A 51957-nucleotide genomic window follows, 5' to 3' on the forward strand; every position below is an offset into this window, starting at 1 on the left:
ATACACCAACGTTTCATGAGAACTGCTGAAAAAATTTTTGTGTTAATGTCTGAAAACTGGAAAATCACCCCTTTTTAATTAATAAAACCCCTTAACTCGGAAACATAAAATCTAAAATTTATAAAAATTGAAAGTTACCTCATGTTAATAGATATAAACAATTCACCAAAATTCCTTGCTTTGTGACAAGCATTTTTGAGATATTATCAGAAAACTGAAAAAAAACACCAATTTTATTGAATAAAAACCCATTACCCAGAAACTTAAAATCTAAAATTTATAAAAAAAAAAACCAAAAAGGGAGCTCACGTCAAAAGATATAAACAGTTTCCCAAAGTTTAATGCAAATGGTTAAAGAGTTTTTGAGTTGTTGACAACAGACGGACAACAATATACCATAATACGTTCCGTAAACGAGCGTATAAAAAATATAATATATTGAGTAGTAATTTAAACACATTCTAGATACATAAATTAATACTAAAAACATAGTCATAAAAAAATGGAATGCATTACAAAGGATTATATCCGTAATAAGAAATACTGATTTGTCAAAGACCGAATTATTTTAATATTTCATTTACTGTTATCTGTTTTTGTCCATTTTAATTCCTTGTTATCTGTTATGAGCCAAATCAATTTGCTGTTTTGCTGTTATTGGGACCCCCCTTGCCCCCCCTTGTTGAAGACTATAAACCCTAGTTATCACACACAAAAAATTAAGATTTTTCGAAGATATGCATTTTCATCATCCAACTTGAAAGACTGTCGTCAAGTACTTTCAGTAAAAAAGAGCTATTCGAACACACCTACTCTGTTTTTGTGATCATTAGATAGGTATTTCACTTGACCCATATATTTCACCTTTTAGTACTGTGATTTTTTTATGTTATAAAGTCAACCTGTAGCTTTGATATATAAAAATGATATAATCTGATGCGAGACAATGTATGAAGTATTCTTGATTTGTACGATATCAAGACAAAATATTCAACTCAAACACGCCCGAACATAAAAAGGTGCACTCAATTTTCTCTTTTCGATACTATTGTTACCCATTTTTTGGAACTTTTTCTTGAGTCACATAATGGAAGGGCAGACACGAAAATTACTGAAGTAATAGATTGATATGTTTTATGTCAATAGTAATTTTTTAAAAGAAATCGGAGGATGTGCATTTTCTTCATCCAACTTGAAAGATACCCATGTCGTCGACTTGATATCTGATTGTTCTGCTTAACTATATGTACTAGATAAATTGAAAACTTATGCAAATGGTGTTTTTAAAATAAAACACTTCGTAATTGACAAGAAAATTGTCGTTTTATTTGTTTCTATTAACTTTTAAATTTTTTGTCACTGTAGTAAACATTGCAGTACACATTTATGGCCTTCTTTAACAAAGAACTTCGATTCTTTTGTTCTATTTCAACCAGGTTTCCGACTGTGTACACAGCAACAAACAAGTAACAGGTGTACAACTCAAACATACTTGCAATCTTTTTTGTGAAGTTTAAGAGATCAAGGCTGAAAATTGTTGAAGTTGATTACACAAATAAGGTATTCATTATCTACAATTGTCTGACATCAGTATATTCTATTGTGTTCAGTCTTGAAAATGAATTCTTGTCTTGTATTATTTTAATTTTAGTTTCTTGTGTACAATTTGGAAATTAGTATGGCGTTCATTATCACTGAACTAGTATATATTTGTTTAGGGGCCAGCTGAGGGACACCTCCGGGTGCGGGAATTTCTCGCTACATTGAAGACCTGTTGGTGACCCTCTGCTGTTGTTTTTTATTTGGTCGGGTTGTTGTCTCTTTGACACATTCCCCATTTCCATTCTCAATTTTATTATTGTAACAAAAATGTCAAAAACAAAAATTGTGGTGAGAAATGAAAATCTCCAACAATGGGAAAAGAATATTGTAATACCAGTTTAAGTTTAATGTAGGTTAGTTAAGTAGTTGACCAAAATTTATGTTTGGAGATAACTTGCTGTGAAGTAGATCATTTATCACATTCTCAAGAACATTTCAGATATGTACTACTCTAAATCAATGAAGGCTATTATGACCTCGACTTCATTTTTCTGTGATCATGGGTAAATGTTTGTAGCATAACATCTGTACTGGCATTAGTTATAACAAACCTTTTTTTAAATTGTACGTCTTTAAATTTAGAAAAAAGAAAAAGAAAGTAAGGTTTCAACTCCCGCAGGCAAAGTTGACCTGGGTTTGGCTTATTTTTTTAAAGTCCTTTTTGGTTATATAGCTCAACTGTTTCTGTTCTTAGACATCTTTGGCTTTCCAATATTCTGCTTTCGACATTTCTGATGAAGGTAAATCTGGAAAATCATGTCTGTCGCATGAAATTTATAACATGACATAAAATATCAAACCATAGGCCGCCTCAGGCGTATATCCAAAAACACCCCATATTTCCATTTTTTTTTAAACAAACCAATAAACTTTGCTACATTAATACAACAAGAAAGAAGTAAAAGTTGCAATGAAAGTAATTTTATTCTGAAATTGTTTACACTTTATAAAGTATATCTACAAGACATTTACTACTATTTAAATTATTTTTAAAATTCATAAAAATGATTCTTGAAAAGACTGTGTAAATGGGTAGATTATGGTATGTCTTTATTTACATGCATTTGGTGATTTTGAGTTTTTTTTTTTTAAATTTTAAATCTAACTCGAGTTCTGACAATAACTTGTTCAACTAATAATCAAATTGGAATTTGGTAATACAAATTTATAACTTCTAACCACTATACCTCTGATCCCATCCATACACATGATTCAACAGTAATTCCTTAATAACCCATTCAGACGTTCATACCTTTTTAAAACTTCCCCAGCCTAACTATGATGACTGTAGGGAGTTCAATCTTGCAATTCTTGATACATGAACCTTTCCCAATGTGTTGATATAAAAATATGACAACCTTTATGTCCGTCTCGGATATATAATATGAGAAAACTGTTAAAAATTATCACAAAGAAACACTGTTTTGTCAATATTCACCTCTCAGTGTTAAATGAAAATAAAACAAGAATGTGTCCCCAGTACACAGATGCTCCATCCGCACTATCATTTTTTATGTTCAGTGGACCGTGAAAAAATGGTATAATCTCTATTTTGCAATAAAATTAGAAAGATCATATCATAGGGAACATGTTTACTAAGTTTTAAGTTGATTGGACTTCAGCTTCATCAAAAACTACCTCAACCTTAAACTGTAACCTGAAGCAGGACAGATGGACAAACGAACGAATGAAGGGACGGACGCACAGACCAGAAAACATAATGCCCATAAATGGGGCATAAAAATTGAAAGAAAGTAACAATTTTTCAGCAGGGGTGCATATTACATCGAATACAAAATGAGATTTCAATGATGGAAGTACAAGTTAAATGAATGTTAATCATAATAATTTATTGATTGATTAGCAACCGACAAAGATCTTTCTTAAGAAAACAAATAATATAAGCAAGCTGTAGAATTATATCACATATTTTGTTTTTAAACAAACAATTATTTTTTACAGTTTATTATTCAGAAGGCATCTACTGGACTCTTCACTCTGAAAAATAAAATATCACTTTCAATGTCAAGTCTTATAAACAAATAAGTAAATTATGATTTAACTGGAGGACGAGATAACAATGGAGACATTATTACTCAGTAAAACAAAAATCATGCAGTGCTACATTTAAGGTGAATCACGGAATGATACAAGTTCAGAATTTATTCTAAATAAAACAGGCCTGATGACCTATTCAATTAGTTGTTATTTTTATCAATTTGGGAAAATAACAGTCATAAGTAATCAACGTAGTAGGTTAGCATTAATTTGTGCAGATCACAACAGCTGATACCACTAGCACAGTGCTTCCTACGTTGCTATTGTCATTAACAAATCTTAACGTGTGCACACCTAACTACTTATATGTTTGTATGTCAGTTACTAGTGTAATGACCATAGTAGAACAGCAATAAAAGAGCTGTTCCTTTGCTTTTCATATGTTTTTTTTTATGTGCATGTACTGATATTGTTTTTATATTATAGCACTTTGTCTCTCATGCCAATAAAACTCCAACCTCCCACTACATTACATTAAGACACTGGACTTATCAGATTTAAAATAAAATTTAATTTTTGATGGTACAATATTTTGCAGTTTGATAAATTTCTTATAAAAACATACTTTTGTTGTTCAGCAATTTCATATCTTTCAACCTTAGCAAGGATACCTTATCTTTTATGATTAACAAGTCTTGATTATTACCTTCACATATTTTGCCTAGGTTTATTGGTTTCAAGTTTTGTCAACACTTGAAGTTCCTCGTCAAATTCATCATTATTGTTACCAGCCTCATTTTCAACCTCAATCTGGAGAGGAGTAACAGGAATCTTCTTCCAATGATGTCCTCTTTCAATTCTTTGTTTTTCAACAAATGGTTCAATTGTAGATTTAACGTACAAGATGTCTGGAGTAGATGTTCTATATAACTCAACTTTAGGGTTAATATTCGGCACATCATATTCCATTTGATTATCTGGAATAAAAGCTTTATTTGTAACTGCTTGACTTCTTTCTTTAGTGTTTTCTTGTTTAGATTTTGTAACATCAGTTTCTTGCATCTTAAATTTATCATCTTGATCCAGTTGTGTTGAATATTTAACTACAAAGTTTTTCATTTGCTGTTCATAGTTGGAATCACCTATTTGCCTACCATTTTCCTGTGTTGATTCTAACTCTGTTGTTTTTCGAGTATCATCCGTTTTCGTAATCACATTACTTGCCAATGACTTGGGTGATTCAATATATGGTTTAAGTTCTTCTTCAATCATATCAAGTTTTTCTTGGTATTTATTGGGCTTTTCCAAACTTAGTGGCTTTTCTTTTCTAATATATAACTTCTTTGGGACTGACATATGTTCTCTGGACTCCTGCAAGGTATTTTTTGCGAGATTCTTCACTGGGATTAGTTTACTAGGTGTGACCATGCCCTGGGACCTGTGTTCTTTCCCAGGAACAATTTTAGTAGGAATTTGATACCTCAGTTCTAGTGAGTTTGATTTTTCAGATAAATTCCTGCCATTCTCCTGTCCACTAGCATTTTTTATGGGCGTTTTACTGTCTTCAGCAGCTGGTTGTTTTTGAACTCTTATGGACTTGTCTAAGTAATGTGTTTGATGCTCATCTTGCACATCCTGTTTTAGCCAAGAATCTTCTTGTATTGCTTTAGGTATCAGTTCGTCTTCCCTTGTTGGCATAATTGAACCTAAAATTAGACAGATATTTAAACTATTTAAAGTGCAAATGCTAATTATGAATATTCAAATATACTGAATACAAATATAAGTATTAATTAAATATCAATAACACATAGGTTTGTTGTTATATTGGGAATATGTGTTCATGTTTACAATAATATTCAAATTATTTTAGCATTACAATAAGTCACCTTAACAAAGTTAAGAGTTTAAAGTTTCTTTGTATGATAGCACGGACTGGTCATTCGGGGTAAAAGTTTACATTGAAAATAAATTTTCATAGATTGACCATTCAAAGTTAAGTCTTAGTACAGTAAAGTTTCCCCTCCCTTCATCCCTGTGAACATGTTTTGTATAAGTTTATAATTATTGTAAACACATTACGTTTTTTCTGCAGATCTTAAAAAGAACATTTTGTAAATATTTTTTTGTGATATGAAAGGTCCTATTTCATTATTTTTTATTGTAGATATGTTTGTAAGACATGTATGCTGCAGCTGTCTTAGTGTGCTGGCAAAGTTATTTGAGGACATAATTAGATAATAAAACTTTGCTGCACTCGTCTAGGACAAAACAACATCTGAAGGTCATCATATTCATTAAAAAATCTTATTTTCAATATGATATATCATACGTTTTCTCCTGGCTCCACAAAAACCACAAAAGTTCTGACAATTTTTTTTCGCCCAATCTCCATAGTCTGTACAGGCACTTTTCCCATAATCTGCACAATCGGATAACTCGTCTTTACATGTTTCTACAAGGAAGACACATTCTATGAGTATATGGATTTCTTAAGAATAAAAAATGGATTGCAACATTTATATCAAAAAAGAAGCAAATGCAAAACCAGCTTATAGTATGATGTCAGGTGATTTGGAACTCAGACAGGGGAAAAAATAGTATTAATATTTTTGATCTATTCCTCCTAAAGTTTTCTACACAGATCCTTAAAACTACACACACTGTAGGATGAGTTGTTAAACAAAAGTAGAACCATCTTTTGTAAATTTTGAAAAATGACTGTTTCAAAGTCTGGAAAAATTAAGTGCACAACTTCAATATGTGTCAAATATTTCTCCATAATTTCAAGGTTCTAGATCTCAAGCTGTAGAAGGTGTTGGTAACACAATATAGGTACCATCATGTCCAAATATTGCTAAAAAAATCATAATAGGAGGCACACAACTTCAATATGCTTCCAATCTATCTGTGAAGTGATAACCATCTACTGGTAGGTTGAAATCAGTAGGATTTGATTCAACAAAATATCCCTTGCCCAAATATTCATCATTATTGTACTATGAGATAGTTTTAAACTTTAGGCAACCCAGCCAAAAACTTGACAATCATTTAAAGATTAGTTCTAATTACATTCAGAAAATAACACCAACATTACACATATCCCTAGTCACTTAAAAGGAGTCTTTCAACTATTAATAAAATCAAATTGATCAAAATACTGGTGGGGATTTTCAAGAATATAACAGTCCAAAAGATTGAGTTAATAAAAGTTTGTTATTACATGATATTTCAAGGTATGTCAGTCCCTAACCTAGACCTACCAGTAATTATACAATTCTATTTTAATGTATGAAACATTTATATATACTGGCCATGTAAGCCAGATCTAATAAAGAGAAATATTGAGAAATAAACTGATACGTCATGTATGCAATGAGCAGAAATTGTATATTTATTCATTAGTTACAAATGGTGTACAATTTCTAGCATGTAAGACTATGGACAACTAGTGATATACAGCTAAGAATTACAACAAACTTACCATCATAATTATAATATATATGCTGACATCTATAAAGTATCAATGACTAGCAATCTTAATAATCTACCTCCCCAATCTCATTTTGTGAAAAATGTAAATCAATAGGGTAAAATACCCTTTATTTCTCTGAATTTTTTAAAAGTGAATGATATACAGTTTAAAAGCAAGATATTCTTACTCAAATTAAACCCAAAATACACAAAAAAAAAAAAAAAAAAATTTCTTGCTCCTAGACCCAAATTTAGGTATATATGACCATCTATGTAATAATAAATAGGTGAACTCATAAAAAAATGACCCTTCAGTAATTATCAATACAAAAGAGTCTTCCAAGAAGATAATCTTGGATGGAAAAAAGAAATCAAAACTTGACTAAATATAGCTTCTGAGACTTCGACTTTATATCCAGAATATCTCATAATATGGTATGAATCCTCCATGTTCATGAGCACATAAAAAATATACATAGAAAAATGCTCTGAAAATGTTTTGCAGACTTCATTCAAATTGCAATATTCAGAGAAAATAGACAGTCATTTAAAAATTTGCATACATCAAACAATTATTTTCATAAGGACAATAATAAGATATATAAATTCATAACTAGATACATATATGTGTATTTATAAAGTTCAGATATATATTCATTCATGCCATCTTACCCTCGGAACAAAAGTGGCAGAATTTGGGACAATTAGTATGTGACCATCCTGCATACTGGGTACACACACTAGCCCCATATTCTGAACATTGTACTTTATCAGTACACACAACAGGGTCATCTACCTGTACTGTTGGAAGTGTGGTCGTTTCTGTTAAACATTGGAAGAAAAACAATAGATTTTAAAGTTTAGTAAAATCGATGGGAATGTAAAAATTTAATAACATTAGCTCAGAATGAAAAGCATGTGAAAAGTGCCGCAAAGCTTGTGAACATACTATACTAAAACTAATTTTTCAAATGAAATTTGGAACATATTTTTAAACGTAAACTTAAATGCAAATAGTGCATAAACTCTATTAACTATGAATTTTTAAAAGTTTAAACTATTTGGGAAAAAATATGTGCATTGTGATGTCACTAAACACTTGCTATGAAATACAAAAGTTATCTCAATTTAATACAAACCTTTTTTACTTAGACAAAAGTCACAATGTTTCTGGCAATTTGTTTTTGCCCATTCTCCGTAAGCTGTACACACATCGGCTCCATAGTCGGCACAGTCTGAGATCTTGTCTGCACATGTTCCCATAGACTGTGCTGCAGTTGTATGCAGAGCCTGTGTTTCTGTTCAAGAAAATAAAGTTTAGGTATTTGATGCCATTTTTTTGAGAATTATTTGATTATTGGTATATGTATTCAAAATCAGTGTTTAAACAGGTACACACCATTTTGATTAATTAAAATTTTCATCTAATTTATTCAACTTCATTTGAGGGAAAACTATCTAAATCTTTTGATGATTTTGTTGTGTAAAATGAGCATAAAGCAGGTACTTTTAAACCATTTATTTTTTTCACCAAATTGCAGATCATATGCTTGCTTTTTCTTTATCAGATGCTCCTATTTAACCTTGTACCAGAATGTCCTTCCAAAATGTAGGTAGCCTGTCGAAAAATTATTTACAACATAGTATAAAGTTGGTAATATGAAAATAGACTATTGGTTATGACCAATGTTTTTTTTCAGTTTTTCATCCTTTCAACTGTGCCTTATAGATTGACATCCACTTGCTTTTCAAACATGTCTTAAGGACCACTTTATAAGAAATTAAATCTGAACTGTCATATAAGAATCAAAATAATTCTTTCATCGATTGCTCATTTTAACATGGCTTGCCAATATATTTGTCAGTACTTTAATTCTCCCTCATGTGCAGTAAAAAGATATTAACAAGTATTATGCCTACCAGGTTAAAATGAGCATGACATGAAATAGTGTTTGTCCTCATCTCCTTGTTACATTAACAATGCAACTAAATGAATGAAACTTAACTATCAATAAAACTATCAATGTTACCTTTACAAAAGTCACAATGTTTCTGACAATTTTCTTTGGCCCAGGCCCCGTAAGCTGTACAAACATTGGCCCCATAATCAGCACAGTCAGTTATTGCATCGTTACAAGTACTTCTAGAAACAGTCGTTGCAGCTGAGTTGGTATCTGAAAAATTCAAAGTGTTTTATGGTAAAAGTTGATGTTTGGTTATAACACTAAAAACAGGTAGGTTAAAAGTTTAAGTTAAAATGAAATGTACTGTTTTAAGAAACCATGATTGTCAGGTTTCAATTTTTCGTTATACTATAATAACTGTAAGATTTCAATTATTTTGTATAATAACTGTTCATTAGAGAAGATGTAAAAAAAAGTTTCTTAATATTTTTTTGTATAAAGTTGTATTAATTCTTGTTTTCCCTTAATTTAAATTCTTCTGACGAGGCAGTTGACTTTTTTAAAACAGACTTTTTCTCCTTGGAATAGTACGACCAAGACAGATCCTCAAAACACATACAATTCAACAATTCAAACTTTTTTGTTTAGACTATTTCATATATATAATTTTACCATTAAACATTTGTGATTAGAGAAATAAAAGCTTAACACACCTAAGATGTGTACCACAAGTTCTGCAGATGCAGGATAGTTGTCACAAACTAACGTTTACTCTTTACATACAAAACCATGTCTAGTTTTTTATATATAGATTAGACCATTGGTTTTCCTGTTTGAATGGTTTTACACTAGTAATTTTTGGGGCCCTTTATAGCTTGCTGTTCAGTGTGAGACAAGGCTCAGTGTTGAAGGCCGTACCTTGACTTATAAATGTTTAATTTTAAAAATTGTTACTCGAATGGAGAGTTGTCTCATTGGCACTCATACCTCATCTTCCTATATCTATGTAGTATAAACAAGTGAAACTGCGAGCTACTGCTCACTGATGATACCCCCGCCGCAAGTGGATAATATTAATAGTGTAAAAATATGCAAGTGTTCGGTAAACAGGAAGTTGTCGAGTGATGAATCTGAAAACGCATCACACGGTATAGCTGACTTATATAAATCCTGAAACTAAATTTCAGAAATCCTTGTATTGTAGTTCCTGAGAAAAATGTGACGAAAATTTTTAACTTGGTTATCATGTGTAAAATCATACAAGTGTTCGGTAAACAGGAAGTTGTCGAGTGATGAATCTGAAAACGCATCACACGGTATAGCTGACTTATATAAATCCTGAAACCAAATTTCAGAAATCCTTGTATTGTAGTTCCTGAGAAAAATGTGACGAAAATTTTCAACTTGGCTATCATGTGTAAAATCATACAAGTGTTCGGTAAACAGGAAGTTGTCGAGTGATGAATCTGAAAACACATCACACGGTATAGCTGACTTATATAAATCCTGAAACCAAATTTCAGAAATCCTTGTATTGTAGTTCCTGAGAAAAATGTGACGAAAATTTTCAACTTGGCTATCATGTGTAAAATCAGACAAGTGTTCGGTAAACAGGAAGTTGTCAAGTGATGAATCTGAAAACGCATCACACGGTATGGCTGACATATATAAATGTTGATACCAAATTACAGAAAGGGTGGATGTGTAGTTCCTGAGAAAAATGTGACGAAAGTTTCATGGGACGGACTGACTGACGGACGGACTGACGGACGGACGGACTGACGGACTGATGGACGGACAGACAGAGGTAAAACAGTATACCCCCCCTTTTTTAAAGCGGGGGTATAAAAATAAACTCTTACCTGAACAAACTTCCACTGGGCACAGTTTACAAGTTTTCTGACAGTTCTGTTTGGCCCAATCAGCATACGCTGTACAGAGATCGTCTGCATATCCAGAACAATCAGATGAATCTTTACAGTTCCCTGATTGGGAGGGCTTAAAATCTGAAACCGAAGGTTGTCATCACTAGCAATTTAAAGTTTACAAAACACTTTCCTATTCTTTTTGATACTAGTTGTATGGGGAACTACAGTTCATTTCAATGTGTGACTTCAAATTCAGAAAAAGTGTTTATTTATTATATTGATTACCAAAATCAATTTATTCATTTCAGTAAATGCTGCAGACAATTAGTATCAAAGCTTCTAATTTTTGGCGATACCACTATTCCATCGACATGTTTGCAATAATAAAACATCTCAAATATTTCATAATTTATAGAATAATTAATAAAATTAACAGTACCAATTTTCTTGCACCAGATGCGCATTTCGACAATACATGCCTCTTCAGTGATGCTCATGGCCAAAATATTTGAAATCCAAAGCTTATATAAAAGATGAAGAGCTATAATCCAAAAAGTCCAAAAAGTATAGCCAAATCCGTGAAAGGAATCAGAGCTTTGCATGAGGGAGATACATCCATTACCGTTAATCTGTTCATAAATTATATTGGCATGATTGGTCACAAGCAGAAATATGCTAAATAGATGTGGTAAAGGTTACTTACTATCAGGATCTTTTACACAGAAACCACAGTACTCTTTACAATTAGTTTTAGACCACTGGTGATTATTAGTACACACTTCTGACCCATAGTCTGGACAATCAGCTATCTTATCTGTACATGATGATCCACCTATAAAGAGTTCAATTTATTATGACTATATATCTGCATCAAGTCTAACTTACCATTGTCTTTTTTTCTTATAGAAAATCTAGTAAAAATAAATAACACTGACATCTTGTTTTGTACAGCTCCAAAGTTTTTATGATATTTTTTTTCATGAAATGTGACACAGGAGTTATTCCAACCTCTTTAGCTAACAAAAAGATGAATTTAGATGTTCATATACAAACTGCTCAATGGATAAAACACTAAAACTTGATGAACTCTTAAGATTTCAAGTAGTCTGCAGAGTTAAAATTCTGTTTATAAACAATCTTTAACCAAGATTTGATATTGAAATTCACACACATTTGCCTTCAAGATATTTTGCTCTCCTATATACATGTACTTTGACATATTTTCTTACAAGTTATACCGTACAACATTAAACTTATTTACATAGAAATTCTAAATATGAAAATGCATGGTCTTCATTCTGTGAGAAGGAACAGGACCTTTTTTGGGACGTTGGGATCAGGAGTTTTTTTAGCTCATAATTGCGGGATTGATCCTTTCGGAATTCGGGAATTATTTTTTCGAATTTCGGGATGTTGGGTTTTTCAAATTTGGGACATCTGGATTTCATGGTTTTTTGGGGGGGATCAGGACCCCTCCAACCCCCACCCCCTCTTCTGTGGATACCAGTATTTTAGCATTGTAGAAGATCCTTCTTTTCTCTAACTGATAATGATCAACGTCTTTATATTCAATCCTTTGGATGTGTACGGATTGATCTTTTAGTCTAAGATACATAATTTTTTATATTAGTTATAATTGGCTTTGCACTAGCTTTCAGTAACTGTTAGTACTCTTAGATCTGTACTTTATGTCCTAAGTGTTTTTGTAAGTTGCTTTTGTGCTTTGTATGATTCTGATAAGTAAGCACATTGGAAAATATAACAGAAGTGGTTTTCACCTAGCATAAACAGGTAAACTTTCATTGTTTAAAAGTTAAGTGTTGAACCCTGCACTCATAAATGATTATATTCTCACAGAATCTCCATTCCATTAGAGGAGGATTATGCTGATGTGATTAGGCGTTGCTCCAATAGCTGTTTGAAGACATCAGTTCAAAATGTTATTTCGTTGTCACACATGCTACATGTATGAGTAAAAGTCAGTTTTACATCACAGAATGACAAAGGAGATCACCAAAATTTCTCAAAGCAGACTTACTTAGACTTGTGTCACATGGTTTTGCAATACACATTTCTTGTTCTCCTGGTTTCTGATTTGCTACACAATTACTGTCTGCTATTGGCTGACTGGAGTCATGTGATGCATAACATTTGACCTGTCTTGATTTTACACCTTTACTACAGGTTTTTGAGCACTACAAAAGAAAATGTTGTTGAAAGATTCTACTTCCTTGGGTTCTAAGATGAAAATTATTAAATAGCGTATTTCAGTCAAATAGGCATCAAAATTTAAAATTCAAATTAACTTAGTTTCAGTACAAATCAATAACCATCTTCATCAATTCCATTATATTTAATTAAAAAAAAAATCAAACTTCTTGAATGTATTTTTTTTAATAACTCTAAAATTGTCCAAAAAGGAAAATAATTCATATTTTTAACAAGAGTGCACAGGCTGAAATGTCTCGCCTTCTATACTATAATCATTGATATTGTGTTGATAATCCTAAGTATAAAGCTAAGCTTTATTCAAACTGTAACATAAACTTAACATTAACCAAGATAACTAAACAAAGACCAATGAACCTTGAAAATGAGGTCAAGGTCAGATGAACCATGCTAGGCAGACATGTACAGCTAACAATGCTTCTATACAACATATATAGTTGACCCATTACTTATAGTTTAAGAAAAATAGACCAAAACACAAAAACTAAACACTTTGCAATGAACCGTCAAAATAAGGTCACTGTCAAAGAAAATCTGCGGGACTGACATAAAGATCATAAAATATTTCAATATACCAAATATAGTTGACCTATGGCATATAGTATTAGATAAAAAGACCAAACTCAAAAACTTAACTTTGACCACTGAACCATGAAAATGAGGTCAAGGTCACATGACATCTGACCGCTAGACATGTACACCTTACAATCATTCCATACAACAAATATAGTAGACCTATTGCATATATAGTATGAGAAAAACAGACCAAAACACAAAAACTTAACTATAACAACTGAACCATGAAAATGAGGTCAAGGTCAGATGATACCTGCCAGTTGGACATGTACACCTTACAGTCCTTCCATACACCGAATATACTAGCCCTATTGCTTATAGTATCTGAGATATGGACTTGACCACCAAAACTTAACCTTGTTCACTGATCCATGAAATGAGGTCGGGGTCAAGTGAAAACTGTCTGACAGACATGAGGACCTTGCAAGGTATGCACATATCAAATATAGTTATCCTATTACTTATAATAAGAGAGAATTCAACATTACAAAAAATTTGAACTTTTTTTCCAAGTGGTCACTGAACCATAAAAATGAGGTCAAGGACATTGGACATGTGACTGACAGAAACTTCGTAACATGAAGCATCTATATACAAAGTATGAAGCATCCAGGTCTTCCACCTTCTAAAATATAAAGCTTTTAAGAAGTGAGCTAACGCCGCCGCCGGATCACTATCCCTATGTCGAGCTTTCTGTAACAAAAGTTGCAGGCTCGACAAAAACTATATATTTAAAAACAAATGAAAATGGATCTAATTAACTTAAATTTTTTTCTAAAATGTTTATTTACTCAAGACTTGAATGATTAGGACTCGGAATAGAATGAACTCTCGAGTTAATTATCATTTAAGAAAAAGTGATACACAAGTTAATTTGAGTTATTTCCCCTTTTCCTGTATTGATTTGTCTAATGGAATAACATGTAGATGTCATTTGGCTGCTTAACGACCAACGACACCTTCCTAAAATGCAATACAATAGGAAGGATATGAGAGTTGGTAAACAAGGATTTTAAAAATATTTGGATGCATTAAATATTCGAACACAAACAACAAAAAATTAAAGACAAGATTAGGCTCCTCCTTGCATATTTTTTTCTTTGTTTTGGACAGAAGGGTATTTCAATACAAATAAGAAAAACATTCATAGCTAGACTTGAAGATGAAAGAAACTGTATTAAAGAGTAGATAAATAAATAATGGAATTTCTTTTTGCTATAAACTTGAGGATTTTTATATATCATAAAATTATTCCCCTTGTTAAAATTTGTTTGTAAAGAAGATCAGAATTAATGATAAGAATCCCACCTAAAAATAACCTTTACAGAAAATCATGCATTTTATCATTTCTGAAATTTTCCATAATCATATAAGGTAGACTTACACAAGACCAATCTGTAGCCTTCCATACCCCTGGACAAGGTGTTATATTACAGGATTTGGAAGTCTGTGGCTTTCTTTGTCCTCTACAGTGACTTTCAGCTACAGGAGTGTGACTTCCATGTTGTAACACTGCACACTGAACTGTACGATGTGTTATACCACCTCCACATGTTCTTGAACAAGATTCCCAATTACCAACAGACCAACTGTTAAAAGACATTTTATATTTACTATAGTTGGCATATGATTTTATATTTTTTTTCTATTTCACAAATTTCATAATGCTCCAAACTTAACAAAACTTTTTGAAGATATTAACTGGCATACATATATCTGTAATTTGACTTTTGAATTCTAAAAATGGTGGTGGGTGACATCCAAAATATGCAAATTTTCTTTGATGTAATTAAATGAAAACTGAAGGTAGCCTGGTAAATGAAAAAACAAATATACAAATTTAAGTAATATGGAAAAATCATATCTGTATGATTTGAGACTTATAAATATGGTATTTGACGATTTTTGTTTTAATGATTTTAAACTTTTATATGCTGTTTGTTGCCTTCACGATGTCTTTCAATTAATTTTGTTGATGTGTTGATGTTTCAAAAATGAATCAGCCTCAACTTACCCAGGAGGACAAGGATAATGAATCAGCCTCAACTTACCCAGGAGGACAAGGATAATGAATCAGCCTCAACTTACCCAGGAGGACAAGGATAATGAATCAGCCTCAACTTACCCAGGAGGACAAGGATTGCCATTACATGCTTCTGGTGACTCAGAAGGCTTACTGAATAAATTACAATGGAAGTCATCAGCTGGCTGGTTATTGTTAACCTGTACACAAGTTACCACTGGTATTGAATGTCCTGTAAATATAAAATACTGGGGTATGCAATAAGAACGTATCAGTGTTTCATGACTATTTTCTTTTTGAACCAGAATTATATTTTTTAAAGTACATAAAAAATATTTGCCTATTTTTTTTAGGCACATGGAAGCTACTTTTGACTTAACTCCAAAAATAAATTCATTTCAATGCTTTAACACATCTAAAAAACTAATCAAAATATGAATTCAACTGTGATATAAACATATTTTTTTTCAACAAATATAACATACAGTGTAAAAAAACAAATTTGTGCACAAAGTTCATAAAACTATTGTCCATGCCCCATGCAAGAATCAAGATAAAATGTTGTTGTTTTCTCATCAAAACATTTTTTTCTTCACAAGATTAAACATTTACATTGAAAAAATTCAAAAGTTGTAAATTGGTTCCAAAGCCTAACCTATAAAATAAATTGTACCTATACACCATCAAACGACCAATTCACAGATTCACAATATACAATCAAGTAGATGTGGTATGATTGCCAAAAGACAACTATCACCCAGTGACCAAAGGATGTTTGAATTGTTTAACACTATTCATTTTAGGGTCCTTCATATCTTGCTGTTCGATGTAAGCCAAGGCTCTGTGTTGAGGGTTGTACTTTGACTATTAATGGTTTACTTTTCACACATTGTGATTTGGATGAAGAGTTGTCTCATTGGCACTCAAACCACATCTTTCTATGTAATGTAACTTGCTGTCTACAAAATGTCTTGAAAGAGTCTTTGTGACTGGTAGAAAGGATGGTGTCTCAAAAAAGGTTAAACAAGAATGTGTCCAAAGTACACGGATGCCCCACTCGCACTATCCTTTTCCATGTTCCATGGACCGTGAAATTGGGTAATAATCTAATTTGGCATTAAAATTAGAAAGATTATACTATAGAGAACATATGTACTAAGTTTCAAGTTGATTGGACTTCAATTTCATCAAAAACTACCTTGACCAAAAACTTTAACCTGAAACGAACATATGCAGGAACAGAGCCACAGACCAGAAAACATAATGCCCCTCTACTATCATAGGTGGGGCATAAAAAATATCAGGAACCTTACTGTCAATTCAGAAATTATTGCGATGATTTTATTATTGTGAAAAATGCGACAGGGTTATATCGCAAAAATTTCAACTCGCATTTTGATATGAATTAAACAGGTCTTTTCCTCAATATTGCCAAAACTGAAATTGCATTTTTAGTCTAAATCGCAATAATAAATGCACGCAATAATTTCTGAATTTACTGTACACAACAGCCCAAGTGAATTTTGCTTTTTTCCACCTGCCCACCCGTGCCCACTCTAGCTATAATCTATTTTTTTGTAAAAATATTGATTACAAATGCCTATCTGCTTTTTTCAAGTGATTGTACTTGCAAGTCTTTAGATTAAACAAAAGAAATTGCAAGGTAGAAATTTTGTCCACCCGGTGCCCACTCACATGGTGGTCTGATGGACAAACCAAACTCCACCCGAGCTGTAGTGTATATCAAATCTTACAAAATGTTACTACATTTTAGTAAGCATTAATTACCATGGCCACAAGTCTGACTACAGGATCCCGGCGTTTTGGTCCATTTATAATTAGATCGTGAACCACCAGATGGCGTGTAGTATGTAAAGGTTACATCTGGACTAGTTCCTACATATCCTGATCCATAATCTCTCCAGACCTACAAATAAAGACAATACATGAGGAACACTTTTATGCACTACTGCTAAAAACTTAGAAGTTATTTTCTTATAAATCTGTCAAAGAACCATCAATTGGTAATAAAATGAGTATGGTGTAAAGGGGAATGGGATATGGTGTAAAGAGGATTGGGGTGCAGTGTAAAGACAATGGGGAATAGTGTATGATGCAATTAAGGATAAAGGCATCATGGGGAACATTAAATAATGTTTTCTAACTATTGAACAGAATAAGTTTGGTATAGGTAACATTTGGCCTTTATAGTCCATTAAGTTAAACAATGATTGAACTGGATGAAAATAGACGCAAGACTCTGGTAAATGAAATAGTAATATAATTTTTGTATAGTGTTTATAATACTAATTAAGAGTTTATATTTACCACACAAATAGGCCAAAAAGTAGAGATTACGGTGGAATTAAACAATATTGTTTAGATTTCAACCAAACTTTTACAATTTGGAGTTTAGTATAGTGTTCATTATATTGTATTGTATTTCATTGTATTGCATTGTGTTTAAAATGTATAATTGTTTGTTTGCATTGCTTGACCCTTATGGGTGTAATTTTGCAATAAAGATTATTATCACTGAACTAGTATATATATATTTGTTTAGGGGCCAGCAGAAGGATGCCTGCAAGTGCGGGAATTTCTCGCTGCATTGAAGACCTGTTGGTGACCTTCTGCTGTTGTCTGTTCTATGGTCGGGTTGTTGTCTCTTTGACACATTCCCCATTTCCATTCTTAACTTTAGGAAAATTTAGAGTGCAGGCATTGACAGGCTCCGTGCCATACACTGACCTATAATGGTTTACTTTTTTTAAATTGTTCTTTGGATGGAGAGTTGTCTCATTGGCTCTCACACCACATCTTCCTATATCTATTGACAAACTAAATGTTCAAGGCATATATGTAAAATGTTATAACAACATTTATAGTAAAAGATATTTTTTGTCAAAGCATGCACTATATGCTTCCCTTCCCAAAAAATAAATTCATACTTTTCTTCATTCTCATTTTCGTAGATGTCATATTAAGAAATCAAGTTCTTAATTCCAACAAAGAGATATATATCCTATAGTCATTGTATAAGCTATGATCCATTGTAATATTGGTCAATAAATCCTAATTTGAAAATGAAGCTAGAAATAGAAGCCATTTTAGTGCCTTATGGAGCCTACTCCTATGTCATTCTGCATTTTTTAAAATTTTGAATAATCAATTGTACAATATCCTTCACGTATGATTTGATGAGGTTGTAGGGAATAGTGCATAGCATATAGTGTAAAGTGGAGTGTAATAAGGAATGGTGTAACATGGAAATTTACACAGATCATGGAGTGATAAATTAGTTACCTGTGCCTCAACATTAGCAGGTAATGGGCCATTTATTTCTATCTTTTCTGGACCTTGTCTTCTGTACTTTGCAATAACACCACTGCCTGAATATGTCCCTGAACTGGACTGAGAGTTTCCATCCTGACTGAAGAGTCTTTTTCCATTAACTTGTACACCTGTAAAAACACACAGGTATAGTTCAGTATGAGGAAAATTCAGCTACACTTTACCATAACAGAAAATAATCATTCTAATGCAACATTGTTTGTAGCGTTCATTTTGATTGGATATTGTCACCAATTGTAATGGCATAAAAGTGCAGACGGCGTATGACAGATTTTAAAAGTTTGGTTTGAAAATGTTTCATGTTAGTTTGATAGAAGGGAGATAACAATATTGTATTTTAAGCTCTGAAACTAAGTTGGAAATTATGACTTTCTCTGTTTTAATGGCCAGGGTTTATTTCTTAATACTTTTTTTACAATTAAAAAGAGAAACCATGTTACACAGTTAGCATCCTTGTTATGCCAAGTATCAGAAAACAGGAAGTAAGAGTCTGACAAATCATAAAAGTGTGCACATGTTACATGTTGCCAACTCCCTCTTGTGATGTTGATCTTTAATGGAATTGGCTATTATGTTAAGGTCCGTTCTGGACATAGATATCTTCAACTGTTTCAGTTCTTATACAACCTTGAGCATTCCTGATGAAGGTAAATCCAGAAAAAAACACTTATAACTGCCATCCGGTACTACTTGAGAAATTAGTATTTGAAGAATTCTTTTTAAACATCTGCCAACATATCATAAACGAACATTATAAAATTGAAAGTATAATTTGTAAAAAAAAAAAAAAATCGTCTTACTATTGTAATACCTCAGAAAAACACAGGCTTCTATTAATTTTTTAAATTAAAAAACACCAAAAGAAATAATTTTGTAAAATAAAGGAAGAAAAGATTTTAAAAACTGTCAAAGTCCCACTTAACCAAGGAAATTCATGACAGAGATACTGCTAAAATGCACGAGCTAATTGTATGTATTATGCAGCAACTTCAATCAATATAATTTTTTTATTTTTCAATACATGTATATTCTATGCATTATTCATTTTCTTAATTGGCGTATAAATATTTGCATACGCCTAGAGTAATTTGGTTTTCCATACATATATATCTTTCTATTTAGCGCCTTTTCTCATGTCGTGAAAAACTCAATAATCAGATCGACAAGTATATTTTGCATACATACCAATAGTGTTCTCTTTTTCTGATTGAACATTTTTGTATTTGTAGATATTCTACCATTTTTCTGAGCTTTGGAGACCATGATGTACAGAATTGTTTTAATTTATTATTAAACTGATCAGTGCAATTTCTTATCCCACATTGTTTTTTGTTTTATTTACACATTATTAAGACAATCTTTATGTTCGTATGAGCATAGCGAAGGAGAATTAAATTATGTTTACAACCAGGAGCACCTGAGATCACCCCTAGTTTTTGGTGGGCTTCATATTGATTAGTCTTCATTTTTCTATGTTGTTTCCTGTGTACTATTATTTGTCTGTTTGTCTTATTCTTTTTTAGCCATAGTTTTGTGAGTTTATTTTTGATCTATGAGTTTGACTGTCCCTCTGGTATCTTTCAGCCCTCTTTTATATACTTACTTAGGTGGCAGAACTGGTTTAAATTTGTGATAACAATGCCTGTAGCTCCTTTTGGTACAGTTACAAATGTAACATATTCTGTAATACAAATTTAATGTTAGTCATACATGAATTTAAAACACACATCAAATATTTTTTAGTAAGAAATAAAAAAAATAGGTATACCGGTAATTAAACCATCTAATCATATCATTGCTGATATGAAGATAGAGCTTCCACAACTGCAACAAGTGTGTTACGATATTTCTCCACTAGAGACAGTTCAATTTTAATATTTAAAGCGCGAGGCTTGCCATGCTTTTTAAATAATTAAAATTTAACTGTCGAGAGTGGAGAAATATCGTAACACACTTGTTGCAGTTGTGGAAGCTCTATCTTCATATCACAATAAGACGTCACAATAGAAAAATTCAGAAGAAACCAAGAAAATTTAACGTCACAATTAAATGTCGACCTACCGAGAACAGATTTTTCACTGGTGAGAAGAATATTTTTCTAACATCAATCAAGAAATGTGAAAATAGCGCAAAAATTAGAGAAATGTAGATATCTCAATATTTCTATCTGACTTGATCTATTTGTTGGTCACTTAAGGAAAGTTCTTAAAAACTGTACTTGAACATTAATCGCTATTCTATGAAAAAATGTACAAGAAGGTTGGACACCACATGATATTTCTTTCTGTTGGTAATAGGTCATACGTGAGGTAGCAAATACAATTGTTTCCAATTAAAACAAAAATATAGGTGGAAGAGAATATAGAAACACTGTTGCCCTCATGTTCTACCAGGTTTTCCCTTTCCATTATATCCTTACTTACTATTAGCAGTTCCTTCTTTGTAATGACCTCTGTGTTCCTGACAAGTATTCCCATTACCATTACACACGCCACATTTGTCAAATTGTAGGCCTGATTTGTGGTGTCCATCACAACCAAACTCCTAAAACATATTGGAAATATAAGAATAGAATGATAAATTTTGCCTAAGGATGTACTTAGGTGAGGTTTAGGAATTTGTGCTAGATGTTCAAACTCCTTGTTTTTTTCCCCTACGATACAGGGGAAAATATTTTGCCAAATAACACCACTTTTTCAAGACTTCAATAGCTCATAAAAGGTTATTTTCCAAATTAAGAGGGGGCAGGCCGCCTTTTGTGGGAAAAAATTGGTTGAATATATAGGGAATCACTGAAGCTGGAGCAGGGCCCCTCTTAGGCAGTCAGCATGTTCCCTCCCCCTTACAAAAATTTCTGTATCTGGCAATATCACACAGAGTTTGGTAAAAGTAAAAATGTTTATTAAACAGAAGACTACATTAACAAGCCAAAACTTCACCAAAACTCAGTTAATTAATGCGTCAGTGACTTCATCTTTTAACCCCATAATATTGTTCATGGTTTAAGATTTTTTTTTCAAAAGGAATGTTATATGATGTCTAGATGCATGGTCAATATTCATCATATATCGTTATATCGTTTTATCGTAACGACCCTGCATACACAAAGTATCCAGTTTAAAGAATCGACTAACAGAAGATATACCAGACGTTGGTTCACTTGTGTTTAATTATTCAATTCATCATGTAATAAGCTTAATTTGAATTTGTCATAGAAGATCATCAACATGATACAAACCTCACACTTCCCATTTATACATCTTCCTAATTCAGATTGACCTTGACATTCTGTTCCATCCTGGTATATTTGACTTCCTCTTGGTACAGCAATATGGCCACCAGCATAGCGACACAACAATTGACAGGCATGGAGCCCTGTAGAAAAATAGTGATTTGCTGTAGAAATATGTCTTTGGTGTAAGTAACATGACTAAATATTGTAATCAATTCAGTGAAAAATTATATGGATACTTTTTAAATGTGCAGAGTGCATTTTTTCAATCAGATTTTGATAGTTTTTTATTCAAGTCAAAAGAAAGATAACTTGTGTTTGCAATGTTTTTCAGCAGAAAAATATAAGAGTTTTACTGAATCAGGTAGACCAGGCAGGACTCATCTTCAGCTGTTTGAATATTGTATCTCGGTAAACCAGGATTGGTTGGACAAAGAGTGAACACAAATCATATCTTTTAACACATTACATTATCATTAATGACAAGGTAGAATGATTTCTTAATTAATCATTTTTGTGTTGTACGTTAGTTTTAGTAAAAAAAAAATCTGTGTTTCTTAATTTTTTGGAAGAATAAATGTATTTATATTTTGATATTTAGCTGAATTTTGTCTCTGAATGACCTTAGATCTGCTCCGAGTAACCTTCTGAAATCGATCAACAATCAAATATTAATTTTGAGTCAAATTTTACAAATTGTGTTGCCAAAGTTTACATGAACTTGTGTGATTTTTGCATACTGGACAACAAATTTGAATTCAAGTGTAAAAATGTCTATTTACTTTGACTGTGATACAGAAAATGTTTGTGTCTTTGGATTTGATATCCTCATTTTTTGGCAATTTTCAAAATTTCATCCTATCACACCCCCCCCCCCCCAAAAAAAATCAAAAGGTAGCTCCCTAAAGTTAACCTTGACCTTTCTTACAAACCTGATGAGGAAGCATATGGTAACCAATGGTACATTTGATGATTGTAAGACACACTGTCTGTGGCAGCACATTGTTCTTCTTTTAATTTATACTGACTTGTCTGACATGTCTAAAAACAAAAGTTAAGTTAGAATACATCTTATTTTTTTATACCCTATAATAGCTTTCACTGACAGATGGTGCACACTAACCTTACATATAAACTTACATCACTATTCAAGAGCCCCAAACTCCTATCAAATATATTTTTATTTTATCTAAAACAATAGAATTATCTCCCTTTAATCAACTCTTTATAAACTATATATATACTCCACTTCAAAAAAGTGAAATCCATCAACCAATCAACTTACTATCAGCTGTTGTTACAACGACAGACAGATATCTTTCTATATACAAGACAAACAAGAATGTGTCCTGAGTACATGGATGCCCATTTGCACTATCATTTTCTATGTTCAGTGGACCCTGAAATTGGGGTAAAAACTCTAATTTGGCATTAAAATTAGAAAGATCATATCATAGGGAACATTGTACCAAGTTTGAAGACGATTGGATTTCAAATTCATCAAAAACTACCTTCACAAAAAAATTTAACTTGAAGCAGGACAGACAGACGGACGAATGGACGCACAGACCAGAAAAAATAACGCCCCTCTACTATTGTAGGTGGACATAAAAACAGTGTAAACAGTCATTTTTAGAATTAATCAAACAAGTGAATCTATACTGCTAAAAAATTAGCAAAAAAATTTAAAAGCTAGATATATTTACATATGATATGAACTTGCATATAACATCATATTTACTTGTACATGTTTGTACCAGGATGTGATATTTTGTTTTGATAAATACTTTACTTTTTCCCCAGAATTAAAACAAGACTGCACACGCTGAAATGTCTCGCCTTCTATACTAATCATTGATATTATGTTGATAGTCCTAAGTATAAAGCTAAGCTTTATTACAATTGCCACATAAACTTAAAATTAACCAAGATAACTAAACAAAGACCAATGAACCTTGAAAATGAGGTCAAGGTCAGATGAACCATGCGAGGCAGACATGTACAGCTAACAATGCTTCTATACAACATATATAGTTGACCTAATACTTATAGTTTAAGATAAATAGACCAAAACACAAAAACTTAACACTGTGCAATGAACCGTGAAAATGAGGTCACAGTCAAATAAAACCTGCACAACTAACACCACCAAAACTTAACCTTGTTCACTGATCCATGAAATGAGGTCGAGGTCAAGTGAAAACTGTCTGACAGACATGAGGACCTTGCAAGGTACGCACATATCAAATATAGTTATCCTATTACTTATAATAAGAGAGAATTCAACATTACAAAAAGTCTGAACTTTTTTTTCAAGTGGTCACTGAACCATGAAAATGAGGTCAAGGACATTGGACATGTAACTGACAGAAACTTCGTAACATGAGACATCTATATACAAAGTATGAAGCATCCAGGTCTTCCACCCTTTTAAAATATAAAGCTTTTAAGAAGTTAGCTAACACCGCCGCCGCCGGATCACTATCCCTATGTCGAGCTTTCTGCAACAAAAGTTGCAGGCTCGACAAAAAAATAATAAGATAATATAGTTCAGTTACCTGTACATTACACAGCATTGCCATAATTCCTTCACCTTGGCAATCGCTACCTCCATACCTTGGTCTACAAAAAAAACAATTGTAAAAATTAATCTCTTGTTATTTGGCTCGATCTTCATTAAGTGCAATAAAATAAACAGCATGATACCCTGGCCTTTAAAAGCTGACCATACAGAATTAGTTATGCTCATTGTTGAATGCTGTATAATGACTAGGTCTATGGTGGATAGCTGTCACCTTTGCATCATACCAAACATAAAAATTCCTAGATAGATGTTGATAAATTTAGGCCTTTGTATTAGAGTTGAAATAATATAGTATGCAAATCAAGTGTTTAAATGCCTTGTTTGGATACTTTGTTTGGTTGTTTGCTCAGACACTGTAATTAAGATTGACACTTTAATTCAATGGGTAGGTGGAGTAACTATAATCAAAGGTTTAATTGGTCAATGAATTGCATGCTTTTTTAATTCAACTCTAAAGCCCCAATCTACTTACTCTGGATTGCTACATTTTCTAGTTCTTGTTTTGACACCACCTCCACATGTCCTGGAACATACTGTCCATTTGTTTGACCAGGACGACCAACCACCATTGATAGGTCCAGGTGACCCTGATCCCATGGCAACACATTCACCATCTAAACACCACTGAAAGAATGATATTTAATATAATAATGCTTTTGTTTAAATTCTGTTTTACTTGATGATAATGAGGTTAGGTTAACTTCTTAGTATTTCAACATTTAATTTTTCCTAATAATAAAGATTTCCACAAAGGCCAAATAAAAATATATGTGGTTCCAGTTAACCCTACCTGCCCTACTTTTTAGTCTTAATAATAGCCTACCCCAAAGATTTTTTTGTCATTTTTCATTAAGCACTGTTAAAGTCAGAATGTTGCTCCCATAGACTCAATGTAAAAATAAAACATAAAACAAAAAAAAATCCCTACCGACCTACCCTAATTTTTTTAAAGATGTAACTGGAACCACACATACTTTTTTATTTGGCCAAAGTAAAAAAAATAATTTCAGAATGACCTGTAATGAAATTGCACTGTGTACCCAAATTGACCCAAGCAGCAAAAATAGCAACGGAAATCTTACAAGTTTTCCTACAGACTTAACAATTTGTTATTACATGATTTTACATTATGCACGTCTCTCAACATAGCTTAATTTATTTAATTATACACAAAAAGTTTGAAGTATATGTCAATTGATATAATAGTTTTCACTCCAAAACGTAAAATCTACGGAAACGTTGCCGTCACATCAACCAGGTGATCATGTTTCATGTGAATGTAATCATACATGTAAAAAATCAAGGGCACTGTGATCTGTTCAAAAACACAGTGTTAAAAGGCATTAGTGCTGATAACAAAGCACTAACGTGACTAAAACCAGCTAGGGAGCAAATGGTAGATAAATCTTTGTTGTAAGCTTCCACAATCTATATTTTTTCAATTCCTGATGAAAAAGTATTACAATTTTTTCAGTTTTTCTCACAATTAACTAAATAAATTTTACTACAATTATAAATATTAATAAAACTTTGACAATGGATATTTTTTTTTCAGCTGTTACAACCATACCTTTCTGTTTCCACATTCTGTACCATCTACCAGTGGTGAGCTATAACTAACACAATCGTTGTTACTGTTACGACACTTCAGCACACGACAGTCAACCTGTTTATGCAAATGAGACATGCTAAATATATGCATCACAAATAATTCACAAAAGTTTATATAATTGATTATTTTCAGAAATAAGAGTGTCATCAATGGGTCAACCATTACCAATGCCTATATCTTGTTACATTGGTTATGCTTGATAAGAAGTTGGTCAAACTGAATGATTAACTATGGCATGGCTATCATTTTGAAAAAAATATAGAGTTTAGGTTTTTACTCATTGGTGAAGGTCATTCAGTGACCTAATAGTTGCTTACATCCACACCGTTTGCACTCAGGTGAATAGTTGCCTCATTGACAAGCATACCACTTCTCCTTATTAATTACCAATTTACTCTGATCAATTCTAGGTCAGGAATTTAACTCCAAAAAAAAATATCTACTAAAGCATACTTTTGCTCCTACAATTAGTTTTCAAATTTCTAATTTTAAATGAACTTGAAGCAGAGGTTTTCCCTTTTACTCTCCACCAATCAGAATATTTGATACTTTTATGAACATGATTAATTCATTTTACTTTGATGTTTTTATGAGTAATAAACAACCCAAAGGCATACTATATATAACATAGATGAGGAAAAGCCGAGACAGTAAATACACCCTTTTTATTAATTTGCCTTAAGTTTCTTTTGAACATGACATACATTTCAACTTCAACTTTTTTTTTTTACAAAAACCAATATCTATATTTGCATCTGATCAGGGATATTAGAGAAAAGGTTGCATACAGGTTAAAGTGCACACAAAATGGACAATACTTGTTCCATGGAAGTAATAAATACCTTTTAAGAATGCAAATATTTGATTTCCTCTTTAATTTATATACATGATGGTCCTTGCTATCCTCTATACTCTACTAATATTTATCTTCAATACCCATGCAAATCTCACTCTCATTTTCTGCTTAAATCTTTTTTTTATATAAAATTTATCAAATAAACTGTTTCAAATAAAGTATTATCATAGCACTGCACCAGGGCAATAGTAAAACAAGAATGTGTCCCCAGTAAACAGATGCCCCACTCACACTATCATTTTTTATGTTCATTGGACAGTAAAATTGAGGTAAAAACTCTATTTTGGCATTAAAATTAGAAGGATCACATCATAGGGAACGTGTGTACTAAGTTTCAAGTTGATCGGACTTCAACTTCATCAAAAACTTCTTTGACAATTTGATGGTACAACTTCAATGGATCCAGTAAAATGATTGTGATGTATTTCTATGCTTCACTGGTGAAATGTTTACAAGTTTACCTGATTATGACAATATGCACTCTCCTCAAAAGCCAAAGCTAGCTGGCATTGCTTGTTAGCTGAGTAAAACCTCCCTGGTTTTTCCCTAATGTTATTGAAGTTTGTGGCAGTACCTGCAGGAGCATCATTCAAGCAGCTACTTTTAGAAGATGAACTAAAATACAAGCATACCAATATGTAAATTTTCATTTAATTCTTGTCATTTTAATTCTGAAAAAATTAACCACTTATGGTCAGATCAAACTGATTTGTCCTTAGTTCATAAATAATTATTTTTATCATGCAACATATTATCTTTACATATTTCTTTAAACTATACAATTCTTTCTAATTTTTTCAACACTTTAAAAAAGTTTGTATTATGTATTATTATAAGGTTAAATGCTATTTTGATTTTTAAACAATTTAGTTTTTAAACATCATCATTGACCATTTGATGTCATATCCAAATATTTTTTTCATTCAGAAACTTTGGTATTGATATTAAATCTGCTTAAATTTTAAAATTTTGCTTAACTGTTTAATTTATTCAAAACTGTTTTATGATTTTGTGCAATTGAAAGCTGGAAACCAGTCTATTGTTGAAGACCATATGTTGACCGTCTGCTGTCCTATTTATCATGTTGCACAATATCTATCTGCTTTTATACATTTATTTAAAACATTATCCTGTAAATGAAGATTGACTGTCAAATAACAGATCCAATGTACTAAAATTATTCAATATTATCCTTACTTCTTTAACTTATATGAAAAAGACAATTTATCAATCATTGATCCACATTTTCATGACTTATAGATTTCAAATAAAACATAAAACTTTTAATTTATAAAGTTGAACAAAGATAAAAGTACTCTTTCAAATATCCTTAATAAAATTTTAAACATGTGTCAAGTGTTAAAACTCAGCATGCATCAGGTTTCAAACCATAATGAAATTTTGTGAAAAAAAACATATTGAGTTAAAAGCTTTAAACATACTCTACATAGATCAAAGCATAAAAGGACCTTTTAAAAATACACTGTTTCATGTTTTAATATTCAGCAAATTTCCTCTCTTTTTTTTCTTCTTTTATTATGTTTTATGAAGTATGTTTAGGTAGCAATACACAGTTAGAAGTTTAGTTTCGCATTATGGCCCCTGTGAATTTTTTAAATATGAAAGTTTTTGTACAATAAAATTGATTTTTAGATAATTGAAGAATAATATAGCCTTCTTAGTGGGTTTATATGAACATTAAGATTGTTTTTAACATGTTTTATAGGCCATTTATATGATTGACAGTCCGTATTTTCCTATCCGTACCGTTCATAGGTCCATACATTATTGTAGTGTTTATCAACAAAGATTTTGCGCTCGATCTTTTCAATTCAATTTTATGGAAAAACGAGCAGATAAGCATATGATTTTTTTGGGACCACTTGATAGATATAAACCTATGGATTCAGGAAAGGTATTACTGTAATTGATTGAAATTTTCCTTTAAACCAAATTTTGGAGACTTTTGTGACATGTTCACCCCCCTTTTTTGCTATATTTTGTATCTAAGAAATGCAGATTGTTGCCATGGTTACACCCAAGAGGGATTATATTTTACCCTTATGACCATTAGAAATCAAATCTATGGAAGATTCTCTTTCTATAAGTATATACATGCATAGCACACATATAAAGCCTTCTTTGTTAGACAGGAGGGGAAAGAGGGTGTTAAAAAATTATGAGTGTCAATTTTAAGTTTTTTTCCTAACTGTGTATTGCTACCTTATGGCATTTGACAAAGCAAAGAATTGCTTTTTTTTAGACAAATCATACCACAAATCTATTGATAACTAGGTTATAGATACAATTCTGAGGGAGAAACAACCTTTAGAATGACAATATATGTTAGTTTTGTTGTTTATTGTCCTTAGCAACCAATATAGACATTTTGACACAAAGACTTGGTTCCGTCATAAATTGAAACTTTATTGGCTACCCCTTGGAAAAGAAGATTGCGCGTTATGTAGAAACCTTAGAAGGGAACGCTTTATATTTTTTCATGCGACTAAATCAAATTTATTATTTTAGCAAGTATAAAGTCACAATTTAGCGTGAATTAAGCCTAAATTTTTTCCCGCTATTATAAATGAATTCAGTATTTACTAAATTTAAACCAAGGCTTTGGTATGGTAATACACAACAAAATTGACATTCTAGAGCTTTAAAATAGCTTTAACTTGTAAAATTTGTCTACTGTTAAGGTTAATTTAAGTTTTTAAACAAGAAAAGACAGGCTTAGAAGGTATAGTTTTAGAAATTTGACTAAAAAAGGAGAAAATGCACTTTGACATGGCATGTTTCATAAAATCACTTTTTTGTTGCATTTCAGTGTCAACTGCTAACCTTCATAAAATATTTATTTCTGAACCGATTTTCAAAACTAGCAGGCCAATTTGCTCGTTTTAGCTAGTAGAAAACAGAAATCCATTTAAAGTGGAATTGGGAAAAAAAATGTTAATCCTTAAGGTAGCAATACACAGTTAGAAGTTTAGTTTCGCATTATGGCCCCTGTGAATTTTTTAAATATGAAAGTTTTTGTACAATAAAATTGATTTTTAGATAATTGAAGAATAATATAGCCTTCTTAGTGGGTTTATATGAACATTAAGATTGTTTTTAACATGTTTTATAGGCCATTTATATGATTGACAGTCCGTATTTTCCTATCCGTACCGTTCATAGGTCCATACATTATTGTAGTGTTTATCAACAAAGATTTTGCGCTCGATCTTTTCAATTCAATTTTATGGAAAAACGAGCAGATAAGCATATGATTTTTTTGGGACCACTTGATAGATATAAACCTATGGATTCAGGAAAGGTATTACTGTAATTGATTGAAATTTTCCTTTAAACCAAATTTTGGAGACTTTTGTGACATGTTCACCCCCCTTTTTTGCTATATTTTGTATCTAAGAAATGCAGATTGTTGCCATGGTTACACCCAAGAGGGATTATATTTTACCCTTATGACCATTAGAAATCAAATCTATGGAAGATTCTCTTTCTATAAGTATATACATGCATAGCACACATATAAAGCCTTCTTTGTTAGACAGGAGGGGAAAGAGGGTGTTAAAAAATTATGAGTGTCAATTTTAAGTTTTTTTCCTAACTGTGTATTGCTACCTTAATTCAAACACATTCAACAGATCTATGGGTACAGCCATGAACTCAGGCACAAGTTATAAAAGTAAATAAATTAATCACTCTAGACAGCAGAGTTGAAAAGGACTAAATTGAAGTATAAGAAATTATTTAAAAGGTAGAAAGAAAGATGAAGTTATTTGGGTAATAAAAGTTCTTGCAGGAAATGGCTTTAAAATACTCAGAATGAGGACCATTATCAAACCAACTTCTGTAATATTTATATGAATGGTTCAAAAGATATTGTAATCACATTTTTATCCAAAGTTATAGCACATATTGTATGACTATTTAGGAGATAACTGTATTGTATTTTAAGCTCCGACGGCATCAATTGGGGATTTGATGGTCGAAAATTAAGTTTACTGGCAACGTGTTAGCTTAAAATACAATATTGTTATTTCCATTCTAATGAAACTGACTGAAAACAACGTTAAAACGTGTATTTAAAATTTTTCATATGCAGTCTGCGCTTGCACGTACGTCCGATAGCATCAATTGTCAATTGATGCCATGTAAATAAGTGACGTTATCCAATCAAAATGAACGTTACAAATTTGTTGCATTAGAATCTCTTTTCTCATTAGCTAAAAACTTGCTAAAACAAGAATGTGTCCAAAGTACACGGATGCCCCACTCACACTATCATTTTCCATGTTCAATGGAGCATGAAATTGGATAAAAAATATAATTAGGCATTAAAATTAGAAAGATAATATCATAGGGAACATGTGTACTAAGTTTCAAGTTGATTGGACTTCAACTTCATCAAAAACTACCTTGACCAAAAACTTTAACCTGAAACATGCACTTTCATTTTCTATGTTCAGTGGACCGTGAAATTGGGGTCAAAAGTTTAATTTGGCTTTAAAATTAGAAAGATCATATCATAAGGAACATGTGTACTAAGTTTCAAGTTGATTGGACTTCAACTTCATCAAAAACTACCTTGACCAAAAACTTTAACCTGAAAAACTTTAACCTGAAACATGCACTTTCATTTTCTATGTTCAGTGGACCGTGAAATTGGGGTCAAAAGTTTAATTTGGCTTTAAAATTAGAAAGATCATATCATAAGGAACATGTGTACTAAGTTTCAAGTTGATTGGACTTCAACTTCATCAAAAACTACCTTGACCAAAAACTTTAACCTGAAACATGCACTTTCATTTTCTATGTTCAGTGGACCGTGAAATTGGGGTCAAAAGTTTAATTTGGCTTTAAAATTAGAAAGATCATATCATAGGGAACATGTGTACCAAGTTTGAAGTCGATTGGACTTCAACTTCATCAAAAACTACCTCGACCAAAAACTTTAACCTGAAGCGGGACAGACGGACGAACGAACGGACGAACGAACGGACGAACGGACGCACAGACCAGAAAACATAATGCCCCTATGTGGGGCATAAAAATAGGGAATCCTCTATGATAAAAGTTATATCCACAAGATGTGAATATAAGATTTGGAACAGCTAACATGTCCCTATAATTATTTTTTTCCTAGGCAACATAAATAACATGGGATTATTACTTTATAGGAGCTTCAGCAACAGAATCAACACATACCTCATTGTTTCTTCTAATGATTTTGCACTACATTTGGACCATTTAAGACCACCAGCACCATTAGCAGACATAATGTTAACATCTTCTCGGCAACCAGCTTCTCCATCATGGCTCATGCCTAAACTGTCAACAAAATATAATATACGTTAAATAAATTTATAAACACATGTATATTTTTTTTAAAAGATATACATCAACAGTATCTTTCCTTACAAATAAATCTCTTTTTTAATAAGGATACAACCTGGTACATTTTGTAATCAGTTTCAAACAGTTATGTTTGTAATCAAACTCAGGATCGTAATCCAGGGTGTTATGAATTACAGTAAAAGTTGTTATAAAGTATATTCATTGTATAACTGATGGGTTCTATCCAGTCATCTAAATGACCTTGTGTCTCGCTTTTAACATACTTTTTGCTTAATTATTCACAACAGTGAGTTCAGATTCTAATGTTGCATTTTGCTTGGAACATACCTGTGGCCTAATTCATGGAAAATATTGAGTTCAAGATTCTAATCTTTCATTTTGCTTGGAACATACCTGTAGCCTAATTCATGGAAAATATTGAGTAAGTTCTAATCTTTCATTTTGCTAGGAGATTCTAATCTTGCATTTTGCTTGGAACATACCTGTGGCCTAATTCATGGAAAATATTGAGTTCAAGTTCTAATCTTTCATTTTGCTAGGAACATACCTGTAGCCTAATTCATGGAAAATATTGAGTTCAAGTTCTAATTAAATCTTTCATTTTGCTAGGAACATACCTATGACCTAATTCATGGGCAATAGTGAGTCCAATGTCTAATCCTGTGTCTTCATTTACAGAACAACTATTATCTTTAGAACATATAGCTCCAATGTATGACAAACCAACACTCATGTCATCTCCATTATTTTCTAAATCAGTACTGAAATCAAATGTTTGATATAGAATATGGTGCATATATAATTTTCTTCAATTGTAATTATTATACTAACAAATATATGCAAAATAATCTAATTCTGTCATTTCTCATATCTCAATTTTAAGTCTTATATATCATAAATGCCTGTTCTAAGTCAAGAGCAATCATTGTCAGATATTGTTGTTTTTCAATATTTGTTTATAGTTAATCGTTTTCAATTAAATAATAGTTATTGAAAAACTGGTTATTATCGTGATAAAAGGAATGCCCACAGGACAGTGGTATTGGCTAAGACAGCGACTACGGCTCGATCATTATGCTATCACAGTCAATACTACTGTCCTACAGGCAGTCCATGTATCATGTTATGACCAGTTCTTCATTAACTATTTTGTTTATTTCATTGAGGAACCATGTTTTTTCAAATTCTCATAAATTCAAATTGTTCAAAGCGAACTCGTAATTGAGTTATGGTACGATATCTATAGGAAATTGTGATAACTTTACTGCCAATCATTTAAAGGTTATTTTTCAGTATATAAATCCAAAATAAAGTTTTCTATAATCAACTGGATCACTCATTTCAGAATCATTACTCTGAACAGAGAAACTACGCCCCACTGGTCATTAACATGTAAAAGTCTGCTAATAACCCATTTCCTAGTCTGCTTTTTTCTGTTAAAGACTGATGGAATTTTTCACTAAAGAATAAAGAATGTCATGTGGCCTCTAAAGAAGGGGGCTTTTGATACCAAGCCATTCCCCAATTCAATTAAACAGCCAGGGGGTAAAAAGTTCTAACACTTTATAAAATAATAAATGGCTATGTTGAATGTCTTTTTTATATATATTTTTTAACCATAGATAAAACTACAATACTTTTTCATATTAAAACCTTTAACAATGTATAGATTACAATTATCTAAAGTTGAAAGCATACATTATATCAAATTGCCTAAACATTTTCTTTCTTTATCACTAATTTAACTAATAGAATAGTTGATAAAAATATTCACAATAGGATAGCAAAGAAACATGTGTTTAGTGTACATATAATTTACCTGGTGATTAGTAAAACATGGTCTGCATGTCTTGGATTGGAGTCGTCAGTTGGATGATACTGTCGCTGCCATTGACAAAAGTTTTTCAGCAATGTACCTGAATCCTTGTCCATGACCAGACTTGACTAAAAAAAAATATCAAAATATTTAAGGTCCAATTTTCTTCATGCTTTCAAGCTTTGTTATGTCTCAATGACTATTGCCATCACAAAGCTTAATGATACTTCATATCTTGCCTGCTTGTTGGAATTTGAAGCATTTCTTTACTAGATTCCTTCATATAAATAAAACATATCATTGGGAATTTTGGCAACATGTATTTTATGATCTTTTATGCTTTATTCTTATCATTATTTAGGTGGTACCAAACACCTTGACTAAATTATTTGGCTTGTTTAATTTTCATAAAATTTTGACTAAATATTTTCTTTGATCCTTCGACAAAAATATGAAAATTTCAAAAAACTTCATTTGATAAAATATCATTGGATATATAGTAGTTTGACAAACCACAAATTTTTATCATTGAGAAGCTTAATATTTTCTTAGCAATAAAATGTGATTAAAACACTCAGCAGATTTTTACGAAGTTATCTCCCTGTAGTGTTATCAAAGCTTTTTTAAAAACATTTTACCGTATGATCATCTAAAATCAGTATCTCCACTAATGTAAGAAAAAGTTTATATCCTAAACTGGGATCTTGAAATCTCTGTGCTGCCTATAAATATACAAGAATTTAAATTTATACTGTTTTCATTTGGCACCAATCAGTTCATATCAGTTCAATTTCAGTTTGCTAATAATTAATAACATCTATTCAAAATAAGTTGCATGACTGACATTAAGGGAACTATAGTTTTGCTCATTGCTGAAGGCCTTATAGTGACCTATAGTTGTTTTAAAAAATCTACATCATTTGGACTCTGGTGAATAGTCGTCTTATTAGCAATCATACCACATCTTTTACTTTTCATTTAAGACACTTGTGCTTGTTCTGTTTTGTCTCTTTTTTTCGTGTTTATGCCCTGAAATACTTTATATTGGTGGCTTTCAAACATTTGGACTTCATCATTTCTTGCAAGACAAATGTCTATGAAATTTACTGGTTAAAAACGATTGTTGTTAAATCTTGGGCACCTGTTTATTGGCTTGAACTTCACATGGTGATAAACAAAACAGCACCCCCTGATATAAACTAATTTATACACTTATAACTTACTATGTTCAATACAGTTGTTACAAACTTTCTTGTGTCTGCCCCATGAAACTTGGCAGCATCAGGAGCTACAACGGCTTTGATCTCTATGTATTGACCTGCTGATCTTTTTCGTCTACGGAGTAATGGGTATTTTTCTCTTGCCGATCTCTTATGTATATAATTATTTCCCTCATCTAAATCTATAGAATCCTGCTGACCTGTTAACATAAATAATACAAATGTTTATGTAAACATTCAGGAGGGGGGGGGTGTTTTTGTTCACATACACTATTTGACGTTTTGAATGTGGCAAACCAAAAATATTGATCACATGTATATTGTCTTCTTAGCACTCTTCTTTCCATAGTTAATTCAGAAATCACAGGATTTTCAAAACAGTTGACCAAATGTAGAGTGCTTATACTACCTAAATATGATATACTTAAGGTTGGTGGAATACTATTTCCATAGGGATTTGGTTTGAATTCTTTCATTGATTGATTAATATGAGTTCATCATACATGTAATTTCAGAAAACATATACCTCAAAACATTTTGCTGAAGAAGAAACATGATATGCATGAAGGAGTTAAATAAAACACAACATACAGTTATCATGGTTATTACTTAAGCAGCTGAAGTCCCTTTAAAAAAAATGAATATGTATCTTGTTACCTCAAAATAAAGTTAATACATGTACAATACCCACCTCCCCTTCCCCTAAAAAAAGAAAGGAATAGAATTAAATAATATACTGTAAATTAAAAAATTATTGTGTGCATTTATTATTGCGATTTTGTCATTTTAAACTGAAATGCGATATTATTCTTTACGATTTTGATAAATGTCCTGCTACATTTAGATAAAATGTTACAAAATTCGAGTTTTAATTATAGCGTTTTATAATACAACTCTGTCACATAATATTTTCAATAATTTCTGAATCTACATGTACAGTAAACTATCTTATAAAAGATTACCTGTTATCTCCTTACAAGATGATTTTCTCACAGATCTCCGGTAAATAACATGAGGATGAGATGGAAGACTGGTTATATTTAAATGGTCCTCGTGAACTGGTTGTATCACTAGATCATGGTCTGCTAAACTGATAATTCCATGCTGAAGTTTAATAGGTTGAAACAAAATAATATTACATGAAAAATGATTCATCCTCTGACCTGTTAAGGGACGACATCAAAAGTTCAATGAAGGATAAAAAACTCAATTCATATAGTTTTTTTCTGACCCCCCTACCCCCTATTAACTTAATTTGGGAAAAATTGATTGTACAAGACAGATATATGTAAAATCGATGTCAATTTATACAAAACTTGCAGCAATTTGACCCCCCTATCCCGTAACTATTTGAATTAAGTTTTTTATCCTTCATTGATTTTTTTATGTCGTTCCTAAGTCTTGTATGCTTTGTTTTTTTTTAATTTTAGTTCTTTCGTATGTTTTCCGAGTTAGTGGTGATGTTCAATTTGACTGTTCTAGTGTACAATATTGTTTAGGTGCCAGTTGAAGTTCTCCTGAGATGGGATTTTCTCACTGTGTTGAAGATTCATTGGTGGCCTTGAGTTGTTTTTTGATCTTTGGTATGTTGCTGTCTCTTTGACACCTTCCCTGGTTCCATTCTCAATTTTATCATAAGTTGACATAACACAGCCTTTTCAAATATACCTACTGTATGACCAGAACTTCTAATTTTTATAAGAGCTCCCACAAAGACTGACAATTTCCTTGTAAAACAATAAACAGCATATTCATTTTTATTATTAATGATTAAGTTTTCAGAGTGAGAAACAATCAATAATTGATTTTTTAAATTGCTTTCCAGATTTTCTTTGAAAAGATCAAATTCAATTTTCGTAACTTAATTTGTTTACACACAATAATTTCAACAAATAACTTACAAGACCACCACATGTACTTATTGCTGCTGATGATTGGTTTTCATTTTTTATGTAACCATGGTAATGACAAAGCTCCTCCCCTTGTGTACAAGGTTCAAGTGAATTGGTTTTGTTTGATCCCATCCGCTGTGTGATGCATGCTGTAAGATAATAATAAAGTATAATGTAACTAAATGTGACCATGCATTTATGTTGACCTCTACATGTACAATTTTTAACATGTTGTTTGTTTTTTCAGTTTTTTGTGCAGCTGGGTTGCTTTCTCCTCTACATATTTCACGAGTCTCCTTTTAATTACATTCAACTGCATGAATACATATGATCTATTTAGATATCATAAAAGTAATTTTACTTCTGAAATATTTCTATTAGACTAAAATCATTATAGCAAGTCTTTAAATGTTTGACAACAATTGACATTTACCAAAGCTTGTTTTTAGAAATATTTCATTGCTTATTTAAGATAACATATAACATATATAGGTTAATTAAATTACTGCATTAAGCATCAGCAACGTTTATGCACTGTTGATAAAATTTTGTTGTATTTTTATAATGATAGTATGATATAAATATAGTAACTACATGTATAAGGAATTTAGTAATGCTATGATTTTCTTTTTTATCTTGATGTAGAATTGAACATTAAATATATTCAGTTACATAGACCTTTGAGCATGTTGAATTACAAAAAATGCAATAAAATAGATATAGGAAGATGTGGTGTGAGTGCCAATGAGACAACTCTCCATCCAAGTAACAATTTAAAAAAAGTAAACCATTATAGGTCAATGTACGGCCTTCAACACGGAGCCTTGGCTCACACCGAACAACAAGCTATAAAGGGCCCCAAAATTACTAGTGTAAAACCATTCAAACGGGAAAACCAACGGTCTAATCTATATAAAATAAAAAAAACGAGAAACACGTATAAATTACATAAACAAACGACAACTACTGTACATCAGATTCCTGACTTAGGACAGGTGCAAACATTTGCAGCGGGATTAAACGTTTTAATGGATCCAAACCTTCTCCCTTTTTCTGAAACAATAGCATAACATCACAACATAGAAAAACAAGTATTGTTTTAAAGAAACAGAATTATTCAATTGTAAAGCATTTTCAAAAGTATATAAAATTCCAAACATTAAATATCTCTTTCAAACATATATGTGACGGGCCCGATGTGATGTTTGTTTTAATTTTACATACAAGACGAGCATACTGTTTTGTGGATATTTACACATACCTGGAGATATAAGTTGTGTATATGGTATTAAATAAAGATGATAATCAACTCCAAACACATTAAACATGTACTGTTTATTTAAATCTAAACTTTGTGAGATCTGAGTGACTGGCCTTGGTGATATCAATTTGTAATCTGGTACTGAAAATATACACAAACAGTGTTAACTTACATAATATATATTAGGGTTTATTATCATACATGTTTGTAAATGTATTTGATAATGTCAATTCAATATCAGTCTAGACACAAACAGAAAAACATACAAGGAGTGAACTTATATACCCTGAACAGATCTAGACCATGACAAGATTAGACAACAAGTTAATTAATAACAAAGCTTCAAAAGTATGTCTCAAAGCTGAGATTTTCATTCACACATGTACCGGTATTAACTGGCCTTGATAATGAAGAAGCTATCCTTTTAATATATCCACCAAAAGACTTTGTCTATAAATGATGTTTTGAAAAGAAATGGCACAAATTATTTGAAATGCCATTTCATGGTTTTAATTTAGTGCATAGTCAGAAAAGTTATTAACAACAATTTTTTTAATTTTCTCAGAGACGTTATGTCAGCGGCAATAATCCTACCCTGCCCATCATAGAGAACCTTTATATTTTGTTTGTTTTTATACATCTCTGGTGATGTGAAGGTAGTCCAAATAATTATGATGTCTTACAAGGCTATTTTAAATTTTTTCTGGGACACCAATTAAAATAGCCTTGCAAGGCATCCATATAAAATAAATTATATTGACATGATTCAGAATTTGCAGCGCCGGGCAACTAAACAACTACCAGGATTAAAGAATTTAACATACTCAGAAAGACTGCAAAAATTAAAATTACCATCTCTAAATTTTAGACGGGTCTGAGGTGACATGATTGAATTATATAAAATACTGAACGGAAAATATAATAAAGAGGCGGCACAATTTGTTAAATTATGAAAGGATATGACAACACGAACAGGGGTACATGGCAACAGTCTGAAAATATTTCCACAGAGAGCAAGGACAGAATTAAGGAGGAATGCCTTTGCTCTACGAGTGGTGAGTACATGGAATACACTACCCGAAATTATAGTGACATCACCAACCACAAATACATTTAAAAATAGACTACTCTAGACAAATACTGGAGGAATCAAACAATGGCGTACGAAGAGACTATAAATAAAAAATCACCGAAAGTGGAGATCTAGATATAGAGACTGATGAAGAGGAACTTTAGTTCCTGTATCAGTAAAAGAACCTAAGTAAACCTAAGTAAGACGTCATAATTTTTTGGAAAAATGTTGGGGCCTCATTGGGGGGGGGTTCTGATCCCAGATCCCGTTTACTGTTTTGTCAGATTCCTGTATCCCGCTTCTACTATGTTTGTAAGCGATTCTCATTGTTTTGCATTTTCCCATGTCCCGCTAGACTTCATTTCTGTTTTTACGGCACAATAATTTGACTTTCACATGTCACGCTAAGACCCCATTGAGACCCATGCACTAATGTGAAGGTAATCTGTAACCACTGACACTAGTACATACTTAGCTAGTTGCAAGTGGATAAGCTTGGGCAGTACTTCCTTTATAGTTCAGTTTGTTCAAAAGCTGTTATTGAATGCAGAAGTTCTGGAGGAGACGATGTGATTCTAAAATGAATCATGATCTCCTGTCATGATTGCTTTTATATATTACAATGCATTACTCCCTGAATTCTGTAAGTATGAATGTTTATAGTAAATGCAGTATGTACATTTGATGTAATCAAGAGCAGAACCAGCCAGTCCAACCATATCATCGCAGCATATGACCCCATCAAAACAAAAGTATTGTTTATCATAAAAGGGGTTCAAACCTGATTTATTTTAATTTTTGGTTTTCTATGGGACAGAATTTTTCGCTTAGGCAATATTCTGACATATTTTGAGAAAAAGGTAACGAGAATGTTTTCAAATAAAGACTTTTTTCGTAGATACTGTGCGTTTTCATATTTCACAGGTTGACATTTCGGCGGGAGATTTTGTATTTCCGGTTTTCTAATTTTAAAGTTGTTACCGGAAAGGAATGTTACATCCGATCCTCGAAATAACACCTTTTGGTTTTTCTTAACGCCGAAGATGCTTTATTTCCACCAAATGAGTTCACAAGGAGCATAATATAATATCATTATAATATTATTTTTACAAATATGATAAACAATACAGTATACATAGTTACAAACACAAATAAGGAACAACACTGAGTTTTCATATAGGAGCATGTATATATAAATCATATAAAACCTGTATTGTATATATAGATCAGTATACACTTCCTTTTTGCGGCGTAACATAAAAGCTTACCTTGATGAATGTGTGACGTTCCAAAATAATGTAATAAATCTCCACTGTCTAATTTGACATGAAACTGAAAAATAAGATAAAAAAAAAATAATCTTAGATCTGCAATGAAACGTTTGCATGGACTTGACAATAATTTTTTTTTTTATTTTCTTTACTAAATTGTTAAATATGCATCAGAGATTAACACTGTTTAAAGGGTTAAAAGCGAGAGAAAAAAGATATTTCTGCGTCAACAGGGAATCGATGGACAATCATGATTACAATAAACAGGAGGTATGGGCAATGAGACAACAACAAAACAAGACACATAAAAGAACATAAACCTTAAAAAGCCAAAAGACTAGTTTAGAGGTCTTCTCTTCGTCTTTTTGTCTTTTGTTGGAGATTTAGACTTTCGAAATTGCACATTTCTAATACCGTGAGAAACTGAAACGAACTTTTACACTGTTATTTGTCATTCTATATATTATAGATGTACATATTGTACATTATCTTCGAATACATGTAACTCCTTTTAGAAAGTCAAAACAGAGAAACGTTTGAAGTATTTTAAATTGGTGTGTGTTTTACTTTGATTTAAGTCACTTAAAATTTGAGTGCATTTATAAATTCTCGCATGCATATATACATTACAAAAACAAACACTGTAAAATACTCCTTAATCCTAGATAAACATGTTTGGTCTTTGTCTTATTTGGATACTTAAGTATTATGCAACAACGTAATCGTTAGACATATAGAGAAACCACCAAAAACAAATACTTATATTCAATATATATTCGAAGAATAAAAAAAAACTTGTTTTTATTAGTTAGATCTTTACACTGGATTATTGTTTTGTATATATCGCATATGGTTCCTAAAGATACAGGGTACAAGATATCAAGTTCTATTTTCAAAATAAGGTCCCCAGAGGAACGTATACATTTAAAACAAAGATATGAACTCATACAGGTTATTATATAATCATAAAACGTATAAGTTCGTTTGATGTTTTATCATTTGATTTTGCCATTTGATTATAGAGACTTTCTGTTTGAATTTTCCTCGGAGTTCAGTATTTTTATGATTTTCTTTTTAGGGTTGCAACTCAAGATATATGGCAAATATCCTCACACTTGATTATATATATGCAAATCATTTCTTATTCAATTCTTTTCCAATGGAAGTTATTCTTATTCTACTGAAAACATTTATTTATATATCTGATTGTTTAGCTGCAACATGCACTAAGGTACGATACTCTATAGAAATGTGGACACAAAATTTCTATCAAACCCCAAAGAACTTGAAGTTGATGCAAAGAAACAAACATAAATTTGACAAAAGTACAATGTCACACGTTTTGTATCATTCCTGATAACCTATTATTGCTGTAATTAAAGAAAGTGAAAGAAGGCTTAAACTAAAAGACAACCTAAACATAAACACATATTGGAGACGCTATAAAGTCTTCACCCGAAAAGAAAAGTGCTTATTATATCAATGTTCAAAAATTTACTAATGATAAGCCCGAGTCCAAATAAGAATCAAATAAGTTGCGAATTAAATCCAATACACTGGACCACATTATTTCGAGGACAAAACGGCTCTAAAACAGATTATTATTATATATTCTTCGTTAGTAGTACATTAAAGCATAAAAGTATAAAAAGGAAACATTTGAAAAACAATGTGTGTACTGATAAATAAAGGTTATGTGGTGCATATGCATCAATAAAAGGGCGCTGAAAGATTCCAAAACGGAATTCAAAGTCATGTGTCTAAAAAACATTCGTTAACGCCATGACCAAAACGAAAAACAACCAAAAGTCAAACAACAGTACACAATAAATTAAATAGAAAACTAAACACTGAGCAACACAAACGTTCACCACAACACGGTGTGGTCTCCGGAGCCCAAGCATGGTAGGGATATCCCGCTCCCCGCAGCACATAATATTGCCCCCGTTGTGTTGCTCGTATAAGTTCGAATCCGTTGATAAGATTAATTCGGTAGGTCACATTTGAGGGAAAGAGGACGGGATTGTGGTTGCGACAATTGGCAGGGCCGTAACTACCTATGAGGCAGCAGGGGAGGCAACTGCCCTGAAATTTCTACACCATTTTTTTTTTTTTTGGAAGTAATAAAATGAAATATGTACACGAATAACTTGAATTTATATTATAAACAACACAAGTTTAGTTTTAACAGTGTTATCATGATACGTGATATATCTGTCATTTTCCGGATTTTTGATCGAAAGTTAACCGTTTCAGCAAGGATTTGTATAATACCAAGGATTTGTATAGTAAGTCTTACTATACAAATTCTTGGTTTCAGTATAGTTTTATTTGTTTTTTCGTGTGGCCGTCTGTCTGTTATTCAGTATATATTCGTACGAGAACACATATGAAACTTTGCTTTCGACAATTTTGAATAAAAATTTTAACTATTCACATTCATTTAGGGGCTCAATTAAGCAGAGGAAGTTCCTTTCGTATTGTGAATCTTTTATGATATCGGAAATTCGTTACCGGCTGAATTAGCTGTTGGATCGTTTTTTTTAACGTCACCCGATCGTACGAGAACATTATGATCAATGCCTTAGTAGTTAAACACTCCCATTCGTTGTAGCAGGGACTTTCTATACTAAGTATATACTTAGAATAGAAAGTCCCTGGTTGTAGTTATATACATGTCTGTTCAGCTTACAACGATATTGAAATTCAAGGTCCTCGATAAAAAAAAATCTTGCGTTCTATATGATCTTGCTTTATATGTTTTTTAAAACTTACCAGTTTGATTTCTAACAAAATTATCTTTAAATACAGATAATAATTGTTTTCATAAAAATTGCTTCCAGGATCCAGCAAAACTGATGTGTTTCTTAAAGTAAGGAAATCGAAGTCATTTCACTGAGAGAGGAAAATCGGCGGTCACAATGTATTTAATGTTAATAATTATAGGTCATCAAGACGAGGCCTTGGTTTACCCCGAACAGCAATCTCAGGCTCAGACAGCTTGTTTTTGCATAAAAATTGCTTCCAGGTTCAAGCAATACTGATTTTACTAAAAGTAAGGAAATCGAAGGAATACGGGTTATTTTTAGCCATTTTACCGAGAAGAAAAAATCGACCGGGAAGGGGTGGGGGCTGTGCCCAAACCCCCTTCCTCAATCGGCGGCCCCCAAACCCCTGCCTCCCCTGAATTCGAACCCTAGTTACGGCCCTGATTGGCACGGAACATATCAGTCGTAATCTGTAAAACAGATAACGGCCAACCAACTCGTGATAGAGACTCTACAATTTTCCAAGGGATGATTTCAACTTCACTGACACTTTGAACTCTAGGTTCAATATGTTCGTTTTATGCACCACTCCAACGACAAAGACATTGTATTAAAAAAAAAACTCGATCGAATGGAAAAATAATAAGAAGTGGAGAGCATGCATAAAATGAACTATAAAAATCGCTAGCTCTGACGTATGTCGACAAAAGACACAGACACGAGTGAAATAAAACTGCGCAAAGACCTATAATGCTCTTAGTCATTGAAAGGAAGTTGTAAGTTTTAATCATGCCGATGTAAAATATCAACATCGTTCTATATTTGGATACCGATGACTGTAATTCGGGGTAGATTTCATACAATATTAACGAATCGAGTAGTGCAGCCTTAAATGAAAATAATCTGATGAAGTACAGAATTTTCCTGTCTATATTTAGTGAATTCCTCTTATGTTTTATTGAAGATTTAACATCTCAATAAATTAAAAACATAAGTCTGAAGCCAAAAAGAAAGATTTGTTGAAGGGCGGATTGTTGTATAACGTCTCTTGGCAAATATTACATGAATATCATGATTAAAACATGCATGACTATATGGTATGAACTTGAAAGAAAGCTATAGCTGCTTACTTCTACGTCATTTGGTCTCTGATGGAGAGTTGCCTCATTGGCAATCATACCACATCTTCTTATTTTGTTTCTTTTGAGTAAGACCCGAACAAGTGGTGCAGCAGCAAATACGTGTACCAATTTAATACTGGTTTGGCGCGGAATATACGGCATATCGCACTGAAGGCAGTGTATTACTCCGAGACCATATAATACAGAGTCAAAGGCCTGACAAAATTTCCAATTACACTAGCTAGCTGTACAAATACTTTTCAAGCTTTTGCAATAATTTCAAGTTATATTTTTAATAAAGTTCTATGAACATTTTGACCGATTAATGATTCTTTTCCAGCACTTTTCTCACCCTCTTGGAGTAAATTCACTCATTACAACTGAACTGTCTTTGTAGTTTTAATCTCCGACGGAATAAAAACACTACTATGAGAGGATGTAATAAACTGTAGAAATTTCATATACCGGAAAATCTACACACAAGAATGAATATACGATTCAATTATTGTTGTAAAATGCTTATTTTTTACTATTATTTTATAAAGAGACAGTTTTTCAGACTAGTATTGTTGAACGGTGATCACTTAGTATATTACGCAAACAAACTTCTTAAAAGATGCAAACCGTTATATTTGTGTTTAATGTATCCATGTTTGGTATTTGAACAGTAGTTTAGATTAAAAGACAGTGAATAAGTGTTAAAAAATACAATAACAAAAAAGATCACTTGCAACAAAAAAATGTGTCATAATAGATTATAATAGTCTAAATGGTTTTAAAAACAGTACATATGCTAGGCAAATCATGATTAACTTTGTTGATGTACTAATGAATTAAACATACCAAGCCATTTAGAATATTTTTTCGACCCTAAAAATATTAACAAATTTTAAGTTGGCTTACCTCTTGTGAAGCTGTGGACAAAACAAACAGCAATGTAAGAAAATACTGCATTCTGGGAGTTACTGTTATAAAAGTTTCTTGAGCTTATAGATTATTATAAAAAAAAATATAAATAAATATATGCAAGGTATCGGAATTGCCTCAAATTACATTCCCGTTAAGCGTGCATTAACTAGGATCGGATGTAACAAAATATGTCTCGTCTGTTTGTTTCCAATTGCAATTCCAATTGCAGATTGTAAGAGCACGACTTTGGCACAGTAATTAATGTAAAAGTGAATTCGCTGGTTTTGAGAAAATCTCTATAATTCGATGTTGTTTTGCACTAATTTTTTCTTATATTTCACTTTATCTTGTAGTATATTTTTCTAAATAGTTTTTTTTAACTTATTTGTTGACGGTCTTAACTTTATCCTTTATATCCACTTGTGTACCAGTACAGTTATTTAACGGGATCAACTACAACCACCGAACTCATGAAAATTAAGTTACTATCTGTAAGATCACAGACTTGAGAATGACTTATATATCAAACAAGTCCTTTTGTAAATATTAATTAAATGCAATAAATTTGGCGATTTTATCCTAAGCAAATAATACGGGCTCGATAATCACCGCATGCGTACCAACGAAGAATGAGGAAAGCTATGCTAAATGAAGTGTCCTCGAAATTATTTTGTATTTTGTTTATAATTTATCTGTTCCGGTACTCTCCCCTCGTAAGAGGTCCTGCGTCATCTGGTTTAAAAGTGGGATGTTAATTCGTGTTATTCTAACAATTACGTTTGAAGCATTGACATACGCTATGCCATGGTCCGAAAACCAAAACAAATAAATAAACAATGGCAACTGCCACAAATGAAAAAAAGTCTAAATAATCTTAAAGACACACACCCACTATCACATCATAATAGTTACTAGGGAATTTTGAAAAGTCTCTCTTGATGTTACATCTTACGTTAATTTTTTGAATAAAAAATGTTAATCACAGCAACATGCGTTTTTAAATTCGAGAGCAGCAAGTTCATTATGCACTAAAAATTCCAGCGGACAAAGTGAAATTAAGAATTGAAATTTTATGGAAAAAAATCTGCAATCTATTTTCAAATCTTACACTAAGATAAAAACTCAAGTTTTTCTTTTTGGGATTACATACACTAAAATTAAGACAAGGAAATGCACACAACTCTTAAGTAGATAACAAAACAAGTATAAAACCCCTTAACACAACAACAAACAATACCAATGCAGTCAGATACGTTATTTACTAATTTAAAAAAAATAGCTAGATTGATCATACTGTCCTTTTATGACTTGTCCTAAAAAAAATCCGCAAGACATTAGATCAGAAGAAAGAAAGCCATGGCAGTGAAAACAAAGCCGCAGATATGAAATAATGCATCTTCACCCTCTTATATCGTTCGTTCTTCAAATCTTATTTCATCCAGTACATGAAGACACGTTTTGTTCTCAAGCCCAAAAAATAATGTGTACATAATTCCAATGCATAAAAGGAAACATTTTATTCTTGCTTCATACAGTAAACTAAGGAATAAGTGTTCATCTAAAAAAATGCCACTGGACGTTGAGAAACCAACAATCAGTTAAAGAAACCAGACAACGTAGTATAACAAGTATATATGCAGTATTAACCGATATCAGTAAGTCTAATAAACAACAAGAAGTTTGAAAGAAGAAAGGCTATATAGATCTATATCCCTACTGTCATTTTTTTTTTAAATCAAGTAAAACGTCCAGTCGCAAATATTTCATGCATGTTCAGGACGATTTGTAATAAACATATTACTATAAATCGTCCTGAACATGCATGCAATATTTGCCATTGGGCGTTAATCAACCAACAATCAATCAATGTTTGTAATGAACATATTACTTTCATCAACTGAGAAATGTACCCTTTACAGAAAATCACAATAAAGCTGCAGGAAAAGAAAATTAACAATTAGAAAGAAGGAAAGTTCTCAACAGTAGAAGAAACGAACTGCCATATTATATAAGAGTGGCACATTTAGTTGTCATCGGAATATCAATGAATCACTTGGTGCATGGTATTCTTTCTCTTTGAAATAAATGGAGTTTGTTTGGTTTTTTTTTTATGAAGTTTTGAATTGGTTTGCGCTTTATTTTGAGATTGCACCAGCAAATTATTTCTATTTCAATTGATAAACATAATATATGTTAATTTATGCACCATTTTTATTTCGCTTAGTATTTTTTTTTACCTATTCTGACATTGGACTCTGACTCCTTTTAAACTGAATTTTACAGTGAGTATTGCTGTGGGGTTGCTTTTATTCCACATTGACTTTGGGTTTAATAAGCGAGAGAGTTGAGATCTCAAAAATCATGTTCAACCCTGCCGCATATTTGCGCCTGTACTAAGTCAGGAGTCTCTGGCCTTTGTTAGACTTGTATGTTTTTTTTTTAATTTTAGTTCATTTATATAGGTTTTTGAGTTAAGTATGACGTCCCTTTTCACTGAATCACTACATTTTTATTTAGGGGTCAGCTGAGGCACAACTCCACGTGCGGGATTTTCTTGCTGCGTTGAAGACGCATTGGTGGCCTTTGGCTTTTATCTGCTCTTTGATTGGTTGATTGATTGATTGTTGGTTGCTTAACGTCCAGTGACAAATATTTCATGCATATTCAGGACGAGAACAAGTTCACAATAAATACAATATGTAGGTTGATACGATAGAGGCCATCTGGGATGATGGTCGGGGAAATTTTGACTGCCACTGGAAAATGAGGGTATATTGGATAGGGACCGAAATTTTGCCTTGCAACAGGCCACCTACGGACCCCTCAAAGAGTTGTTGCAAGGGTTCTTAACGTACAAAGAGCGTGGCACTCTCTTTACACGAGGCATCGGATTTAACGTCCCCTTTCTGATCGGACGTGACTGCGAACTTGATACATCCCGCACAGCGAAACGGACGCCCCACTTCGGCAAGCGTTTTACTGCCGGTCGGGAGAAGACCAAGTGACAATATTTCTATACCCCAGTCACCCTTGGGGATCTCTTTGATTGGAGTTGATGATTTTTTCATGTGTTGGGGGAAAAACAAACGTTCCTATCAACCATAAAACCGAAGACGGACAAATGTAACAATGGATAAACATTTTAAAATCTCCCAAATACTAAATACAAACAACAATGTATTCAAAAAGTTTCTAATCAAGTGGCATTGTATTTGCTTCCTTAGATAAAAAGGTCGTAGCACTTAAACATAACCAAGTTACTGTCATGCCATTGTCGCAATACATGAGTATAGGTATTTTTAAATTCAACCCTGCTATATTTCAAAGAAAAAATATTTTCAACAAAAGGAAAGGAATTCAGGATACTATAAAAATATCTTTGAATATAATTTATTTTCAGTTTTATATGCATCAAACACTCGGTTAATTCCCCGCCAAACCTTTTTAAGTCTTATAACATGTAAAATCTTGGGGAACTTACGCTTCAATGCCACCTGTTATACTGGATGTTCAGCAAACAACAATCAATCACACATGTGGCTATAAACAATCGTTATCCAAAGCATTGCTGCATAAAAAAACAAAGTAAGCAACGCTACTTTAAACATGACCTATGACATTTCACTATAAAACTACGGATTTCTGCTCAATAATAGTCATTGTGGCATTATTTCAGTAACAAAGAAAAGTATATACAAAAGAACAGATTTGAAATTAAGGGAAATTGCGACGAGTATCTTATCTGGAATTCCCATTAACTTTAAGTTATATGTTATTAATTTCGACACTATCTGTTAAATTATAAAACTCCACGATTTAAAAAGGAAACCCCCGGCAATTTCAATAGAATTGAAAGATATGCATGGTATGGGTATTTCTGGAATTTCTACCCCTCGACATTAGTTTATACTACTGTACTTGGCCAAGAACCTCTCCAGTGTTTGTTTTGAGCTCGGTTTTGAGTTACCTCTTCACGTTATGCAGTCACTTTGGAAATGGTATTGCCAGTCAAAACGATTAAGTTTTAAATCCACAGGCCGGATCTTAATTTTGGAATTTTTTTTTTATTCTGTTGGCTTGTAGAGATGATTTTCACATGCAGGCCTGGAAGCAATTTTACAAGCTAGGAATGCTGGGCCTTCGGTTAAGCATGGTGACTGTTATATATATTGGTGATTTTAAAAAGCTTGACATATTGTAAAGTTGTAAAGACACATACCTATACTGACGAAGACTGCATATCATGATAGACCGCTATATATTTTGCTTCTTCTTAGGACATAACTTTGTTAATATAGCAACTTGAACAAATGGATGTTTTGGATGAAAATGTAATGCATAACATTTATTCATTTTCCATATTCTGCTATTGTTTGCACCTGTCCTAAGTCAGGAATCTGATGTTCAGTATACTAACTAGTTATAGTTTGTTGATGTGGTTCATGAGTGTTTCTCGTTTCTCGTTTTTTTATATAGATCATATCATTAGTTTTACCGTTTAAATTGTTTTACACAATACTTCTTTGGGGCCCTTTGTAGCTTGCTGTTCAGTGTGAGCAAAGGATCCGTGATGAAGACCGCACTTTGACCTACTTAGTAAAATGGTTTACTTTTATAAATTGTGACTTGGATGGAGAGTTATCTCCAGGGCCGTAACTAGGGTTCGAATTCAGGAGAGGCAGGGCCTGTGAGGGGCCTGTGAGGGGTTTAGGGGCCGCCGATCGTGGCCCCCAGAGAGGAGGGTTGGGGCGCGCAGTCCCCCCCCTTCCGCCGATTTTTTTCTCGCAGTAAAATGGCTAAAATGACCCGTTTTCCTTCGATTTCCTTACTTTAAGAAACATCAGTATTGCTGGATCCTGGAAGCAGTTTTTATTTAAACAATTATTATCTGTATTTAAAAATATTTTTGTTAGAAATCAAACTGGTAAGTTAAAAAAACATATAAAGCAAGATCATAGAAAGCAAGATATTTTTTTTTTGTCGAGGACCTTGAATTTCAATATTGTTGAAAGCTGAACAGACATGTATATAACTACAACCAGGGACTTTCTAAACTAGTATACACTTAGTTTAGAAAGTGTCTGCTTCAACGAATGGGAGTGTTTAACTACTAAGGCATTGACCATAATGTTCTCGTACGATTGGCCAGGAGACGTTAAAAAATGACCCAACGGCTGATTCAGCCGGTAACGAATTTCCGATATCATTAAAGATTCACAATACAAAGGGAACTTCCTCTGCTTAATGGACCTCCTAAATAAATGTGAATAGTTAAGTTTTATTCAAAATTGTCGAAAACAAAGTTTCATATGTGTTCTCGTACGAATACTGAATAACAGACGGACGGCCACACGAAAAAAAAAATATACTGAAACGGTTCACTTTCGATCAAAAATCCGAAAAATGACAGATATATCACGTATCATGATAACACTGTTAAAACTTTAAACTTGTGTTGTTTATAATATAAATTCAAGTTCTTCGTGTACATATTGTCAATATTTCATATTATTACTTCAAAAAAAAAAAAATAATAGGTAGTTACGGCCCTGATCTCAGTGGCACTCATACCTCATCCTCTTATACCAAGTTGTTTTTTCTTCAATTTCGAATAAACTCGTGTAAGAAAAAGTCAATCCCAATGGTTGACTTTAGTATATAAATATGGTGATTCTTGACTTATTATGTCAAACAATCAAAGTAGCTATCCGGGATGTGTAAATGCACAGTTTTGCACGTTCAGTCGGAATGGGAACAAAGCCTCGAGAAAGGTAAGAGCCACTATCTGTGCAAGCAAATAAGCCATTGCATCAACTGTAAGAGAAGTATATTAGTGTTTCCCCTATCACACAAAAAGGGCATGGTAACTAAATTAAAAAAGGGCATCTATAGCGCAAGCAAAAATCTATAAAAAGGCACATAGAGTGTATGGAAAATTAACAAAAGGGCAC

The 51957-nt window shown here is 32.3% G+C and overlaps 1 protein-coding gene across 3 annotated transcripts; it reads right to left on the reverse strand.

Annotated features, from left to right (window-relative positions):
* Nucleotides 1-3431: 3431 nt before the first annotated feature.
* On the reverse strand, nucleotides 3432-46630 carry LOC143063868 (A disintegrin and metalloproteinase with thrombospondin motifs 16-like). Of its 3 annotated transcripts, XM_076236283.1 has the most exons (31): nucleotides 46001-46630; nucleotides 41206-41269; nucleotides 38866-39006; nucleotides 37614-37753; nucleotides 36675-36816; nucleotides 35716-35912; nucleotides 35131-35214; nucleotides 34496-34620; nucleotides 33294-33437; nucleotides 32527-32649; nucleotides 27771-27924; nucleotides 26412-26507; nucleotides 25314-25465; nucleotides 24816-24879; nucleotides 23190-23298; nucleotides 22264-22400; nucleotides 21449-21569; nucleotides 20629-20706; nucleotides 18978-19135; nucleotides 17463-17601; nucleotides 15777-15906; nucleotides 15036-15240; nucleotides 12885-13041; nucleotides 11550-11678; nucleotides 10841-10984; nucleotides 9105-9248; nucleotides 8214-8372; nucleotides 7747-7896; nucleotides 5933-6055; nucleotides 4307-5306; nucleotides 3432-3600 (listed from the first exon to the last, which is right to left on the reverse strand). In XM_076236283.1, exons 1-30 carry the CDS (start codon nucleotides 46049-46051, stop codon nucleotides 4309-4311), a joined length of 4758 nt encoding a protein of 1585 aa, XP_076092398.1. In that variant the 5' UTR covers nucleotides 46052-46630; the 3' UTR covers nucleotides 3432-3600; nucleotides 4307-4308. The 3 variants fall into 3 exon arrangements, with proteins under 3 accessions (XP_076092398.1, XP_076092399.1, XP_076092400.1); XM_076236284.1 differs by lacking the exon at nucleotides 7747-7896 and having other exon boundaries at nucleotides 46001-46626; XM_076236285.1 differs by lacking the exons at nucleotides 41206-41269; nucleotides 46001-46630 and adding an exon at nucleotides 40409-40595.
* Nucleotides 46631-51957: the final 5327 nt, after the last annotated feature.

Source organism: Mytilus galloprovincialis, chromosome 2 (genome assembly GCF_965363235.1).
Source record: "Mytilus galloprovincialis chromosome 2, xbMytGall1.hap1.1, whole genome shotgun sequence".
Taxonomy (NCBI): Eukaryota; Metazoa; Mollusca; class Bivalvia; order Mytilida; family Mytilidae; genus Mytilus; species Mytilus galloprovincialis.

Bases quoted from the DNA above. Each gene is read 5' to 3' on its own strand.
- LOC143063868 (XM_076236283.1), bottom strand. From the start codon at position 46,051: ATGCAGTATTTTCTTACATTGCTGTTTGTTTTGTCCACAGCTTCACAA. The intron at 32,650-33,293 runs GTATGTTCCTAG...TTTTGTTGACAG, and splicing joins GCCCATGAATTAGGTCATAG to TTTAGGCATGAGCCATGATG. The intron at 15,907-17,462 runs GTAATTAATGCT...TTATATTTACAG, and splicing joins TAGTCAGACTTGTGGCCATG to GACATTCAATACCAGTGGTA.